A 56913-nucleotide genomic window follows, 5' to 3' on the forward strand; every position below is an offset into this window, starting at 1 on the left:
CTCTTAAGACTGATTTCTCCAGAGGAATAAACAAGTATGTCGTGCCGAGATCCAATTTAGAAAGTCTACAAAGACTGCTAAAAATGCCTTAAAAAAAATACTCCTCAAGGGGGACTTCTGAAAAACTAAGTTGTCATGTTCTTATGGCTAGAAGCTGATTATAAGAGAGGTTAAAAAGGATCCTAACAAGTATCTGATTCTTTTAATCGAGGGAGGTAATCAGCCAGTGCCACAGGGAGCCGTGCTGGCTGACACACTCTTACCTGGAAAAAAAAGGTGTGGTGTTGACATAAATAACACTTTCAGTTGTCTGTTATTCCCAGTGGCAAAGATGGGGCTGACTGAAGAGTTGGCAGAAATAACTCCACACCAAGCAACCGGGTAATAAAATAGGGAAAATAATGTTACATACACAGGAATGCATTCCTGACTGGCTATCTCCGCTCGCAAACAAGATCCTGGGGTCCTAATCGTTAATTCTCTGAAAATGTAAACTCAATGCAGTCAAAAAAAGCAAATTGTATATAAGGAATTGGTAAGAATGGAATGGAGAGCCAATAGAAATTATTACATGACTATGTAAGCCTGTGCTACGCACACACCAAGAGCTATACACACTTCTGTGGTCATTCTTCTCTACCTCTGCATCTCAAAAAGGACGTGCAGAAGAACTAGAAAAGTCAGAGAGAAGTTCAACCCTTAGGGATGATCAAAGATACAGAGCAACTTCCATAAAACAAAAAAAGGATGGAAAGCCTTTTCAATCTGGAAAAGATTTTATCAGCGAACAGACACAACGGACCTCTCTCAAAATCAGAGATGATCTGAGGAAACCAAAGAGGGAAGGGCTGCCTCTTTCACTACAGAAATAATTCAGCTTCAAACGCCAACTACAAAGTGGCGGCTCAAAATAAGCACACAGTTAAGCGGTGGAAATCTTCACCCCAGGACATCGTCTATGTCACGTGGGTTAAAAAAGCAAGCGGAAGAATTTTTGGAAGAGCGAGCCGGGAAGCACAATTCAGCGCAAAGCCAAGGCTTTCCTCTGGCTCGAGAAGCCCCTCGGCCACAAGCCACTTCTGCCGAACACGGCACTGGCTGCCAGCATCCAACATATTTGTCTTCTCCGTATGCTCTTCCCCTCTACTAAATACCGGCCACGCTCAGAAACCAGATATTAACCTAAAGAGGCCGTCAGTCTGAGCCAGGAGTTGTCCTTATGCAATGCATCTCACGTGATGGCTTTTGGAATAATCCCCTTCTTTTTGTTTATCAACGTACCTGCTCTACGGCAAAGGGCCAGGGAATGGCTTTCTCCTCAAAATACGGAAAGACTGATGCAACACCCAGGTGCAGTTACACATCAGAGCTTTACCATTAAATCCACCTCTCATTTCATCAAGAGCGGGCTGCAGCGAGTCCCAACTCAGTGGCCAGCCACAGACACTGAGGAATTCCGTCAACTTTTCACTCTTTGGCCAGTCGGGAAGTTCCAAGCTCCAGCTGTAGAGAAATTAATCCCAGGATGCAAACAGTGACCAACAAAGAGCATCTTTGATCTTTTTTAGGATTTATCTTGTCTATATGAGTGCACTGATCATGCATCTTGAACCCATATTTTAAAATTTCTGAAGTATGGAGAAAATTTGGGCTACGAAGATGATCCAAGGGCCGAAGCACCTCTGCTGTGAGGACAGGCTGAGAGAGTTGGGGGGTTCAGCCTGGAGAAGAGAAGGCTCTGGGGAGACCTTATTGTGGCCTTCCAATACCTAAAGGGGGCTCCAGGAAAGCTGGGGAGGGACTCTGGATCAGGGAGTGAAACGACAGGACAAGGGGGAAAGGTTTGACACTGAAAGAGGGGGGATGAGATCTGGGGAAGAACTTCTTTGCTGCGAGGGTGGTGAGACCCTGGCCCAGGTTGCCCAGAGAAGCTGTGACTGTCCCATCCCTGGAGGGGTTCAAGGCCAGGTTGGAGGGGGCTTGGAGCAACCTGGTCTGGTGGGAGGTGTCCCTGCCCAGGGCAGGGGGGTTGGAACTGGATGATCTTTAAGGTCTCTTCCAACCCGAACCATTCTATGATTCTATGAAATTCATTTCCATAGAAATAAGATGGACTCCGAGCACTAATTAAGTGTTCTTTACCTTCTTGTAGGTCTTAATGAAGCTCCATCACTGTAATTTAAAGGAGCTGTGCCTACATTTGCTCCTGAACACAACATCATCGCTTGGCTCTTCCTGTAACTGCGTATTATCGCAGCATTTTACGCAAGACTTCCGAGCGCAGCGCACAAACAGCTCAGCCCCAACAGGCCTGCGACACACTTGTCTTTCTGCTACGGCCTCTCTTTCCACTAATGTCATTTTCCAAACCTCTCTGCAAGATCAATCTAAAAGGCATTTAACCACACCTTTTTGTTTGTGATACAGCTACAGAATGCTTTCGGACGTCACACATGAAGGAGTAACTTAGTCGGATCCATCCTCAGTGTCATTTCTGAAAAGATTTCAAGAACTACATCTATTACGGACTAGCAATAAAGAGGCAAAACCTCCCCAAAAACAGCTCTCACACCCCACAGAAGCACGCAAATTGAAAAAAAAAAAATATATATAAATAATCAAGATAAACACTTCAGCATAACCGTGAGAGCTTTCTGTGAAGCCCACAAGGCTGGACACACACGGACGCAAACTTTTTTTTCCATTTCACGTGCCTCTTGTCTCATTCGATCTGCGGCGAAAGGCACTAACCGCGAGGAGGGCTGTCCTTCGCCTGCACCGTTCATCCTACCCCAGCTCTCACCCAGTCACAGTCAGAGACCCACAGCACCGAACAAACCTCGTTAGCGATTACAGCTCACACGGGAGAGGGAAAAAGGGACTTCGAGGGATCTAATTGACGCACCTCACTCAGAGGATGATGAGTTATGCCTAATTATTCCCCAACAGATGTTTATCCAACTTGTTCTTAAGCGTTTAGTTGGAGACTCTGCAGCCACCCCAAGCACCGTTCCCTAGTACTAAGCTTTAGATCGCTTTTTTTAACATTTTACCTGTGTCCCTCCCCGCTATTTAAACCTGTATTTTTATGCTGTTCTCAGTGGGCACGGAGAACAGGATGGTCTCAGCAGCAATTCTTGTCAGAGTAAATTCCTCGAGTCTCCCCCGACCACGCTTCCCAGACACCGACTGCTCCGCAGCCTCTCCGCTTGGTTCGTGTCGCTTTTCCAGCGTCGCACCAAAAGCAGGTCACAGGCTGTCCCAATAAAAGCTTTACCAGCACTGGGTGGAACGGAAGGATTACGTCAGAACCTGCAGTTTATGTTCTGGTTTATATATCCTAACGAAACTTTTGCCTCCCTTCCTCCTTTCCTCACAGGAGATCACTGGTCACCACTGCGGGTGAAAAGGCTCCTTGAATTCTGGATTATACCTAATCCATTATTCCAATTATTTTTGCTTGAATGTAAGATATTACCACTGTCCCTATTGACCCGTTTCCAAATTTTTAGGCAACATTTAAGTCATCAAATTAATTTATTGATTTTTAACCCTGTCAAAGAGCACATTTGCAGTCCTTCCCAGCTTCAGGTCATTTACAACTTTAATATGCATAGTCTGTTTGGACCACCCAAATCATGAATGAAAATCCAGAGCCCCCATAGAAACCCTCTCAATGGAGCCTTCTGTTTTAATGAGGTCTTCACTGGTACTCCCAGTATCTTTACTTAACCAGGTTTGTATCCATCATATATAGCAGCACCTTCTTAGGTTTTAGGGTCTTTTTTTTAAACCTTATCTACTTGAAAATCTTATCAGGACAAAAATCAAACCCTCAGTGAATGCAGGACACACAGAAGCTTTTGTTTCTGCAGCCAGAAACATCTTATCTCAGGAGGAAGGGAACTCGCTTTGGCAGGGAAGCGCCCGTGGTACCAGCACTGGCTGGTCCACGCTCCCTGTAGTCTCCGAGGTGCTTACACATCATCGGACGACTTGCTGCAGGATTTTAAGATGACTACTACTCTCCATTCGCTTCTTCCCACTCCTTCACCTACACAAACCGCTCGGCTCTTCTCTACTCCTTCCAAACACCACCTATTTTCCATTTCTCAAAAGACGCCTACTACAGCTTTTAAGGTGGTTTTTTTTTAATCCGTACTTTAAGTACACAGACAAAAATATCTCGCTCAGATGACTGCTTGCAAACCTGCTCTTTCTTTTTTTCTAGTCTCTCACCAGCATTAGTTGCTCCCCAGCTGACTTTGGACTTCAATAAGAACCAGCTACAAAAGACACCGTACACTTCAGTTTCAGTGACACTTGGCAGTAAGTTTTCCCTCTCTGTTCTTTCCTCCATCATCTTCATTCTATTAAGACACTCGCAGAATAATTTCGCTATCCCTTGATGGCCTCTGCTAGTCAGGTTTGATCTCTATCTTAATTCTTCTCATGTGGTCTTGCCACTCTTCAAATGAAAAACGGAAACACCGCTGGGTTTGAATAAGCCACATATTGCAGGAGCGATGAGAGCAATTAGTACTTTACTTGCAATTAGTACTTCAACGCAATTTCTACCCAGCTCCAGCACTGCTTTTTTGAGACAAAGTTCATGTAACTGAGAAGTACCTATTGCAGTCCTTTATGATCACAACACACCCACCGCAGAGTCATTCTATTTTCCTCAACAGTCCTGCAGCTGCAATTACTCATTTACCTCATCAAATAAGCACCTGAAACGAGCATGATTTCTTTATCTATAGCTGGGGCCCCTTTCTCTGCAAAGGATACACTTCCTGGTTCAAACCCCTCCTTCAGGACAGAAATCAGGATTAGCAGTTAATGATCTCTATTAAAAAAAAAATACTTAATTTAGGCCCACAGATTTTGACTGTGTGGTTTTCCGTTTTATTTCTCAAATAGATGGTGTTGTATCTCTGCACAGCACCTTCTACTACAACTATTTTTTAAGAGAGTATGCTCTGAGAAATGCTTAACATCCACACAAATTCAACAGGGTAGGGAAAGTTAAATCGGACAATAAAATTTTTTTAAAAGTGCCTATTACAGACAAATATACTCCTTGGAAGGAAGCGTAGCTCATTTAGCAGCCCACTACACCATCGCTTTTGTTTAGGTCGCTACTGCACTCCTGGGTGCCACAGATACAGCGGGTTTCCGAAACCCTTCCCAGGTAAACCGCATCTACGTAAACACTTCTAGCAGACTTCTGCATTTTCCATGTGCTGCTCCACTTCCCCCCTGCAAAGGTACAGCCCCCCCTGCCGCGCAGAAACCGGTTCTGGCTCGGACTTTAACAGAGGAAGAGCTTTTTTTAAAGTATCTTCCTTCTCCTGGCATTTGCATTGTCAGCAGAGAGGTTTCAAGCACCTTTTGCATCACCGTTTTCACCGCTTCTCCCACAATGCTGTGAGTTTAGTTCAGCAGCTCGTTTCTGTTGATGCAACAGCAGTAGGGCTATTTTTCTGGTTTACCAAGATCACAGCTTATATCGGGTCATTTGCATCCTAGAAGAAAATTCCCCCCCCAAAAAATACTCAGAAATAGCTTTTGAGTAAGCCACTGTCATATCGGAAACACAGAGACCAGCTATCACTGGCAGAATTTTCCTGACTAACTGTAATTAGAGTTGGATCAAACTAAGTTTACAGGTTCAGCGCTATTGTTTTCCTGAAAAATACGTTGTGGAAATACATAAAACAATAGCCTTCCCATTTCAGAAGGAGGACTCGGCTTCTGTAGTACCAGCTGGGTACCTTCTGGCAGCTATCAAGCTAAGGGTTTCTAAAACTTCTGGATTTCGCAGAAAAAAAAAAAACAGAAGTCTACCTTTGGCTTTCTGGCACACTTCCTTTTCCACACAGACCCTCTCTACAACATTAGAACTTGAGTGGTATTTTCACTCCGAACTCTTGAACGCTGGAAGTTCTGGCTGTGTCCGTCAGCTCGTCAACAGGGATCCTCTCTCGGGCAGGACGCTAACGCTGACAGAAATAAGGGAGATAACAAACACAACCAACAAACACAAGTCTGACCACTGCATCCATGAAACAGAAAGCAAAAAAATGAAGATATAATCTTCAGCATGTATTTCCCTGCACCATTCCCTCAAAAAATAAAGCCATCAAACCTCTAATCAGAACAGTTTTCATTACAAAAAAAAGATAAGTTTGCACTTTAAGATCTTTCAGGCTTGAGAAGCACCCTGAGAAGGCACGAGGGAACGCAAGCATCTGTAAGGTGACTCACTTGCATGGGATTGATTTTCAACAGGTTCTAGGTTACCAGAGTGGCATTTGGCAAGCCTGAATAATACCGGGACTCCCAACATCCGATAAGGGAGCTTTTTGTCATCTCTAGCATCACGCAGAACTAAATATTTTTCTTTCTAATAATCACCAATTAGAAACCCAGGATGGGCAAATCACTGAGCTCTTTCTTCCCAACAGCGAAACAATCCCAAAACTACTCTGTTAGACAACGAGTCTGAAAGTCTGACTCGGACATTGTCTTTTGAAAACAAACCAACTATTATTCCCCTGGCATATTTATCACAATGGTCCATACAAGATTATTTCAGTTTTTAACCAAAGAAACGCAACCCTCCTCCCTTCCTCATTCACCACCGCTCTCTCCCTGCGGCTGAAACTCCCTTTTACTGGCAGAAACCTTGGAATTTTATTTTTCTTCCCAAGGGAACACAGTTACGCAGAAATTACACCGGCCGTTCTGAAACACTGGGACTGTGTCTTCACCTGGGGACACAAATCGGAAGATTCACTTGAAGACAATCACGTTTAAGTCCCCGTTCCTCCGCCTTCTCTTTGATATTTTGGTTGTGAGAAGTAACAGCTTACAGAGGTTGAAACAGAAGGCTGCACCACCACAGAACTGCCTTGTTTTCTTTCAGACCTTCCTTTCTTGCCCTTTAAACACACCGTGTAAGTTTCAAAGGAATTATAACAGCAGATACTGCAGCTAAGGAATGCTTGTAAAGCTCAGACCACATCTACCTCCGGTCTCATTTTACACGCAAAACCAAGTTCCTGGGGCCAAGCGCCATCGGTTCCTCCTTATTCGTACAGCACCCGGCGCAGAGGAGCTACTCTTCTTCCACTCCTTTCCTACTACACTCCACTACAGTCAGGTAAAACTATCTTTGTTTGTCAAGCTGCTCCTATTCTAGTTTTCAAACTCTTTGCTCATCAGAGAGGAAAAGACAAACAAACAAACAAAAAAAACCCAACAAAAAAACCCCAAACAAACAAATATAATTCTACGCATCATTATATGAACTCTGATGAGACAGGCCTAGCAACGCTCTGAATAAAAATAACATTGAATAACTCAACAGCTGTCTTCAGAGAAAGCCTGACAAATCCATTTATCGCTCAGACTCTGACACTTAAAAAACTATTTTAATGCTCCCGAGACAGAACCTGATTCTTCTTTGCTCTTTGGCGATGTTATATTTGAGTCACGTTTGGAAAAACAAACAGCACTGCGCCGAGTTCAGCTTTGTAACTGAAAATACTGAGCAGAACCGTTTTGGTGGAGGAACTTGGGGGGTAACAGCACAGCTCTCTCCGTACAATACATCCAGTGAAAATCCCAGGGTGTTTTTTGCCTTTCTTCTGAATTCAAGTCAGCTAATCTCCTTTCTGCATTACACAACAGCTCGTGTAATCCTAAATTTATCACACTAGGACACTGTCGTAGCAGTTACAGGTTTCACAAAGAGTGAGATCATGCCTCATCTTTGCCCCTTTCACAACAGAAAACTCAATTTGTCTTTCAACAATCCTGAAAAACAAGAGGACGCTGCATTTAAGAAATTTTGGTGTTAAAGCAGCAAGTCCTTTCCTCGGGATTCTCCCAAACACAAAGCCACAACCACACCACTTCAGGATTCAAACAGTTCCTTGCTCATTATCTAGGTGGACCTGCTCTGGCAGGGGGGTTGGATGAGATGATCTCCAGAGGTGCCTTCCAACCCCATATCCTTCCGGGATTCTATGAGAAAACAATCTTAAAATGTTGGTTCAATCTCGTATGAGGACGCTGATTCCTAACTATTAACCAAACTCCAAAGACGAGGGAGATGAGCCAAAGATACCTGCAGCACCGACCGTGCCATCATCACAGAGCCAAGTCCCCACAAAAATCAAAGCAGAGAAATACTTCTGTTCCCAAAGTGATCAGCAACTACCTACCGACGCGCCAAGCAAACCCATGGAGCAGAGGAGCTTATTCCACGTTTCGGTCATGCTCTTTACGTACTCGCTCATTTTTCTTCTTTCCTATAAAGCATCTTCTCCTGATTCCGCAGCAGAGGTGATTAACTCTCTCCTTCCTCTCACCCTCTTCACTGGTTTAGTCCCATCCCACCATCCCCGACCCACCAAAACTTTCCACCCCCCTCTTTCCGACGCATTTCCTCACGCTTTCCCTCCTCTTCCTCGCTGCTCCCTGCTCTCCTCCGCCACAGCAACACCTCAGGGGGATGACTCCCGCTTTCCTAAAAGGGGTAAAAAGCTCCCCTTTTTGATCCCAATTCCTTCCGAAGGCAGAAGCGCTCGCTACGCCAGGCCCTCGGATCCTCCGCCTCACCCCACGCTTCCCACAAACACCGCCGGCTTCTTCATCCTCAAGGCGCCGAGTCCCTTCTTCCTCCCACCTCAGGCCAACACACCCCAACCTTCCTTCTCGGCAAACGAGAAATAACAACAACAACAAAAAAAACCCCAAAAAACCCCAATTTTCCCTCTTTTTGCCAACACCCCCGCTCCTCCTCGCCATCAGAAACCACCGCGTTCAAACCTAACACCGCCATTAACGCAAAACCCCACAGTTTGTTTTTTTTCCCATCACCTCCGGGAGCCGGATCCCCAAATCCCAGCGGGCAGCACCACAGGATGGGAAGGGGGACACGACACCCCCAAATCCCGTCCCCCTCCAAGATCACCCCCCCCACACACACACACAACCGTTGAGGGGCCTCCCCCTGAGGCTTCTCGCCGGGGTGAGAGGCCTGAAGGCCTCGATTCCCTCAGGAGCCGTTAAAAAAAAGCCGTTAAACGAGGTTTTTAAAGGGATTGGGGAGGGGGGGCGGGGGCGCGCGCCTTCCCCTCACACACGCGCACGCGCGCGGCCGCGCGCGTGCGCGTGTGTGAGGGGAAGGCGCGCGCCCGGGCCCGGCGGGAACCGGCGCTGAGGCCACCGGAGGGGGGGGGGGGGAAGGGGAGAACCCGGGGTAACCGATCGCGCTGTCCGGTGCCTCTCACCTCACCGACGGGGAAGCGGCTCTCCCTCCTCCCGACCTTTGACCTTTTTATTTCTTTGTTTTGTTTTGTTTTAAAAAAAAAAAAATCCTTTTTTTTTCTCGGGGTTTCGTTTTTTTTTTTAAAAAAAAAAATAAAATAAATAAACCTCCCGGTCTTTTGGGGTTTTTTTTTTGGTTTTTTTTTTGTTTTTTTTTGTTTTTTTTAGCCCCCGGGCCCGGCGTTTTCCCGACCCGGTTCACCCATCCCCTCCCGCCCTCCCCCCGTTGCCGTTGCCGCCGCCGCCGCCGAGCCCCACGCGCCCGCGCGCGCAGCGCCGCACGCCGGCCACGCCCCCCCCGCGCGCGCAGCGCCGCCGGCGTCACCACGCCCACGCCGCCCCGTAACCACGCCCACGCAAAACCGTAACCGCGCCCCTCATCGCTCTGGCCACGCCTCCCCCCTCCCCGCGTAACCACGCCCTTCGGCTGACGGCCCGCGCCTGTAACGCTTTGACCACGCCCACTCGCCCGGCAGGCCACGCCCCCCCCCCCGGGAGGGAGGGCGCGCCACTGGGCTCGGTGGTGGCGGGAACACGTGGAGCGGGGATGGAAGCGGGGGGTGGGGGGGTGTCAGATCAGGAGAGGAGGGCACGGTGGGGACAGGGACAGGGCAGGGGGATCTGGGGACAAGGAGGGGATCCGAGGAGAGGGGACGGACCTGGCACCGGCCACCCTGGGGAGAGTGGACCCGGAGGGAAGACCTTGCACCGGGAGCCCTGGGGAACAGAGACAAACCGGGTCCCCAGGGGTGGGCCAGACACCGGGAGCCCTGGGGGCAGAGGGGACGGTGGCACACAGCTAGGGAAGGAGATCGAGAGCCCTGTGGATCCGCAGGGCAAGGGGCAGGGATGTGCCCAGGGAAAGGGGCAGGTGGTACCCTGAGACCACGGGATCCCTTTTCCCACCCCCCCTGGAATGCCCTGCCTGATACCATCACATCCAACCCTCTCCCAGGGGATCTCCGCCCCTGTCCCACCGCTCCCAGCCTTGGTGGGCCTTTCCCCAGCTGCTGCCTGGCCCAGGCTCCGGGCTGCTCCCACTGAGGCCGAGGGAACGAAGACCAGAGACCTCAGGCCAAGTCCCACCTGCTTTATCAGTGGAGATGTGGTGTTGCACAAGCTCTGGCTCGCAAACAAAGCTCAGGTGGCCCCGAGCACACAGATGGTGGCTGACCCCGGGCAAGGCCACCCTGTTCTGCTATCGGTCCCATCCCTCTTAATCACCGCTTGCCGTGCTGCCTTCCCGCAGCGTCAGCTCCAGACCAAGGTCTTGGTTCGGTCATGGCCGCCCCGGGTGGCCTTGGCTCAGCAGAGCTGCCAGACTGGCCTCCAGCTTCACGTCCTGATGGCAGATGCCACCTCTGGGTAGGGATGGAGGACACGCCGGGCTTGGTCCTCGCCGTGAACCAAGAGCCACCACAGGTTTCACCTCCCTTTCTCCAGGAGGCATCTCCCAGACGTTGCCAGGCCAAGCCCTCACCGGTGCACAGCACAGGCAAAGAGCAGCTGATTCGGAACGGCCTTGGATCCTGGAGAAACATTGGGGGACACGGGGACACCAGGGGTCAGGGTGCTGCTCCCCACATGGTGCCCACACACTGAGCCTGGGGCAGCCTCTGGTTTCTGGCTTGGATGCAGGCATCAGTCCGGGCAAAAAAAAAGCCACCAGCTCTGCCGCTTCCACGGCTGGCAGCTGGAAAAGGGGCTTCTACCCCAGCAAGGCACAAGAGGCACCAGCTTTGTGTGACAGGGGAGGAGACAGAGCCACCAGGAACCTTCCCAAGGAGCCCCGACAATCGGGACCCCAAGCCATGGCAGTGTCCCCAGCTATGCCTCCACGTGGGGGTTTGGGCACAGCAAGATCCGGACCCGGCTGCTTCCAAGCTGGTTGGACTGGGCACCTCAAGCCCCAGGATTTGGCAGGGCCCCCCCAGATTCAAGCCAAAGGGGACCATTCCCACCCCTGCAGCAGGACGGGTGATTGGGCCGTGCAGCGTTTCTGCATGGAAGAAGCAGAAACACATCCCACGGAGTTGTCACCCCATCTCCGGAGCCGCAAAGGACCTGGCAGGTCGCTGTTGTCTCTCAAGAGGGATGTTATTTATCTCCAGCATCTACCAGGAGACCTCCAGGTCAGCTCCCGGGACTGTCCTCGCATCCATGAGGACAGAGGGACCCAAAGCCACCTCCTCACCCAGGCTCGGGAGATGCTCGTTCCTCTCCCCCATCAAGGAGCCTGTGGGGAGCGGTTTCCATACAGAGATCCATCGTTACCTAATCACTGCACTCTTATCTAATTAAAATTAGTGATTAGCCCCCAGTAGTGCTTCATACAGGCAGGTGACAGAACCGCTAGCGATGATCTGAGATGGGGAAGCAGTGGCTGAGGCTCCTGCACCAGCATCCCTCCGTAGCCCAAAGCCAAGGACGAGCTTGGGAAGCCACAGGCTAAAGAGACGGGCACAGGCACGGTGGTTTCACGTGGAAAGAGGGGAAAGTAACAAAAAAAAAAAACAAACCCAAAAACCCAAAGGATAAACCAAACAAAGCAGCCTTTGGGTTTTACAGCAGCACGGTGAGGGGCTATACGTGGAGCTATAGATTTTAATTTTTTTTTTTTTTAATTCTCTGGAAGTTGGGAGTTGAGCAAATCCCTTCTGTGCCAGAGCTGGCAGAAAGGTAAGAATTGCGACACGTTCCCAGACCATCCCTGCCTCCACCCGCTCTGTGTCATCTCCTTAAAGGGTGGGGTGAGCCTTCCACCAAGCAGCAGCAGCAGCAGCAGCGCCTGGCACTGCCATGCCACAACACAGGAGAAGGTGAGGCGCACCCAGCCCGCAGGGCACCTCCCCCCTGCTTGTATTTACACGTTTTTAAGGGCCATTCTCGCAAGTTTCTGCTCTTCCTCTTGGCCTGCCTACGTTGGGAACAGGGGTGGGAGGACAAAGGGACGGAGCAAGCTGTGGGATGGCTAATCCCCTCCTTGGCATGCAGTTCACCACACGTTTAAGCTCCCCTCCTGGGTCAGTTGGCTGCAGCAGCGCTCCTGGAAGGTGCTGGTGACACAGCCAGGATGGTTTGGTGGCACGTCCAGACTAGAGGTACCGGCCTCGGCGTTGCTCTCAGGGCTGTGCAGTGTCACAGGACTGCAGCCGACAGCCCTCTAGCAAAAAAGGTGACGTTCTTGTCCTGGATCTTATACTGGTAGATCTGGACGTGATCCTGCTCCCCCGTCAGCTCCAAGGACACTCTCTTAATTATTTTGATCTGCAAAGGGAAAGGAAGAGGAATATCAACCCTTTGGCTGCCCCAGTCACAGCGCCCTCACCCCCCCACACCTCTTGCTGGCCTGCGGGGAAAGGGGGTCACTGATAAAAAAGGCATCAGACGGTGGCCTGTAACCAGTCCCTTTGGTGGCAGCCCCTGATGACAGACCAGGCAGTGACCCAACCGCCCTCCCAGCCCAGAGGAGATGACGACAATCCAGGCCGGGATCCACCAACAGGACAGTTTGGGGCAGCTTCCCAGGAACTCGTAGCGATAGGAGGAGGGGGAAGGGTTTGACACTGAAAGAGGGGAGATTGAGCTGAGATCTGGGGAAGAAGTTCTTTGCTGTGAGGGTGGTGAGAGCCTGGCCCAGGTTGCCCAGAGAAGCTGTGGCTGCCCCATCCCTGGAGGGGTTCAAGGCCAGGTTGGAGGGGGCTTGGAGCAACCTGGTCTGGTGGCAGGTGTCCCTGCCCAGGGCAGGGGGTGGCACTGGGTGGTCTTTAATGTTCCTTCCAACCCAAACCATTCTATGATTCTAACTAGATATCCCTCTGCCCTCACCCTGGGCCAGGAGTCAGCCTGCACTGCAGCTGCTGTACAAACCCCTTCCAGCTTCCAGGGGTCAGGGAGTCCCCAGGTGGCAGGATGTCCCTGACCATCCCCGCAGTCACAGCCAGGTGCTCCAGGAGATCCTGGTGACCACAGCAATGCTACTTGTTAGCCCTTAGCCATGCTGCAGACCGGGCTGGTCCTGGGCCAGCTCCCGCGGGGCAGATGCCACGTGTCTTGCCTACCCTTGGGCCCACAGACGGTGTTGTATGTGACATTAACGTGTGTCACCTCTTCGTGCTCTCACCTCCCCGTGAACGTCCTTGCAGAAGCCGGTCGCCAGCCCCTCTACCCACAGGATCAGGTCACTGTGATGACACAGGGAGTTGACAACCAGTTCGTTTTCCTCATCTTCTGAATCCTCGTTGCTGTGAACCAGCACCACAATGTTCCCCTGGAAGGAGAGCACCAGGGAGCGGTGAACCCCTGGCTCCTTCCTAATCCGCTCAGGGTAAGGAAAGGGAGATACCAACGGGAGCTTCCACAAATGCTAAGACATCCCCTGCCACGGCAACTGGTTCTGAGCTAAAGTCCACCGGGAAAATAAACAGCAGATACAAATAGAAAACCCTGAAACACACAAATGGCAACTCTCTGAATTCAGAACAGCTAAATAAAGACGTGGCCAAACGGCCACAGCCGGAGCTGCGATGCTCAAACCTTCACAGCTCTCGCAAGGAGCAAAGAACTCCCCCAAAGCAACACCAGCTCTTATTAAAAATACATCCTGAGAGTCTCTGCCTCAGCCCGTGCAGGTCACCAAGGACTTAAAACAACATGAAATTCCCAATGAATTAAAATGTACTTTTAAAGCTTCAGAACATCCTTTACAGAAATAGAAATGTGTTAGCACGATTTATCGGTTTTTTTTTTTTTTTTTTTTTTAGCTGCTTTGGAGGTAAATATTCTCAGCAAGCAGAACGGCCCCTGCCAGCATTTGCAGCGCAAACACCCTGGCCCCACATGAAGTGCAGGGTAACAAAACCCGACAGCGTCTACTTGTATTTCTCACTCAAGCAGCGAGAGAAGCGGCCGGGGTGGGGGGGGGACGCTGCGACGTAAATAGCAAAGGATGGAGGTGACTGTAACGATTTTTGGCTTCGACGCTCGCAGGAGTTAGCGCATCCCCGGGGAGATCTTTGTGGAAGGGCTGCGTTATCACACGCCCTTAGAAGTCAGCCGGCGCAAGGCAGAGCAACGCTGAAAACTGGTGGGAGCAGAGACTCTCGTCCCCTCCAAGTGGACCTTCATCTCTGTCCCCTGCGAGACTCATCAGCCCTTCGCCACCTTCCTAATGCGTTTCCTTCCCTGCCCTCCCACACACACACCAACACAGGTGTGAATAGAGATCTCTGAAGAGCCAAGAGCTCCGAGAAACAATATTTTACACTTCAGAGCTCTGCTCACACATCGGGGACAGAAAGAGCCCTTCTCGTGGAAAACCAGTTGCAAATGACCCTACACAGCTTCTCCAGGGACTAACGCAACTCCCAAGAGTGGCCCTAGAGCAATGATTTGAATTTCTTGGACAGCCAAAACTTTCCAGAACCTCATCGCAGAACAAGAAAAGAAAGGCAGGCTTTGTTCCAGAGGTTCTCTTGACCAGGAGGCTGCGTGTGGAGGCAGCAGTACCTTCAGCTGGGAGCACACGGTGACTCTGCAGTAGTGGATGAAGTCCAGCACGGCCACCGGCGTGGCACCCAGGCTGAGCAGGACGCTGAGGTCGTCCACCAGCAGCACAGGGCCCTTCCAGGAGCCGCTGTCACTGGGACTCAGGGAGGTCCGGACGAAGTCAAACAAGGCTTTGAGGTTGGAAGCGCTCTCACTGGAAGAGAAGAAGGAGGTCTCAAGGGGCTTGGCCCACACACACGTTGCGTGTCCCCCTCCTCACCCACTGACCATCCCTACTGTCCCCATGGCAGCGACAGTCACCTGGACCTGGACTTCCCTACAGTCACTGCTCCTTTACTCACCTGTGTGGGGTGAAACCCTCCTGCCCTGCCCTGGCTGTTTGGGTGGGAACAGACCTTTAAAGGTCATTTAGTCTAAGCCCTTGCAATAAGCAGGGACATCTTCAACCAGGTCAGGTTGCTCAGAGGCCCGTCCAACCTGGCCTTGAACCCCTCCAGAGATGGGGCATCTCCCACCTCTCTGGGCAACCTGGGCCAGTGTCTCACCACCCTCAGTGTAAAAAAGGGACGTGGAGAAAGTGAAGCGGGAATAAAAACGAAAGCCAGCACTGTTCTCTTGGATAAGATAATAAAAAGGAACAAAATTTCTCAGATGGAGTTTTTTTCAGCACAAACACTCTGAGTGCTGAAATAAATTTTCTCTAGACCTGTAACGTGCTCGGCAACGAGGACTGGAGCGGAAATTGCCCCAAAATGGTGGAGAAGGGGGACTGAATGTGAGCAGCAAGGAGGGAGAGGGCATGACAAGCACAGCAACGTGCACGGCGCTGGCATTTCCCTTCACTTAGTGTCCAGCCAGCAAGTCCTTGGGCTCCAGAGGGAAGCCCAACAGGAGCCAGGTCTCAGCCGTGGATCTCGCTGCTGCTCTCGGTGTTGGCTGCAGCGACAGGGGACACAACTGGGGAAACACTCTGTGCCGGAGACCCTGCTGAGCCCCAGCAGAACCACCAACTGCTCAGGTTTACCTTATAAACTGGAGAGGACTGGGCTGTCCTGACTTCTCCTCCTCCTCTCCAAACAAGAGGTCAAGGCAGGACTTGAGGCCTTCCAAGAAGACAAGCTGTCCCCGCTCTCTGGCAGCCGTCAGACTGACTCCCTGAAGAAAGGAAAAAGTGATGTTGCAGAGCAAACAGTGTTGGAGGAAGGGTGCAAACAGAACCAAGCAGATCGACAGCCAATTTTTAACAGGTTTCATCTGAATGCGCTAAAAAAGTCAGTGCTTCAGTGACTCCTGCGGAGGGGATGGAAGAGGCGGTTCTGTTACACACGCTGGTGGACACATTTGCTTCCCAGTATTTTGCCAGGAGGGAAAAAAAAAAAAAAAAAAAAAAAATCACTGATATGGGGGGGCTCAAACAGCCTGGAATTGATTTTGGGAAGACAACAGCATCGTTGCACAGAAGAAAAACAGCTTTTTATGCAGAGGAAGGGAGAGGATGGGCACAGACTTCCCCACGCTGCCCCAACGACCCTGCAGTGAGCAATTTCTTCACCCTCCCTTCTTAGGTGGTAAAAGCCTCTTTTGTTTTCACTATCTCCAAATCATCGCTGTGGCAATGATTCCCCGGCACAACCCACGCACCTGAGCGAGGCACGGCACCCCGACGCTTGCACAACGCCTGGGAAAGAGCAGCTTGGCCAGGGCTCCCACGGGAAGCAGCCTCAGCCCTGACTCCCCTTCAGAGAAGGAAGAGAGATCCCAACTCCCCTTTGGAGGAAGAGGAAGGATCATGACAAACTGCCTGGGGCCATGACTCAAATTTAATCAGAGATTTCCTGCTCTCAGCCCTGCTCCCCGTGGCTCTTCCGTGACCAAGAGCCGTGTGCTGGGCACATCCAGCCCCAACAGAGAAAGCCCTGGAAGAATTCCGGCAGACATGCAGAAAACTCCAACTGGAGGTCTAGTTCCCCAGCTCCCTTCTCATCCTTCTTTCTCCTTCCATCAGCAAGGGCTCCTTTCTCCAACCTTTCTATAGCTCCTCAGCTTACTGGTAACTGCATCAGTCTACCTTTCAGGAGAAAATTTAGTACCTGTTACTGCCGTGATCATACAAAGGTATCTCACTACCTTCAAAATTTGGCCAAACCGTGCATTTTTCTGGCAGGAAGAAGCACAAATTTGCTCGGCTTTCCAGTGGGGGTTGCTTCCCACATTTCCCAACGGGCCTGCCGTTTCTTCGAATGGAACCAGGGAGCATTAACGCCAAGATCCGCAGCATCTCGGCAGCCTGGAAATAGGGCTGTTGTGCAACGCAGCGGGTAGGTGGAGAAGATGGCGAGATAGATGGTTTACAAAGAGTTCAGGAAGGTTTAGCTCAATGCAGTATTGCTTTGACAGGCCAGAAACATGGCCAGGAACCAGAAACGAGGATCCTGAGAAAGCAATTCCCATATCCCCCGAGGGAAGACATCCCTTCGGGATGCTCTGAGATTTTAAACCCTCTGAAGAGGGTGGCTCACCATGACTGGTCAAAAACAGAGGCAAGTCCTAGAACAGGAGCAGGAACCCTTACTTCAAGCCAGGACTAGCTTCTGCCTGAACGCTGGAAGAGGCCCACACCAGCAGCGCCGCTGCTTTTGACCAGGAAGGTTTTAAGCATCGCAGAAAATACAGATTTTTGCTTATTTCCTAAGCAATCGTGCTGGGAGCTGCAGGACGCTCGAGCACAGAGTCTGTTTGAGCTGCCCAGCAAGGGGAAGGCTCGTAGCGGCTCTTCCCCCAGGACCTCGAGCACTGTGCCTGGCACCGTCCCAACACCGACTTTTGAAAAGACCTTGGAGGTTTTCCAAGCGTTTCCCAGTCCTCACGACACCCCGAGAGCCACCGCGCTCTCTTTGCTCACACGCGAGAGGGAGATGCGGCAAAGCGATGCCTCCACTTCTGCCTCCTGCTTTCTACCCTTTCCTTTCACCTGCTCAACCTTCCTGTTATTCTGACATGGAAATATAAGCGCCAACATATTTAAACCCCTTTTTTTAATTAAAAAAAAAATATTGTAAAGCCACATTTTAAGCATCTGATCAATGAGACGATCCCTACAAGGGGCTGAGCCCAGCTGCTTTGTGGCATTTCCACCCGAGGACCTCCAGAGAGAAGGTCTGGGTAGATAAGGAAGAGTTCCTTTCCAGGAAGATTAACCCTGAGCTCCTGCAAGGCTTATCGGTTGCCACACGATCGGTGCTAATGAGAGGAAAGACAGATTTCCACTGCTTTCCCTCCCAGCTGAAACGCGAGGGGGAGAGATCCATTCATCAAGGCTGCTGCCAGAAAACGCCGTCCATGGCAATTAGAAAACAACGGATCAGAGGCAACGTCTTCCATCACGGCCAGGGGATACTCCAAGACAAAGGCTGTCTGACATGTCCCCACCTCAGATCCAGCTTTTACATCAGCCCTGAGCCTGACTTTCTTTTTCCTGGTCTCTCGCACATGCTTTGGGAGGAAATTAGTCCCACCTGCAACAAAAACTCTGCAAACTCTGGGCAAAGCACCAACCGGCACTTCTAGACATATCCCTTTTGTTTCCAAACACCTTCTCAATGAACAGCATTAACCACCAAGTGTTGCAGCACATCTCATCTAATCCGCATTGTCTCCTCTTTTTTCCCCTTCTCCCAGGCACGCCAGGGGTGCCAATTCCCATGAATGAGACTCTTGCAGAGCACGGGGCCCTTCTCTCTCCCTGCCATGCCTCCTGCCCAGCAGAGATGGAGGGATTTGGCTTTTCCAGGTGATATTTACTCCCTAAAACCATGCCCAGAAAGCAGGAACAGAGAGCTGAGGGAAGCCTCTTGGGCAATTGCAAGCACACACCATGGAAAAATTTGTAGCCAAGGACAGAAGAACCTTTATGTGGCAAGCCAGGAACGGGGAACGGTCGGTAAATACCTGACGTGCCATAAAGCAGGGCTGGGCTGCACGGCCATCTCACAACCCTCATCCTCTCCTGAATTTTTGGAGCCCACAGGACTCGGCACTTGCTGAAATGCTTTGCTACAGCAGCAGCTAAATTCACTATTAACGTCAATAATTCAGAAACTGATTTTAACTGTGCTTCAGGAAAAGCATCCCCTCTTTAAAATACCCAGAAGCTTCACGCTGTGACAGCGGGGCCTGCCTGGATGACAGAGAGAAGGGCCACAGCATGAGGGGAAGGCAGCCAGGGGCAGTGTGCTCGTGGAATTCAATCCCTTCCATGCCGTGACGTTCCTGGGTGGACCCAGCAAGTTCAGTCTCATTTTACAACTGGGGAACCAGGTCCCAGAGAGACGGCATTGGATGAAGACCTGGACTCACCCCACTGCAGTCATTTGCCACAGCAAACCTCCGCTTGGCTCCCAGCTAGCGGCATGTCTGATACAACCTCTGGAAGAAGCACAGGAAGCATCAGGGCAGCTCAGAAATGGTGGCAAAAGCACTCAAAATGGCCCAGGGCATCTGCCTGACTGCCACAGACACCACACAGGTCCCTGCTGCAGAGACACAGCGCTGCAGAGCACCCAAACAGCACGCATTCCCAGCCCTGAAAGCTTTCATTATCTCGCAGCACCACGCTCCATTATCGCCAGGAGCGCACAAACATCATCTCTGGCAATCTGTCATCTATCGATCAAGCCCAGAAATGCTCCTGAAACAGCAGCTCCGGGGGGTGACTGGGAGCTGGGAGCTCCGCAACGGAGCACGATTGTTCTCATCCGTCCGGGGTGCTGCCAGCCCAGCATCCTGCCAGCGGTGACGTTCCTTCAAACCAGAACCACCGCTGGCCACTTCAGAAGGGAAAACAAAATATTTGTGGTAGAGAATTAGGAATGGAGCACGCGAGGCAGCAGTCAGCAGCTCAAACAGCAAATCCAGCCACGGTACAAAGTGCGACGATCTGTCACCAGGCCAAGGTCTCTCCTCTAGTACAACTACCTGCGGGAGAAAGCAGAGGTGACCAGGAGATGTCCTCTGCTCCGTGATCGCAGCGCCGTGGCAGAGGAGCAGGCAAAAGGGAGACCAAACGGGGACAAAAATGTTTTTCCTTTAAAAGAAAACAAACACTGTACAAATGAGGCTGGAAACACCAACCTGGCAAGCTGCCCTGGTGCCATTACTCTTGCTACAGCCCAGCATGTTCTCTCCAAGGTCATGACAAATAACATTAACCATCCCTTAAAATTATGTGCAGATCCTCGTGAAAAGAGCGGGATTTGCAGAAAAGTGTGAAGCCAGTATTGCAGAGCCAGCACAGGCACAAAAAAATCCAAGGAAGCTTTTTCCTGCGAGTAAAAATGTATCACTGCATTTAGTTAACACATAAGGAACTGATTCTGGACGGGTGAGACCTGACAACACTGTGGGGAAGCAGCATGTAAGGTATTACTTCAAATATGTATAAATATTCAGTATATCACCAAACATCAGGTGCTACAAGGACCAGATCCACAAAACATTGCTGTAAATATCTAATACCACCCTGGCTCCAGGCCGTGGAAACACCCAAAGCCAAGACAAGATCTTACAGAAACTCAGACAGATATAAATAACTGAATGTTACGACCTCCAGCTCCTCAGAGCTCAGGAGGAATTCACAGCAACCGACCACACCAGCACCTGTGAAGTTCTAATGTAAGAGTGACTCAGACTTGAAACCAACAGGGACAGGGACAGCTCATCGCTGCGGGCGAATGGAATGGCGGGGCAAACGCTATTGTTCTTCTTATCACCTCCCTTCATGTCAGTAACCCTTTTTGTTGAAGCATCAGACAGCAGATCATTTGGATTTGCATTGCACGCGTGCTCCGGCTAATCCTCACCTTCTCTCCCTTCTCAGGCTCTCTCCCACGAGGGAGATGACAACAGCACCTATTAAAAGCACACGCACCAGGAAATCTCACCACATTAGGAAACACACCAACAAACACGATTCTGCTTTTAGAGCCAGCGAGGATCCCGTATTTAACAGCTGAATCTCTTACCCATACCGGTTGCTACACCCCGTTTCCTGTCCCACTTAGCAAGTTCCCCCCAAGATTTCCTCCTCACTGCAACACCAAGGGCAGAACTGCTCAGAACTATTCCCTGCTCAGCAGGGAATATCACACGTTGAATATCTGCCTGTGAGTTAAAGCTCCACGTGGGAATGCTTCGTCTGCTCAGTCCATTTTATTTAACTTAGGTCTGAGCTCTCAGACCATCAATCTCCTTTTAAAAGGTGAAAACTGAGTAGTAAATAAAACGCAGTTGGTTTAGCAAGCACCGAAACTCAACCCGCATTTACAGCAGGGAATACACCGGTAATGCAACACCTGGTTCTTCAACACCTGAAAGTCCTTAGAAGCAGCAGCAGCACCGCTGGGATTTCCAACGGAACCAGAGGAGGGAGGATCAGTGCAAGCCCTCACCCCTTCGGCCCTGGAAGGTCACCTGGAATTCCCAACCGGAGCATTTCACATCTGAGCATTGTACAAAAAACCCGAGAGATGCAGCTTAAAGCCAGAGCTTTGCTGATTTGCTGACACTGGGAATGACCAAGCCTACTTTGCTTCTCCGTTTCCTCATTTCAGGGGACACATAATCCTTTCCTGACTCACCACAGGAAGGGAATCCCAAAGAATGTACTTGGTGGTTCCTCAGATGGATCAAACCCATGGCTTGGCCCAGAAGACACAAGAGGCATAAAGGTGTCCTTCCGAATCTACAGGTGATTCAGCTGCTTCATCACAACGTAACCACGGGACAGAGGAGAAAGTCACCTCAGGACCTCCTGTGGCATCCTGCAGGCGTAGAGAGGCTCTAGGGACACAGGCACCACGGCATTTTTCTCCCCGGAGCACTAATGAGACTACATCTACCAATCTGGGCCTCTTTGGGGAATGCTGATCTCCAGAAAACATTTCTAAGCACAAGAAAAGCAAGCAGCCATTCAGCTCTCTGCCCTCTCTGGGACAGAGCCCGGTGGGGCCTTTGCAGTGAGCCTCATAGCCAGGATTTTGCCTGATATCACATCCCTTCGCCAGCAAGAATCACAGAGAGGTTTGGGTGGGAAGGGACGTTAAAGCGCCCCCAGTGCCACCCCCTGCCCTGGGCAGGGACACCTCCCACCAGACCAGGTTGCTCCAAGCCCCCTCCAACCTGGCCTTGAACCCCTCCAGGGATGGGGCAGCCACAGCTTCTCTGGGCAACCTGGGCCAGGCTCTCACCACCCTCACAGCAAAGAAGTTCTGCCCCACATCTCATCTCAATCTCCCCTCTTTCAGTGTCAAACCCTTCCCCCTCCTCCTATGGCTCCCCTCCCTGATCCAGAGTCCCTCCCCAGCTTTCCTGGAGCCCCTTGAGGGACTGGAAGGGGCTCCAAGGTCTCCCCGGAGCCTTCTCTTCTCCAGGCTGAACCCCCCAACTCTCTCAGCCTGTCCTCACAGCAGAGGGGCTCCAGCCCTCCCAGCATCTCTGTGGTCTCCTCTGGCCCCACTCCAACAAGTGCTCCCCATCCCCTGCTCCAGGAGCACTAATCCTGACTGTCCCCATCGAGATCTCGAAACATTTGCTCACGTGCGATTCCCGTTCCCCATTTCCATTCCTTTCCACCCAACAGGAACTACCCCGACCTGTAATTATTAACCTCCACCAAGAGACTTACCAGCTTCTGCGCTACGATGTTATAGTGACTGAAGGACTGGAGCAGGGCCACGAAGCAAACCTTACAGCCAGCTGGGTGAGAAGACAAAAAGACACGTTACCATTTCAGTTTTGCAAGCTGCCATTATCAAAGCACATAAATCACAGCAGCCAGGCTACAAATCTGCCTGGGAAGACCTTGAAGCGAGACAGGTCTGGGCAGCCCCTCGCTTGCTCGTGGCTGGGCGTTCAATTTTCAGCTCTCTATAGGATTTCCACATTAGGGAAAAGGTTAGTTTAAAAAGAAAGGGAAAAAACAAAAAAAAAAAAGATGACATAAAAAAAGCAGAAGGCCCCTTTTTTGTCTCATACCACCCTGCCCTGGGATCGCCTGGCACCGTTTGCTGGTATTACTGTAAGGAGGCCAACGGCCGACCGTGACACGAACTACTGAAACCACCACCGTGCCAAAAATCCCCCTTTTGACTCTCGAAGGGCAAGCGACCTTGACTGAAAAAAACACACAGAACAAGCAATTTTGACAAAGCCACCTCGCTGAAATGTGATTTTGGAAAACCCAGCACGTGACACCCTGGCCTCATGGTTTGGATATGAGGAAAGGCTTTGTTTCTCCCTGCCAGGACATGGATTTCAGGTGGAACAAGTCCGTGGCCCCAGTTGAGCCTTCACTGACCCCTCGGGAGCTCCCAAAAGTTTTGAGCTCAAGCCAAGGGTCCTACAGGCAGAGACTAAGTGGCACCCAGGTCCTGGGGTGGCAATGAAAGGGTGACTGGCCAAGGACTTCTCCCACTAGACCAGACTGAGGACAGGCTGAGAGAGTTGGGGGGTTCAGCCTGGAGAAGACAAGGCTCCAGGAAGACCTTAGAGCGCCTTCCAGTCCCTCAAGGGGCTCCAGGAAAGCTGGGGAGGGACTCTGGATCAGGGAGGGGAGCCAGAGGAGGAGGGGGAAGGGTTTGACACTGAAAGAGGGGAGATTGAGCTGAGATGTGGGGAAGAACTTCTTTGCTGTGAGGGTGGTGAGAGCCTGGCCCAGGTTGCCCAGAGAAGCTGTGGCTGCCCCATCCCTGGAGGGGTTCAAGGCCAGGTTGGAGGGGGCTTGGAGCAACGTGGTCTGGTGGGAGGTGTCCCTGCCCAGGGCAGGGGGTGGCACTGGATGATCTTTAAGGTCCCTTCCCACCCAAACCATTCTATGATTCTCTGACACGGGCAGACCCTGAAGCTGTTAATAACCTGCTCTCCATGGGCTTTCCTGCAGTTTCACTCTGTTCCATGAAGTAAAACAATTCTTTCTAAATGGGGTAAAGCCCTAGTGAGGAAGTGGCAGATACGGGGAGCAGGATGCACTCAGCTCCACCACCTGCACAGATCTCTTAGTTCCAAATCTGATAGGTCCCAGATTTCCCGGGCTGGCTGCTTTGCCAGCAGAAAGCCGGCGAAGTTCATGAATCCAGCATCCGTCCGCTCTGCAGGGGCTGGCAGGCTACTCACGGGTGAAACTGTTCACAGAAACGCAATTAGGCAACTTGCCAGGCTCTTTGTTTGTTTCTTTACTCGCTTACTAGCTTATCTGATATTTTTAATTACATTATAAACTACCTAGTTAGTGAAGGGACTACAGTCAACACCTTGCTGTCAGCTGCCCATTCGATTTACAACGTTCACGGCAGTAATGACGAAACAAAGTGCACAGACACTACGGGATGCACCCAAGGACACAGAGCAAGTCCCAAGAACAAGTCAGGACTGGGATCCATAAACGCTGACCCCAAAGCTTTGTGCTAATCCAAGGGTGTCTCACGATCTGCAAAACCAGCCTCTGCTCACACAGAAACACTTCAGGCTGAAGCAACCTCCCAGGAGCAGGCAAAGGCAAAGCCTGGCCTTGGAGAATCCTGTTGCTGACACACCTCTGAGGTAGAAGGAGAGGAAATGGTGCACCAGGAAGCTGCCATCTGTTCTGGTGTCTCGCAGCAACGTGAATTTACCCTGAAAAAAGAAGGAAAAATCATTAAAGAGAGGAAGATGAGGGCACAGACTGCTCCCGGTTCCATCTTGGTAGATGAGATGTATGGCTCAGGCTAGGGCAAACTCTGCAGGTCACCATCGTCATGGGTGGCTGGGAGCAATTTCCACCTCCTCTCCCCCAGTTCACAGCCATCTTCTGTCTGCTCCGAGTGGCACAGACAGCAGAGGGACAACAGCCACCCACTCTGCTCCCAAGTCCATTCTCCCACTGCCACGGCCACCCTTGCCTGGGCACTCAAAATGCCAATCCCTGCTTCTCCTGTCCCCAAACGGCCCTCCCTGTCCCCTGTTCCTCAAACAGAGCAGAAAACCTTATCATCTAAATTTGTTTACTGGAGCAGAGCTTTCTGCACAAAGTATATTCCTTGTTTTGATCACGCAGGAAATTAATTCCATTCATCAGCGCAGGCTTGTTATCAGTACCAGTCTCATCAAGGCATTTGTTTCCATTAAAACCTCAGTCAAGATGTTTCTTTAATCAATACAAATCATAGAAAGGCTGCTTTTAATCACAAAGAACTTATCAATGGTTGCTTTTTTTTTTTTTCCCCCAATCTATTAGAAGAAAAGAAAAAGCCTTTTGCAGCAACACGCGACCTACCCATAGGCAATTCACACGCCATCTATCAGAGTTAAACTCCCCAGTGCCTAAAACGTGGTATAAAGCGGTGTTAATGGAACGGCAAATATTGAACACGTCTGCAGGGAATGCAAAGCAGAACTCAGGGTGGAGAAGTGCTGCTCTGCCTCAGCCAGAGAGAGAGCAAGCTCTTTCCCACCCCAAAAAATAAAGGTTTATGCCTCTGTGGCCATTACAATAACAGGAGGCACCACCTCGGTGAGGGCCTCACCGAGATGTATCCTCCTGGAGGAGTCTCTGGGTTCAAACAGCACAAGCTCAAACGTTCAATGGTGTAGATGCTGCACGACTCCATCCCCTTCAGCCCCCCTCTTTTCCCCGCAACGGTCCCTTGCCACAGCAGGCCAAATGCCACCCCACGTCCCCTCCCTCGCCTGCCAGCTCTCGAAAGGCTCTCTCTTCTGCTCCCACACAAAACTCGGCAGGATCTTATCGCTCGGAGCATACATTATTTAGCTTCTCCAAACCTTCCAGTTATTCAGTCCTTTAAATCCTGCCAAGCCTCACTTGGCTGTCAGGCTTCGCAAGCAGCTGCTCAAAACTTTAATTTCTTCTTCAAAGACAGCACTCAAAACTCTTCATTTCTGGTGCTCAGATGTCAAGCCTAGCCAGGGGTGGAAATGTCCAAACTGTGCAGCTCCAAAGCACAGCTGGTGGAAGAAAGAGAAGGAAGGAAGGAAGGTAACAGCTCCGGGAAACTCCAGCTTCCTGCTTGTGGCCACAGAACTGCCCTAAAGCCTTTACCAGCTCCAGAACACCGGACAAAAATACAGGAATCGGGGCTCTACCACTCGTGTCGAGCCAAGGAGAAAGGCATGGAAAGCCAGCAGGAATCTGCGAGACTTTCCAAGGTCTGCAAACTCCTGCAGTCATGCTTTTCAGGCAGGTCCTCTTGCACCCATCCCCACAGACTACGTTTAGCAATTTTTTTGGCAGCTGGCTGGAAGCAATCAGGTTCTTGGGGGTCCTGAGGGCCAGGGGCTTCTCCTCGCTGCCAGGCAAGAGGAATTCTCCTGCTGAGGAGAGGGTAGATTCCAGCCCCACCACCAGGACTTTCTTTGCTGGTGTGTGGACACCCTGCAGCCCCCAAGCCACCACCACGGATGCACAGTCCGATTCTCTCCCCCCTTCTGCGCATCCTTCTCAAGCCCAGAAAGATGCTGCTGGGCATGAAGCACTTCCAAAGGCAAGGCCTTCTTGGAGCACTTTCTCCATCCTCCTGCCCCATCCCGTTCCCTGCTTTCACGCTCTTTCCACCTGCGGGCTACGAGGCAGAAGCTGCAGCTACTTGTTAGGAACTGCCAAAATGCCTTGGCAGGGCAGCAGCAGGTGTCACAAGCGCTCAGCGGTGACATGTCAGATACACCCACACAGGCAGCAGCTCCATCCACCCACCAGCCCTGCAGTGAAGGCATTTGTCAGCACTTTGAAAACGGCACAAGCCAACCACGGAGACGCAGAAATGGGGATGGCAGAGACGGGAAGGAGAGATTTGCAAAGAGCTGATGCTTTTTAAGAACAGCAGGATGCCAATTTCCAGCCAGACTTGGCCAAGTATCTCAGCACACCCCGTGTGGTGGCAGCTCCAAGTCCCTGGGTGATGGGAAAGGAAGAGCCAACTCAAATCCGAGGCAATTCCTCACAGAGGAGTCTCTGGTTCAGCTCCTCTGGCAGGTCCTGCCTGGGCTGCCAAGGCAAAACCCAGGATCTCGAGGCCAAATCTCCTGCAGAATTCCCTATTTGCATCGAAGTGAGACCCCTCGTCCCCAAAACCAGTCTTGTGGATGGCAGCATCCCTGCTTATCCCACAGCACCACCATCAAACCCGCCTCAGAGCACAGGTTCCACTCTGCCAACGCTGGATCTCCACCAGAGACTCCAAGGTCTCCTCGCTTAGCATTTCACGTGCGTTAAAAACCCAACCATCAACCCACAGGAACCACAGGGACTTGGGAATTTACACAGCCTCAGCTTATCATAGAATCATGGAATGGTTTAGGTTGGAAGGGACCTTAAAGATCATCCAGTGCCACCCCCTGCCCTGGCCAGGGACACCTCCCACCAGACCAGGTTGCTCAAAGCCCCCTCCAACCTGGCCTTGAAGCCCTCCAGGGATGGGGCAGCCACAGCTTCTCTGGGCAACCTGGGCCAGGCTCTCACCACCCTCACAGCAAAGAAGTTCTTCCCCACATCTCAGCTCAATCTCCCCTCTTTCATCAGTTTAAAACAGTTCCCCCTCCTCCTCTGGCTCCCCTCCCTCATCAAGAGTCCCTCCCCAGCTTTCCTGGAGCCCCTTGAGGGACTGGAAGGGGCTCCAAGGTCTCCCCGGAGCCTTCTCTTCTCCAGGCTGAACCCCCCCCAACTCTCTCAGCCTGTCCTCCCAGCAGAGGGGCTCCAGCCCTCCCAGCATCTCCGTGGCCTCCTCTGGCTCTGCTCCAACAGCGCCATGTCCTTCTGATGTTGGTGGCCCCAGAGCTGGAGGCAGCACTGGGGGAAGGGGGGGGTCTCCCCAGAGCAGAGCAGAGGGGCAGAATCCCCCTCCCCTTGCCCTGCTGGCCACGCTGCTGGGGATCCAGCCCCGGGTGCAGGGGGTTTTCTGGGCTGCCAGCACACGTTGCCGGCTCACAGCATCAGTCTATCCCTTACAGAGCGTGACACCGTTACCACCCAGCCTCAGCCAACAACCCCTACCGGGTTTGCTCCGAGCCTCATAAGCTTTACAAGGGCAGAAGGGGGGAAACTCAGACTTATAAAATAAATTACCACCCCAAATACGCTTTTTTTTTTTTTAATCTAAGATAGCATCTATCAGGAAAAACATTGAGTAATATGTAACACACATATTTCATTACATTTTCACCTGGAGCGCTGCACGGCTCTTATAGAGGATGAGGGTGTTTAGTTACACCCTGATTTTATTAGCACAAAAACCTCATGGATTAACTGAATCAATTTAGTCGCCTAAAGGAAGGGAAACCTCTTGAATAACACCACAGGACGCAGAAGAGCGCTGAGGAGCGGGTTTCACTCCCACTTTTGCCGTTATTCCCGACCCGGCAGCAACCCCGCACAGTCACACCGGGGTCCAGGGACTACGGGGACAGGTCCGGGCCCCTCCTTAGCGCTGGGTAGCCCGGGCCGGGTAAGGGGAACGGCCAACAGGCCGTTAACCCACCGGGAAGAGGCCTGCAGGCCGCCACCATTCCGCGCTCCCGCCGCCGCCTCGGGAGACCCCGCCCCTCCCATCATGCACCGCGGCCGCCGCCCGAACTACAGCTCCCAGCAGGCCCCGCGGCCCCCACTATCACCACCGCCGCCATGACGGCCCCGCTCCCTCCCTGCGCCCTCCCTCTCACCGTCTCCGGTCGCTGCGGGGATGCGCCCAGCAGCTCGTTCAGCTCGGCGAACATGGCGAGCGGGCGACCGCCGCGGACGGACCGACGGATGGGGGGAAGCGGGGCACTTCCGGGGGGGAAGGGCCGCGCATGCGCGGGGCGCGATCGGAGAGCGCCCCCTTCCGGGGAGCTGAGGAGCCGTCCCCCCCCCCGCCATTTCCTTAGGCCGCGGTCCCCCTCAGAGGCATGGAGGGGCTTCAGGGCCGACCGGGTTCGGCCTGCCCCACCCGGTGATCCCCAGACATCTCCGGGAACGTCTTCACCGCCGCTCCGGGCAGCCCGGGCCGCTGCGGCAGGGCCCAGCGCCGCACCAACCGCACTCCCCCCGCAGGCAGCCTGGGGGAGGGTGAGCAGAGTCACCGGTCGCCTTCACCCTGGTGCCCCACCAGGCCCTTCTCTGCTCGGGGGGGTTCAGCTGGGCAGCCCCCAGCCCTTCCCGGTGTTTTGGGTGCTGCAAGGCTTGGCCTCTCCCACGGTGGAGCTCCATGAGGATCCTGTCAGCCCATCTCACCAGCTCACCCCCCAGCCTCCTCAGCACCAGCACTGCCCTCCATCCCCATCGTTAATGAAGGTGTTAATGGGGCTGAATCCCAGTACCGACCACCGGCTGGACCTCGTGGTGCTGGTCACTGATCCCTGGCCCAGAGGTGCCCCCTTTTGCCATCTGCAGGCCCCTGGCTTCATATCACAGAATCATGGAATGGTTTGGGTGAGAAGGGATCTTGAAGACCATCTCATCCCACCCCCTGCCCTGGGCAGGGACACCTCCCACCAAACCAGGTTGCTCAAAGCTCCCTCCAACCTTGAACCCCTCCAGGGATGGGGCAGCCACAGCTTCTCTGGGCGACCTGGGCCAGAGTCTCACCACCCTCACAGCAAAGAAGTTCTTCCCCAGATCTCAGCTCAATCTCCCCTCTTTCAGTGTCAAACCCTTCCCCCTCATTCTATGGCTCCCCTCCCTGATCATGAGTCCCTCCCCGGCTTTCCTGGAGCCCCTTGAGGGACTGGAAAGGCCTCAAAGGTCTCCTCGGAGCCTTCTCTTCTCCAGAATGCACCTTCATTTGGCAGATACAGTATGCCACGGGACAGTGGGATATTCAGGAGGGGTCCATTATTCCCTTAATAGTTCCTATTACGTTATTACCACATTTGATTGCTGCTGAGCATTAATTTGGCGCTCTCAAAGGACAAGCCACAGTAGTTCCCAGCTTGCAGCTGAGCAGCAACAGCAAATTTACAGCCTGTAACCATGAACATCCACATTATTTAGTGTTATTTTTTGCCCACGTGCCTGAATTTGCTTTTTTTTTTTTTTTTTTGGGGGGGGGGGGGGGATGGGAGAGGGGGCACTGAATTCACCTTTCCATTTCATAAGCTTTGATAACCTTTGATTTTTCATAACGCAGATGAGGATTGCCCAGACTGAGGGGAGACGTGCCGGAGCCCTGGATGTGCCGAGGAGCCTGGAGAGAAGATGCACCAGCCTCGCCTTTTCTCATCTGCTGTGAGCATTAGGGGGCATCAAACGATGCTAATAAGTGGGAAGCACCGAGGAAAAGAGAGGAGACGCCTGCGTGGGGGCTCTTCAGAACCACAAATTGTCACTGCTGAAGCTTCAGGAGGTTGAATCAATGGGAGAAGGGGACAAATCTGGGGAAGAGAGGTCTCCATCGTCTGGGGAAGTCCCTGAGCTGGGAATTACTGGGGTGTGGGAGAAGAGCTGTGGGAACACATGAGGTGCTTGTCTTGGCCTCGGTTTTCCCTCACCTTCTGGCTGGAACAACTGTTGTAGAAAAGACAGTGGGCTGTATGGATGTTCGGTTGAGCCATCGAAGCTGTTCTTCTCTCTTTATTTCCTATGTTCCTATGTGTATTATCTGTAAAATTTATCATGCCGTTCTCCATCCCTTCTTAGGAAAATGCTGGATAAACCAGGCCTCAGCCCAGACCCCGAGATATCCCGTCCATAATCTCTCTTCGCAGCAAAAACCGATCATTTATGTCAGCCCTTTGCTTCCTGTCTTTTAACCAGTTGTTTAGCTGTGAAAAGACTTCCTCTCTTCCCCTTTGATGGCTTCATTTCTGAAAAAGCTCTAGCTGAAAGCTTCTTTAAAAGTCCAAATCGCTTTGCTTTTGTTTTCCTACCCTTTCACAGAGCTGGGAACCTGGGTCTGGTCTCAGGGAGCCCAGTAACCGGCTCAGTCCCTGCTCTGTGTTGGTGCAGCCAGAGCCTTAATTCCTTCGCCGCCCTTTGAAATAGTCTGGCTCCTGGCCTCCTTCTTCACAGGGTTTGTCTGCAGAGCCCCATTCTGCGGCGCAGACGGCAGCAAAGGGAGTTCACAGACAGAGAGGAACCTGGAGACGTTTCTACCTGGGAGCTCTCTTTAGGGCTGCATTTGTATTCTAGCGAATATGCCATTTTCAGACCACCTTTTGTCTGCGCTGTCGCGTTTCTCTCTCTGTAGCACTTTCCTTCCAGCTCCTTCAGGAGCCGCAGAGCCCTACGCGCCTTGTAAATGAAATGTAAAATCCTCTCTTCTTCTCTTCGCAGCAGGAAAGGGACCAAAACTGCATGCAAAGTACAGCTGCATCTCTCAAAACACCTCTTGTCCTTCTTAATATATTCCTCCTCACATTCCATGACTTGTTACCGTGCGAAGGCAGTGAGAATTTTGCTGTTAAAAACTGTTGCCCCTTCCCTCCCATCTGCTTCATGCTTATTTGCGGTATTTACAATGCAGCAAACCTTGTCAGTGTTGCATAGTGGAGCCATATGGCATCCATAGGTAACAATGCTGCTTACAATGAAGCTCCTCTGCTATGTCAGAGCAGTGGGCAAAAAGTAATTCATGACCAAGAGTAAAAAAAAAAAAAAACCACAACCGAACAAAGCGAAACAATTAATCTTGTGGTGTTTGAGGTAATTCCCAAGAGCCTGGCAGGGAGGGTTAACTAAAAGCACCGGACTTCTTGATGGGAGTGCGTGGAAAATGATTTTTAGGGAGAAGGCACTTGGATTTACCTCCTTTGATTATCCGTTTCTGGCAGCAGAGATGCTGGCGTTGCTTATTGCTGAGCTCCCCAGGATAGTCCCATCCCTTCGGGTTTTAATGCACAAATCGAATTACAGCCCAGCAAAAAGAGCGTACCAAAGCGGGAGGGTTTTCTTGTCTTCACATAACTCCACCGTTGCTGATATAATGCTAAAAGCTTTAGTAATGCTTTGAGTCATAAAAGATTGTTGGTGCTTTGAGGCCAAGGAAGGTTAATAAGAGAGCAGATGTTGGGCTGAGTCAATGGCCAGCGAAGAAAAGGAATGGGCAAGTTGTCCCTTTAACTCAGCTTGTGTTCGGGGGATAAATTCAGCCCGCTCAATGCCCGGGCCTTGACATGGCAAAAAGCAGCTGGAGGGAATAATGGATGAGCTGAACCAGGTGCCGAATTTCTCTGAAGAAATGCAAGAGCCAGACTTTGAAAAGAATTTCTAAGCCAGCGGGTCCCTCCCTGTGACAGCCCGTGGCAAGAGGGAGCGTGGAGCCCGGCGCGAGAGGCTGGGCTCTTCTCTGGGGGCGGCTGCTGCCATTGTCACTGTTACTCAGTCATGTCACCCTGCCGTAACCTCCATCCTCACCCCTCTGCCGTTAGCAGCTCTTTTCTATAGGAAAATTAGGGGAAAACTCATTTCTTTTTATCACATTAGTAATACAGACATCTGACTTGTTTTTTTTTTTTTTTCCAGCTTGTCTATGCTTTGAAAACAGCAGCAAACACCAGAGCTGGCTATGTACAACTCCTGATATCAAACATCGCTGCCTGCCGTTGTGTTTGGACCCACTCTTCCCGCTTTTGGCAAGCTCAGAGATCTCCCTCATGCCCGGCACAGGACCTCGCCATCTTCCTCAGGGACTGGCTCAGAAACACAGAGGATAAAATGACCAAGTAGCACCCGTGGAGCAGAGCGAGGAGCGTTGGCTTCCATGTTCCCGACTCCTTTAGCTTGGCCACAGTTGGGAAAAATCACTGCTAGGAAACCTGCAGGTATTTACAAAGCCTCTAGTCTGTGATTCCCCGAGGCCACTGAGCACAGAATCATGGAACAGTTTGGGTTGGGCTGCCGGGACAAAGCACCCAGGGAGGAGATGGGGAAAATAAATATGAATTTAGATGCCTGAGGATGCGGTAAAACAGCCAGGACACCTGAGCTGCCTTTATATCTACAAAAGAAAAAGACAGAACAGCACCAGTGCGTACGTCTCCCTGTTTTACCTTCTCCTTACGCTGGTGGTATGAAGCCAGGAAACCAGTTACACCCTTCAGGGTGGGTTAGTCTCACGTCTGGGTATTCGTTGTCCTGGCAGATTTTGGAGGGGTTACAAAGATGATACGACTGGGACAGAGGAAATACAAGGTGAATAGAGAAAACAGAGAGGAACGGCAATGATTTGTGTTCTTTCCCTTTTCAGATCTTACTTTTTGCCTATTTGTATACACATACATATCCCCCTGTGTATGTAGCAACTATTCAAAATGCAGGAGAAAATGATTGAGAATCGCCATTCTGTCAGCCCCCAGTGAAGACGAAGCTCATGAACCTGTTTTGCAGAGACAATGACTGCGGCGGAGGGATGGAAGAGCGGGCCTGACATTTCTGATGAGAGAAAAAAAAAAACAAAAAAACCAAGCCCAGCAGAAGCATCGCAGGATCACTGAGCATGAGACCACAGGGACCCGGAGAGGTCGTGTAGATAGAGCAACACCTGCCGCCGGGCAAAATCAGCTCAACTTAAACCTTTCCTGACAGATGTTTGTCCAACCTGTTCTTAGAAAAAACCTTCAGCGACGCTGGCTCTACACCCTCTCTCTCAGCATTTCTTTCCCGGCGCCTCATTATCCCCACTTTATCCACTTGCTGCTTATGTCGAGCCTAAATATCCTTTGCTACATTTAACGACGGTTTGTTTGCTGATTGCCCGGTGGCTGTGAAGAATCATTTACTGCATTCATAAAGCAAGGAGGGGAAAAAAAAAAAGAAAAAGAGTTTTGATTCAATTTTCAGGTCACCTTTAAAATTCACTTTACCATTTCGAAGCAAAATGCCTGCTGGCTCTCCGTGAGGGGTCTCCAGGCCTTTTCCAGCAGAGACTGAAAAAAGTCCCCGGGAAACGTGCTGAAACCAGTGGGGATCCGGCAGCAAAGTCGTCTCGGCGGGGAACCGCTGAGATCCTGAGGATGGCTGTGAGCAAAATGGGATCAAAGCGGGCAGAGAAGACGCCGTCCTTCTCCTCTCCCAGATGCAGGTGTTCGGGCTCTCTGAAGACACCGCTCTCTGCCAGATTCTCTGCCCTTCCCATCCGCCGGCATCCCCTCATCCTTCACACTCCTGATCCTCTTCTGATTCCTCCTTGTTTTGTCCCATCCTGCTTTTCTTCTTGCCTCTCTGATCACTCCTGCAGCACCCCCTTCTTGTCCTCCCAACACGGAGTTCTCCCACAGCTCCTTTTTTCCTGCCCTCTCCTTTTTCTGCCCATCTCACAACAAACTCTTAGCAGCCTGAGGACAATACAGACAACTTCAGAGCTCCCCTTCTCCCCTCCATGTCTGTATCCCTGGCCTCGATCACCACCCAGAAGCTATAGAAGAATCTCCCCATCTCCCAAGTCCTTCCCGAAATCTCCTCTTTCCCAAAGTCAGCGCAAAACCTCAGCAAGTTTGGCTCGTCTTGTGCTAAACCCCGCTGTCTGCCATGCCAGCCAGTATTGTCTCACTGCTTCTTTGTACTCTTCCACCCAACAGATTGTCTCCATCTGCTGTCTCTTGCCTCGCAGTTAAATTGGGAGCTCTCAGAAGCTGGAACCATATTTTCAGGCTGCGTTTTTGTAGCACCTGGCAAAAGGAGACCTTCATTCAAGACTGAGGCTCGTAGGGGCTTCTGCAGAATGACTGCTAATTCATTTAATACATGCAAATTGTGTACATAGATCTGAGCGATATTGCTGAATCGAGAAATACTGGGGAGTGAAAGAAGCAAAAAGTTGGGTGTACTGTCCAGACCAGCTTACGCTTCAGCCACACCTCTGTCTGTGCGAAGAAGTGGTAGAAAAAAACACAGAATCATAGAAAATGAAGCCGAGTGGGACCCAGGGGACCGGCAATGTCACAGCCTGGCCATATGGGAGAGTCAGCAATTCTGGTCACACAGAGACGCATCCAACCTACTCTGGATGACCTCTACGAGGAGAGCTGCCCGCCCTCCCCGGGCAGCCTGTCCTTGTGGTGCTTTCTCCTTCCAGTTGGGAAATGTCCTAATGTCGCTCTGAACTGTCTCTTCTGGCAGCTGAAGCTCATCATCACGTGAAGTTCACCTTTTTTTGGGGGGGGTTCTTCTGACATGCCACCACAGACCCCACTTATTCCCAGCCTTTTTGAAGAAGCCCTTTACACCCTTGGAGACTGTTCTCATGTCTCCCTTGGTGGTCAGTTCTCCCACCCTACAGAGCCTGTCTTTTCTGGATCTCTCATCTCTCTTCTTGCTTCCCCTGAACCTTCTCCCGTGGGCCGCATCTTTCCTGATTTGGCCTCAAACCGGACCCGGTCTTGTAAAACTGTATGCTACCTAATAGGTCAGAGGTGGCTTTAACTGGTTTTCTACCACAGGATGAAGTTCAGAAAATACCTAACCAATCTGTGTACGCTATTTAGTATTCTCATTTCTTGCAGTCAACACTCTCTCGGTGGAGGGCACAAGATCTTATTTATTGTGGTAGGCATCTGCTTGCAGTTGGCATTTTTTAAGACTGGTTTTAAGAAAAAAAACCAGCAGTGAAACCCTTGAATTCTCAGCCTCCTTTGTCAGTTGCCTTCCTTCTTCACGGGGCCCAGACCAACGCTCCCTTGCTCCTTCTCCTCCTGCTGATGCAGTCTTTTCTTCTTCTTAATGATGCTTGCTATTTCCATCTCAATTTGTGCTTTGGCCCTTCTGATGTTTCCCCACATGCTTATGCTACTCTTATAACTGTCCTTAGCAATTTGACCTAGTTCCCACTTTCTGTAAACTTTTTTTCTTGAGCCTGAGGTCAGCGAGGACCTTGGCGATGCAGCCAAGCTGGTCCCTCTTACTTTTCCTCTTGGGATGGCTTGTATGTGTGGTGTTTGCATCGTTTCTTTGAAGAACTGCCAGTTTCCTTAACTCCTTTCACCTTTCGACGTGCCTCCCATGAGATCTCACTCACCAGTTCTCCCACCGTCGCGGGGTCCCCTTGTCTTTTATTTCCCGTTTCTTCCACATCCCTTCACCAGGGTTCTGAGCTCGGTCGCTCCACGTTTAGTCTTGGCCAAGTTGCCTCCTGGCTTTACGTTTCAAATCAGTCTGTGGTGGCCATCGATGCCTGCAAGCGTTTTGGGCACCCTGCTCTCTCCCTTTCCCAGCAGAACCAGTTCACCCAGTTCTCGAACCAGTTCACCCAGCCCTCCTGCTGGCCAGCATGGGACAAAGCAGTGACAAACGAGGGGCTGCCGTGGTTACAGCCGTCCCCAGCCCTTCGCTCACGCTGGCGACTGCACGCCCAGCTGCTCTTGCCCACACCGAGCATTTTACAGTTTATGCAGCTAAGAGGATTTTGCTTTTCTCCTCGCTCTAAATCCAACACGGAGTCAGTTTAATGCTGGATTCGCTCCCTCTTACAGCGAGACCGAGAATAATGGAGTAATTGGTATTTCCCATCGCTAACTACTGAGATCCCGATGCTTTCTGGCTACACACATACCAGGTGAGGGCTCCTAACGAGCCAGGAGGCAGCCTGGTGGTGGCAGGAAGACCTGGATGTTGGCAAAGATGCTCCCACAAGCTCCCCACAGTGACCTGGAGGACACATCTCCCAAACATACCTCACCACCCATGCTTGGGTCACTGGGCAGCATCCCTGTGCTGGGAATTACAGAATTTGGGTTGGAAGGGACCTTTAAAGACCATCTAGTTCCACCCCCTGCCCTGGGCAGGGACACCTCCCACCAGACCAGGTTGCTCCAAGCCCCCTCCAACCTGGCCTTGAACCCCTCCAGGGATGGGGCAGCCACAGCTTCTCTGGGCAACCTGGGCCAGGCTCTCACCACCCTCAGCATAAAACATTTCTTCCTTCTATCTAGTGTAAATCTCCCCTTTTTTAGTTTAAAACCATTATCTCTTGTCCTATCACAACAGGCCCTGCTAAAAAAAAAAATATCTGTCCCCATGGTTCTTTTAAGCCCCCTTGAAATTGGGTTGGCAGAGGAGCTCCCAGGGAAGTTCCAGAGGGGTTTGGGAATGGTGCCTCGAGGCTTACCCTCCTCTCCCTGGTCCTGGGAGGCTGGGGGTGGGACAGCAAGGGTGGGATTCAGCCCACCACATGTAGACGTGTACGACCAGAAGACGTCTGGACAGCAGCTACAGTCAAAGGGAGCCAGTGGAGGAGGACGTGGATGAGTGACCAAGGAGAAAGGAGGCGGCCAACCTCACCTTCCAAACATTCCTGAAAGGCCAAGGATGTTGGGCACAGCTGGGGTGCTCACAACCTGCTGAGGACCATGGAGCCGCTGCTCCGAGCTCTTCTCCCATCCTTGGCCAGGGCTTGGGTGGTGAATCGAGACTCCGGCGGTTTTGTTTCGGGCAGCCGGAGCTCGTCAGAAGGAAGAAAAGGCTCCTTGTCTCGGGGTCGCGGCTCTAATCCTGTTATGTGTCTGCGAGAGAAAAGGGGACGACGGAGCGAGGAGGACAGACCCGGTGCCGATGCCAATTCCCTTCCCTCCGCACCCCGCATCCCGGTGCCAGCCTTCGCCCGGCCACAAAAGGCCGTCTCACAGAATCACAGAATCACAGAATCACAGAATCTTAGTGGTTGGAAGGGACCTTTGAGATCATCGAGTCCAACCACATTAAAAAAAAAAAAAAAACAAAAAAACAAAAAAAAAAAAACAAAACACAAAAACACACAAACAAACAAAAAAACACAACACAAAACCAACAAACAACAACACCCCCCAAAAAAAAAAAAAAAAAAAAAAAAAAAAAAAGCAAGCAGCATCCATCAACTAAACCCCACACACAACACCCCACCACAAACCAACAATCCCGGGCACTAGAGCATGCCCTGAAGAGCCACGTCTACACGTTTCTTAAATACCTCCAGGGATGGTGACTCCACCACCTCCCTGGGCAGGCTGTTCCAGTGCTTGACCACTCTCTCAGTAAAGTAATTCTTCCTAATATCTAATCTAAACCTCCCCTGCCGCAACTTCAGACCATTTCCTCTGGTCCTGTCGTTATTCCCTTGGGAGAAGAGGCCAACCCCCGCCTCTCTACAGTTTCCTTTCAGGTAGTTGTAGAGGGCAATGAGGTCTCCCCTCAGCCTCCTCTTCTCCAAGCTAAACATGCCCAGTTCCTTCAGCCTCTCCTCATAGGACTTGTTCTCCAGACCCCTCACCAGCTTGGTGGCTCTCCTCTGGACACGCTCCAGCACTTCAATGTCTTTCCTGTAGTGAGGGGCCCAAAACTGAACACAGTACTCGAGGTGAGGCCTCACCAGTGCCGAGTACAGAGGCACGATGACTTCCCTGCTCCTGCTGGCCACGCTATTCCTGATACAGGCCAGGATGCCGTTGGCCTTCTTGGCTGCCTGGGCACACTGCTGGCTCATGTTAAGCCGGCTGTCCACTAACACTCCCAGGTCCTTTTCTGCCAGGCAGCTTTCCAGCCACTCTTCCCCAAGCCTGTAGCATTGCCTGGGGTTGTTGTGGCCGAAATGCAGAACCCGGCACTTGGCCTTATTAAACCTCATCCCATTGGCCTTGGCCCATTGGTCCAACCTGTCCAGGTCCCTCTGTAGAGCCTGCCGACCCTCAAGCAGATCAACACTCCCACCTAGTTTGGTGTCATCCGCAAACTTACTGAGGGTGCACTCAATCCCCTTATCTAGATCATCAATGAAGATATTGAACAAGACTGGCCCCAAAACTGAGCCCTGAGGGACACCACTGGTGACCGGCCGCCAACCAGATTTTGCTCCATTAATCACAACTCGCTGAGCACGGCCATCCAGCCAGTTTTTTATCCAGCGGAGGGTACACTTGTCTATGCCATGATTCTCCAGTTTCTCCAGGAGAATGCCGTGAGGGACGGTGTCAAAGGCCTTACCAAAGTCCAGGTAGACAACGTCCACAGCCTTCCCCTCATCGAGAAAGCGGGTCACATGGTCATAGAAAGAGATCAAGTTGGTCAGGCAGGACCTCCCTCTCATAAACCCATGCTGGCTGGCCCTGATCCCTTGGCTGCCCTGCACATGCCTTGAGAGCTCACTCAGGATGATCCTCTCCATGATCTTTCCCGGTACCGAGGTCAGGCTGACAGGCCTGTAGTTTCCAGGATCCTCCTTCCGGCCCTTCTTGTAGATGGGCGTCACATTGGCCACCCTCCAGTCATCTGGCACCTCTCCTGTTGACCAGGATTGTTGATAAATAATGGAGAGAGGCTTGGTAAGCTCTCTTGCCAGCTCCCTGAGAACCTTTGGGTGAATGCCATCCGGCCCCATAGACTTATGCGTGTCCAGGTGCATAAGCAAATCATTAACTACTTCCTCTTGGATTACAGGGGAGTTGTTCTGTTCTCCATTCTTATCTTCCAGCCCAAGAAGCTGAACTCCCTGGGGGTAGTTGGTCTGACTATTAAAGACAGAGGTAAAGAAGGCATTAAGTATCTCAGCCTTCTCCTCATCCTTGGTTGCAAGGTTTCCCCCCGCATCCAGTAAGGGATGGACATTCTCTGTCACTCTCTTTTTGTTGATGTATTTATAGAAACTTTTTTTGTTGTCCCTTATATTAATGGCCAGGTTGAGTTCTAGCTGGGCTTTTGCCTTCCTGATTTTTTCTCTGTATGACCTAACACAATCTCTGTACTCCTCCCGAGTTGCCTGTCCCCTCTTCCAAAGGTGGTAAACCTTCCTTTTTTCCTTAAGTCCCATCAAGAGCTCTTTGTTCATCCAGGCCGGCCATTTTCCCCGCCCTTTAATTTTGCGCTTCATGGGGACAGCCTGCTCCTGGGCCTTTAGGATTTCCCTCTTGAAGAGCGTCCAGCCTTCCTGGGCTCCTTTGTCTCTCAGGACTACCTCCCACGGGACTCTCCCAACCAGGGTTCTGAACAGGTTAAAGTCTGCCCACCGGAAGTCCAAGATGGAGGTTTTGTTAATCCCCTTCCTTACCTCACTATGAATGGAAAACTTAACCATTTCATGATCACTAAGCCCAAGACTGTCTCCGACCTCCACGTCCCCAACTAGCCCTTCTTTATTTGTGAACAGTAGGTCTAGCAAGGCACCTCCCCTGGTAGGCTTACCTACCATTTGTGTCAGGAAGTTATCCTCCATACACTCGAGGAACCTCCTAGCCTGCCTGCTCTCTGCTGTGTTATATTTCCAGCAGATGTCTGGTAAGTTGAAGTCCCCAACTAGAACAAGGGCTGGCGTTTGCGAGACTGCAGCCAGCCGCTTATAGAATACCTCATCAGCCTGCTCATCCTGGTTGGGTGGTCTATAGCAGACTCCCAGCACAAAATCACCTTTGTTAGCCTTCCCTTTCACCCTTACCCATAAACACTCCACTTCTTCATCACTGGAGTCTATCTCTATAGAGTCAAACAACTCCCTAATGTACAGAGCCACACCCCCCCCCCTCCTTCCTTGCCTATTCCTTCTGAAGAGCTTATAGCCACTTATTGCAGCATTCCAGTCATGACCATCGTCCCACCACGTTTCCGTGATGGCAACTATGTCATAGTTGTCCTGCCGCACCATGGCTTCCAGCTCATCCTGTTTGTTGCCCATGCTACGTGCATTAGCGTAGATGCACTTGACCTGGGCAAACTAACCAAGCATTTAAATTTAATAGCTGGCCGTAACCTCGCCGTTTCAAAGCGATGAGGCGTTTGATTAAAGCCCATGTGTTGTTTTCCTCCGCAGGGCCCAAGGAATCAGCTCTGGTGACTGGCACAGCACACGGTGGATGCTCTTCGAGGCGCTGACGGGGAGCCCGGCTGCCCCCCTTCCATCCCGATGGTGCACCCACACGTGCAAAACCGTGCTCCTCCTCCCTCTTTCTGCACTCCGGCAAAGCCAGAGCAGGAGGAGAGCCCACGGGCTGGGGACATGCTGTCGCCCACGGGGGGAAACTGAGGCACGGCGAGGGACGCTGACCCCGGAGCGAGATGGGGCTCCAGGGCTCGTGTCCGGCTGGAATGAGATGGGGAACGGAGGTTGTTTCTTCATGCGGGAAATGGGAGTACGCCGGGTAGGTGAGTAGGTTCCGAAGCAGCGGGCACAGTGAGGAGGGGGATTATGGGGGGTCAGACCCAGATCCCGGAGTCCTCCCGCCACTCTCCAACGTGTTTCATGAACAGGAGCATCTTTAGACCTGCTTAAATCCTTGTGACCCAATTTTGCCCTGAATCCCGATAAGTCCCTGCAGCCCGTGTGGGGGAGCAGCTGTAGCTGAGAGCCGGGCCAAGGATGTCACCCGTCCCCCCGACTCCTCCTCATGTCCTCCCCTCACTGCTCTTAAACGAGGGGGTAACACCGAGGAGTTACCAGCCCGGCTTTTGGAGGGGCTGGTCCCCCGCTGCCCACCTCGGCCACGCACTGAGCTCCTCTGACAGGGCAAAAAATGGGTGGAGAAGGATGAGCAACACCAGTTGCTACCTTGTCCACCTGGGAGGTTCCCAAGATGGGCAACTCCGTGTCAAGCCAGGGTAGATGTGGGATGGAGGGGCTGTGCTGGGATGGAAAGGTTGTGCCATGTCACCTTCAATTCCAAGGTGGCCACTGTCCATGATGTTTGGGCTGTGCTGTGCCACCCTCACCTCCAAGGTGGCCACCATCCGTGATGGAGGAGTTGTGCCACACCAGCCTCACCTCCAAGATGGGACCATCCATGATGGAGGGGCTGTGACATTCCAGCCTCACCTCCAAGGTGGCCATCATCCCTGATGGAGGGGCTGTGCTGTGCCACCCTCACCTTCAAGGTGGCCACCATCCGTGATGGAGGGGTTGTGCTGTGCCACCCTCACCTCCAAGGTGGGACCATCCATGATGGAGGGGCTGTGCCGTGCCCAGCAAAACTGGGATGGAGTTTCTCTGTCTGGTCAAGAGACCAGCACTACACTGGCTGCTTCTTCCCTGCAAAGGAGATTTTCTTCTCTCCCCAGGCAGTGTCCAGCTGGACCCGCAGGCACCGTTGGGAAGGATCCCAGCAAGGAGAGTTTCCATGCAGCTGCACGTTCATTGGTTGGACTCGCTCATCCGCCCCATCCCACCCCGCATCTCCCTGAATCCTTCCCTGCTGGCTCCCTCCAAGGGCAGCTGGAGATGTGGGGTGGCTTCCCCCATCCCCTTGGAGCCCTTTCCCTCCTCTTCCTCACAGCCCCACAGGCTTTTCTCACCCACAAACCCATGTCATTCCCCATCTCCTCCAACATCCCCTTCCTTACACATGCCCTTCTTCTCTTCCTCCTCTTCCACAAGCACAGGTCCTCTCCCTCCCACCATAGGGATGCTCATCCCTCTCCAGCTCCCTTTCCCTCCCGCCCAATCCCATGGGAAGATCACACCCAGCATCTGTCCGTGCCGATTATCCATGATTTTACCTGTCGTACAGCTCTGTGCTGGAATGGGATCAGCAACAACCGAAGCCACGACGGTGCCGTCCAGCTGCTTGCTCCGCTTCGTGTCACCCCCCCGGGATCGTCTGCCGGCTCCCACCGCCCCCTCCTCATATTTTAATCTCCCCGAGTGAGTTGAGAATTAATTATTTAGCAGCTCGTGGAAGGCATCGGCGACGTCTAAAACACGCTGCACTGCGGCTTTAGCTCCTACCTGCCCTGGGCAGAGCACCGGCCGCATCCCCAGTGCGTGTTCACGCTTAATATTGGGTGTTGATTAATTGCTTCGTTTCCTCTCTCCCGAGGAGCCACGAGTTTTGGCTCGTGGGTGAATCCGTCTCCGGAAGAAACCAGCTCCTGCGGGAAGCAAGAGGGAGCCGCGGCCGGAGGGGAGGGCGAGTGGGAGCGTTGGGGTTCCCCAGGGAGAGACCCCCACACACCTTGGTACCAGGGCGATGGCAATCGGGGAGGGGGGGGCTGCTTCCAGCACCCCAGAAGCTGCCAGGGGTTTTGCCGGATGGAAAGGAGGAGCTGGGAGGTGACAACCCCGTGGCGTTTTGGCCCCAAATCCCCCTGAAAGGAGGCCTTTTGGGCAGGAGGTGGCTGGGAACACGCTGCTGGTGACAACTACATCCCCAAGGCGGGGTGACCTTGGTGGGGGGACAGGGACGGAGCCCAAGCACCTCCACCAAATATCCCGGGCTGTCCCATCTGCATCCGAGCATCCCTGGGATGGCAGAGTCCCCGCTCCGGTGGGACGCGTTGTACCCCTGACCCGGCAGAGACAAGGAGGGCAAGGGGGGGGACCAGGCAGCCACCACCCCCCCGGGGTGATGCTCAGATGGGACCCCGGGGCAGCAGTGACCAAGGAGCTGCTGTGTCTGTGGCGGGAGATCGCAGGCACTGGCAAGAGGCTTAACTTTTAAAAAAAAGGAAAAAAAAAAAAAAAAGTTTTATTTCAAGATCTTCCTTTTTTTTTTTTTTTTTGTTGTTGTTGTTTTCACTCGTATTTCAAAAAAAGTGGGGTAAAAGTACAAAAAAAGTCAGTTGCGGAACAGCAAAGGTTTAGAAATCACAGCGCTGAACTAACCCAAGCGATAGACACGGAGCACAAACCAAACACCCCCACGACACGACGCGGCCGAAGGCCATTTACGGCCTTTGGCTTTGTATTATTATTATTATTATTATTAATTATTATTAATTAATTGGTTTTTGTTTTTGTTTTTGTTTTTTTTTTTCCTCTGTACAAAACACACCAAAGCATGCCACGGAGCGGGGAAAAAAAAAATAAAAATAAAAATAAAGAGATACCGGGCACGGGGAAGGAGCCGGGAGATTTGTACAGCGGGGGGGGGGGACAGGAGGGCTGGCTCCCGCTCTCGCCTCCTCTTCTTCCTCCTCCTCTTCCTCCCCTTGCTCACGTCAGGTTGTTCTGCAGGCAGTTGAGGTCGCCCCCGTCCTGCTCCCCTTTGCCGCCGCCGTCGTGCTTGGGCGACGTGGAGTTGTGGATGTTAAAGGGCTCCTCGTCCTTCAGGCAGGATTTCAGGGAGTCCTGCAGCTTGTGGGGGGCGCTGGGGTCGTCCTGCCGGGAGAGATGATGATGGGGGTGGGGGGGTCAGGAGAGGACTGTGCCATGGAGGGAGGGGGGACACACACCTGCATTGGGGACCGGGTGAAGGCGTCAGTGTCCCCAGTGGCAACCCAACATCTCGACCTTGCAGGCAGGGATGCCCAAAGGTGAATGCAAATGCGCCCCCCCCCCCCCCAATTCAGCACATATTTTGGCACGGGGGGGGGGGGGGGTGTGTGACGACAGGGTCCGACCCGCCTGCGGTGACTCGTTGCCATTCCCTGCCACGGGTCCCCCACCTCGGGGGTGCCTCCGGCCACCCAAAGCCACTCGCCAGCAGCACCCAAGAGCCACGTTGGCCACGGGAGCCGTCCCACCCGCCCCCCCACTGTCCCCCTACCCCCCCATTTCTCGTCTCATCCTCCCCACGCCAATTAGCAACTCCCCGAGCGAGCGGCGCTTGGCAGGAGGCCCGAGGGGTTGGATTTATTGCGGTTTGGTAGCGTACAGCCGGCCCCCGCCGGTGGCAAAGCCGGGGATGCCTCTTCCCCGTGTCCCCCCACGGCTGCCGGGAGCATCTTCTGCCCCCCACCAGGGGCTGGGCTGCACCCCGAATTTGTCCCGCATCCATGGGGAGAGCGGCTCCGCCGGCACCGGGGCTGAGCTCCGGCTGCGTTGGGTAACGTCTGTGCCCGGACGGTCCCGGTGGCGCCGTTGGGGCAGGATGAGCCCTGGGTGGGCCGTGGCGACGAGGCACCCGCCGGCATCGTAGCGGCGGGTGGATGGGGACACCCGAGGACCAGCTCATACGGGGACGGGAAACCTCCATCTTCTGGGCAATGATCCCATGGGTGATCCCCAGCTGGTCCGGGGTGATGCTCCACGGCAAACCCCACGGGATGAGAACTGAGCTCCTCGCCCGGCGCAGGGGCTGCTCCACGTGTCCCCAAAAACCCCTTTCCCAGGAGTTTCACATCCTTGTTTCGCTGCGTCCCGGGCATCCAGGTCCAGGTCCCATCCCAGGACCGAGCCCTTCGCATCCCAAAGGGGATCCCAGCGAGACGCCAGGGAGCGGCACCCAATTCATCCCAAGGTTCATCCTCTCGGCAGCGGGGAGCGAGCCGGCTCCGGGAGCCTCCTGCCAGGGTGGCCGGGGCCGAGCGGCGGCGGCGGCGGACGCTACGGCTGCTAAAGGCGGTCGAAAGACGGGGAGGGGGGGGGAACCCGGCGGTGGGCTACGGCAAAGGCTAGAGGGACCTACGCTCCTCCTCCGGCTCGCGCTCGGCAAAGCCCTTCGCTTCTCTCTGTTCCGATTCGAAAGAGAGGAGGTTGGAAGGGCAGCCCTTGGACGGGGAGTGCTGGGGGGGGGACGGGACGCATCCCGGAGTGTTTCACCCTCCGGCATCACCCGCCGCAGCCGGAGAGCATCGTCTGCCGGAGCCACGCGGCGCCGGCTGTCCCCAACGCATCCCTGTCACCCGTGCACGGAGCCAAAGCCACCGGGCAACTCTGGATGGTGGCTCCCCGGGGTGCCACATGGGCAAGGAGGGGACGGGGCAGGGGGACAGCGGGGTGACACCGACCCCCCCCCTGCCTGGTCTGGGTCCAGTTTGGGTCACCGGGGCGGGTGCCGACAGCAAGGGGACGGTGGCCATGGTGGGATGGGGGGACAGGAACGGGTGGAGGGACTTGGTGGTGACACCGTCACCCAGGCAGGGATGGGATCGTCAGGGGGGATGGGCAGACAGAGGGACAAGGGTAGGATGGCAAGCTTGGGGTGGGGGGGACAGTGCCACGAAGCCTCCTTACGTTTGGGTGGGAGCCCTCGGCGATGGTGGAGAGGGAGAAGTTGTCGTTGTGCAGCTCGGATGGGGTGCGGTATCTGCCGGGGGGAGAGGAAAGCGCGGCGGTGAGACCGGGGACGCCACCGAGCACCCCCCCCGTGCCCCCGGCCACGTTTTGGGGTGAACCCGGTGTTGGGGGGGGGGGTAAACGTCCCCAGTGCTGGAGGTCTGGGGGCTAAATGCCCCCAGATCTGGGGGTTTGGGGGCTAAATACCCCCTGGTCTGAGGGTCTGGGGGCTAAATGCTCCCAGATATGGGAGGGGGGGGGGTACGGCTAAATGCCCCCAGCTATGGGGATTTGGGGACTAAATGTCCCCAGGGATGGAGATACGGGGACTAAATGTCCCCACACCTGGGGATTTAGGGGCTAAATACCCCCAGCTGTGGGGGTTTGGGGCTACGTACCCCAAGCTCTAAGGATTTGGGGGGGGCTAAATGTCTCCAGATCTGGAGTTTTGGGGGTAAATTCCTCCAGCTCTAGGGGTTTGGGAGCCAAATGCCACCAGCTCCCAGGTTTGGGAGCTAAATGTCACCAGGGATGGAGGTTTGGCCCTAAATTCCCCAGATTTGGGGACTTGGGGAGGGGCTAAATGCCCCCCAGATCAAGAGTTTGGGGGCTAAATGTCCCCAGTTCTGGGAATTTGGGACAAAATGCTCTGAGATCAGGGAGTTTGGAGGTAAATACCCCCAGCTGTGGGGGTTTGGGGCTAAATATCTCCAGCGATGGAGGTTTGGGGCTAAATGCCTCAGATCTGGGGGCTTGGAGGGGGCTAAATGCCCCCAGATCAGGGGGTTTGGGGTGGGCAGGGGAGCGGTGAGGGCAGCCCAGGGCAGGGCTGGAGAGGGAGACCCACGGGCTGGCACGGAGCTTCACTGCTAATTACACTTGGCATTTCCAAAAACTAATTAACAGCTCATTAGGGACCCTGGCCGGGAGGGCTCTCTCCTCCCCGGCTGCGGGGAGGTGGGCAGCAATCGCTGGGGTTGGGGGGGGACGAGCCCAACCTTCCCCTGCCCTCTCCCCGGGGACGGAGTGGGGACCATCTCCGGTGGCCCCTGGGCGGCTTGGTGAGCCCAGCTGGTGGCCCCCAGCTCCCAGTGCAGCAGATTAACTGGTGCCAGTCAGGAGCAGCTTTAAGGGATTAACGGTGGAGCAGGAACCACAAGCCACGTCCCCCCGCAGGGCACCCGCCTCCGGGAGCTTTCCCACCCACCGTCACCTTGTCCCCACGGGCGATGACACCACACGGGGACGGGGAACTGCATCCAGCCCCGGTGCCACCGCCGGGAGCTGAGACCACCCAAACCTCTGCGGCTACCGGGGTGCCACCCCGGAGGGGTTGGGGACAGTTTTAGGGGTGCCAGCCCTGTCGTGTGACCCCCGCCCCCACTCACTTGGTCTTGCGCAGTTTGCTGTTCTCCGTCTTGAGCAGGTAGAGCTTCTTGGCGAAGAAGACGGTGAGCATGAAGAGCAGCAGCACCACCAGGGCGGCCGAGCCCACGGCCACGCACATCACCTGGAAGTCGGTGACGATGGCCTCGCAGCGCGTGCCCTTGTGCCACGTGTAGTCCTGCGTGTTGCACCTGCGAGGGGACGCCGTTAGGGATCCCCCACCCCACAAACGTGTCCCGTCCCATCCCCCCCCACACACCCCACGAACGCGTCCCCCTCACCCTACAAACGCGTCCCCTCACCCCACAGAGCATCCTCAGGGGACACCGGCATCTGCGATCGGGGAGAGATCACGGGTGTCTGATGGGGGGGGGTGAGGTTAACGGGTCCCCAGGGGGCGTGACACCCCCCTCCCACCCCCCAACACTGGGGCCAGGTGAGATGGGTGACGGTGGGGGACACCGGGGTGATGCTTGTGTGTGTCCCCCCCCCTCCTGTGCAGCCGGGCTCAGTGCCAGCCCCACGGCGTGTGCCGAGCCGTACGGCACAGCCGGCATCGGCTCTCCCCGGGCGCAATCTGCCGGGGCCGATTAGCGCGGCGGCCCCGGAGCTCCGGCTGCGTGGCCCTGACCTAATTCCTTGGCCAGCCGCCGCTCGGGGGGCAGGGAAAGCCCCTACGTGTCCCGGTGGGAGGGGGCTGAGGGGGCAAAGAGACCCTGATGGGGTGCGGGGGGGTGGAGAGCCTGGGAATGGGGTGTGCGGGGGATGGAGTGACCGGGGATGGGGTGTACAGGGGATGGACAGACGAAGGATGGGATTGGAGAGCCTGGAGATGGGATGCATGGGGATGGAAAGCCCAGAAATAGGGTGCCCAGGGATGGAGAGACAAGGGATAGGGATGGAGAAACCAGGGATGGAGTGCAGGGAATGAAGAGCCTGGGAATGGGGTGCAGGTGGATGGAGAGCCCAGGGATAGGGTGCAGGTGATGGAGAACCTAGAGATGGGGATGGAGAGACCAGGCATGGGGTGCAGGGGGATGAAGAGCCTGGGGATGGGATGGATGGACGGAGAGCCCAGGAATGGGGTGCACACGGATGGAGAGCCCAGAGATGAGGATGGAGTGACCAGGGATGGGGCGCACAGGGGATGGAGAGCCTGGGAATGGGGTGCAGGGAGATGGACAGCCCGGAGATGGGGTGCTTGGAGATGGAGATCCCGGGAATGGAGTGCAGGGGGATGGAGAGCCCAGGGATGGGGTGCACAAGAATGGAGAGAGAGCACCCCACATGCACACCCCCCCCCCCATTCCCTTACCGGCAGAAGGCCCCGTGGCTCTCCACCAGGTAGCACTGGCCGCCGTTGTGGCAGTAGCTGGGGACGAGGTCGCAGACGGAGCGGCAGGAGCTGTTGTGCCGCACGTACCCGCTCCGGCACTCGGTGCCGTTCTCCGGCTGGCCCCGCTCCCCCGGCCGTGGCCGCGCCGTGGGGCTGCCCCCCGCCACGCCGGAGGGCTGCGGCGGGGCCACGTCACGGCGGCCGGTGGGTCGGGGGTCCCGCGGTGCCGGCTGGACACCGGGCACGGCCGAGGCGGGCGGCCGGTAGCCATTCTCGTCCTCCAGCCCCCCATTTTCCTCCTCCTCCTCTTCCTCCTCATCCTCCTCCAGCTCGTCCTCCTCGTCCCCGTCGGCATAGAAGGAGGTGGTGGGGTAGAAATCGGCGTCGTCGAAGGGCGTGAAGTCGTCGTAGAGCTCGTGGAGGGCCCACGGCGTGGCCGCCCCCTCTGGCTCCCGCTGCCGAGCCGAGCCGGCCGCCCCCCGGCTGCCCCCGGGGAAGCCCCCCATCCCCTCGCCCCCCTCAAACAGGTCGTAGTAGTCGACGTCGATGATCTCCGAGGCCGTCCGGTCGGCCGGCGGCTCGGCCGGGCCCGTGGCGGCGGTGATGGGCTCCTCCAGCCAGGTCAGATCCGTCCGGCCGCGAGCCCCCTGCGCCGGGGCCGGGCTGGATGTGGCCATCCAGAGCCCCGAGTCCTCCAAGGCCCCCGGCACAAGGCTGGGATCACCCGGCACGGGGGTCCGCGGCACGGCCGAGCCCCCGGCCACCAGCAGCAGGTCGGATTCGGCCGAGTCGGTGGCGAGCTGTGGGCCGGGGGGGCTCGGCGGGGCGGCTGTGAGCTCCCCAAAGCCCCCCGGGCCGGGCAAGGAGGCTCGCGTGGGCCGCTCGCCGCTCCCCGGCTCCTCGGGGCTGCCGAGGGCCACTGCCACCGTCCCCCCGTCACCGGGCCAGGTCACTGCCGCGTGGCCGTCGTCCGCCGAGCCGGCTTTGGGGGGCAGAGCGCTGGCGTCCCCCTCCCCGGCGCACCCCGCGCACCCCTCCAGCATCGCCGCCGGGTCCGTGGTGGCAGCTGTGTCCCCCCCAGGGGGCTCTAGCTGGGGTCCCGCCAGGGGCTCGCCACCTGCTGTGGCCCCCCCAGGGCCGGTGCCATTGCTGGGCCCCCCCGGGGGGTCTCTGCTCGCCGGGTCCCACCGCAGGGAGCTGCTCTCCAGAGAGCCCTCCCAGTCTCTCCCCTCGGCCTCGCTGGCGTTTTGGGGGGGCCACTCGGATGCTGGAGGGGGGAGAAGGAGAGAAAAGACGTGTCAGAGGTGCCCCTCGCACCCTGGGGAGGCCACAGCGGCCGGGGGGGGTGTCCTGGTGGGTCCCCCTCCTGGTGGGTCCCCACCAGCTCAACCTCACACCCACCAGCATCACGACAAGCCATTTTGGGGGTGGCGGTGGGGGGGCTGCACCGCAAGTCTTTTACAGCCTCTCATAGGGACTGAAGGGGGGAACACCCCTCTGTGGGTCCCCCCCACACCCGCCACAGCTCCAGTCATCACCCCCCAACTCTGTCACCCCCCCCAGCAAGACACAGCACCCCCCCCCTCAAGCTAAGCTACCTCTGGCCCAGCCCCCCCAGTGAGGGGAACCGGCTTCTCCCAACCCTGCAAGGGGATCCAGCCCCCCACCGGGGGGAATCCATATAACAGGATCCAGCCCCCCCCCCAAAATGAGACCCAGCCCCATGTAACAGAATCCTGCCCCCCCAATGACGGGATCCAGCCCTCCTCTGGATCCCATAAGTGCACCCCCACACACACACAAGGGGATCCAGCTCCCTGCAAGGGGACACCCCCCCCCAAATAGATCCGGCCCCCTCTGCGAGGGGATCCAGCCCTTCCTCTGGTTCCTGCATGTGCACCCACTACACACAATGGGATCCAGCCCCCCCCCGCCAACCGGATCCAGCCCCTCCGAGGGGATCCAGCTCCGTGCAACAGGATCCAGCGCCCTCTGCAATGGAATCCAGCCCCCCCTGCGAGGGGATCCAGCCCCCTTTCCCCCCCCACCCCCCGGCAATGGATTCCAACCCCCTTACGAGGGGATCCAGCCCTCCCGGGTTCCTGCAAGTGCACCCCGTAATCACAAGAGGATCCAGCCCCCTGCAACGGGATCCAGTCCCTCCTCCAAGGGGATCCAGCCCTCCTCTGGCTCCTGCAAATGCACCCCGTCCATAAGGGGGATCCAGCCCACTGCAACAGGATCAAGCTTCCCCCGGCAAAGGGATCCAGCCCCCCCAAAGGGGATCCAGCCCCCCCGGAAAGGATCCAGCCCCCGGCGAGGGGACACAGCCCACCCTGCAAGAGGATGCAGCTCCCTGCGACGGGATCCAGCCCCTTAAAAGGGGGTTCAGCACCCCCCCCCCCCCAAAAAGGGATCCAGCCCCCGGGAAGGGGATCCAGCCCCCCCGGAAAGGATCCAGCCCCCGGCGAGGGGACCCAGCCCGCCCTGCAAGAGGATGCAGCTCCCTGCAATGGGATCCAGCCCCTGGGAAGGGGATCCAGCCCCATCAAAAGCGGATCCAGCCCCTGGCAAAGGGATCCAGCCCCCCCCCCCCAAAGGGAACCAGCCCCCCGCCCCAAAGGGATCCACTCCCCTCCCAAGCGGATCCAGCCCCGGCAAGGGGATCCCCCCCCGGGGTGCCTGCAGAGGAATGCAGCCCCTGCCCCCCCATCTCCGCTGCCCACCCGGGGACCCGCCCCCCCCCCCGGTGCAGGATCCGTGTCGTCCGTCCCCCCCCCCCCCATCCCCGGTACGTACCGAGGGCACCGAGCAGCAGGGCCAGGGCGAGTGCGGCGCGGGGCCGGGCAGCCGCGGGGGCCATGGCGGCATGGAGGGACCCGGGGCTCCGCCAGCGGGGCCGGCACCGGCAGCGGCTCCGCCCGCGCCCCCCGCGCCTCCCGCCGCCGCCGCCGCTCCGCTCCGGGGATGGGGGGGGGAGTTGGGGGGGGGAGTTGGTGGGGGGGGGGGGGCCGGGCCGGGCGGGGGGCGGGCGGCGGACACCGGCTCCGCCCGCGGGACTGGGGAGGCCGCCGGGAGCCGCGGTCGGGGCTCCGGGAGACGGGAATGGGACCTCCCCCCCCCCCCCCTCCCCGGCTGGGCATCCCCCGGGGACCCCCCCCCAACAGATAGCACCGGGGGACACCCTCCCGAGATAGAACCGGGGGGCACAGCCTGGCACCGCCCCCCCGCAAATCTTCCCCTGCATCGGAGGGAGCATCCCTGCACCGGGACCCCCCCCCCCTGCATCCCCACAGCACCGGCATCCCCCCCCCCCCCCAAACCTGCTGCTGCATGGGGGGGAGCATCCATCCCTGCACCGGGACCCCCCCCCCATCCCACCAACACCGGTATCCCCCCCCCCCCAGACCTGCTGCTGCATGGGGGGGGAGCATCCCTGCACCGGGACCCCCAAGCAACCCCCCAGCACTAGGATTCTGCCCCCTCAACCCGCTCCTGCATGGAGGGGGGGGGGAGGGGGGGGGGGAGTCATTCCTGCACCGGAACAACCCTGCATCTCCCCAGCACTGGAATTCTCCCCCCCAAACCTGCTCCTGCATGGGGGGGGGAAATTCCTGCCCAGCAGGGACCCCCACCCCACCCCAGTTTCCCTCCCAAGCACTAGGATTCCTCATTGCCTCCCCCCCCCCCCCCCCCAAAAAAAACCTGCTCACCCCCGAGCACCAGGGTCCCTCGCTGACACACACCCCCCCCCCCCAAACTGCTCCTGCATGGGGGGGGACATCCTTGCACCGGGATCCCCCCCACCAGCATCCCCCCCAGCACTGGGATTCCTCAAAGACCCCCCCCCCAAAAAAACTGCTCCTCCTCCAGCACCGGGATCCCTCGCTGACATCAACCCCCCCCAACTGCTCCTGTACGGGAGGGGTATCCCTGCACCAGCACCAGGAGGCCCCCCCAGCATCCTCAACGGGTGTGGGGGTACCCCCCCCCTGCACCCCTGGGCCCCCCCCTCATGCCCAGCTGGGGAGGGGGGGGGGGGGGCTGGGAGCTCCCCCGGCAGCAGCGAGGTGAGGGCAGAGCCCCCAAAACCTCACCCTGGGGTCCCCGTGGGCACGAGGGGCTGCAGCCACTTCGACACCCCCCCCCTCCCCAGGGAAAGGCCCCCCCTGTCGGGTCACACCCTCCTCGTCCCCCGAGTGGGGACCCCACGGCCGCAGCGCCGCTTCCAGTGCCAAACTGGTCCAGATGCCACCGGGTGCCACCACGGCCTCCATCACCCATGGCCCATCCTCACGGGTGCCACCAACCGGGCTCCCTCCGACGTCTGGGGGTGCGCACAGGCACGGAGGGACCCCCGAGACCCCCAGGGACCCCCCCCCAGGCTGCCTGAAGCCACACAGGGAGGGGGGGGACACAGAGTTGGGGCAGCGCCTAAACCCTACGGGTGCCACCAGCCCATGGCCACCCTGAACCCCACCTCTGCAGGGGGACACGTGGCTGCGTTGGGGACAACCACGTATGTGGGGACACCCCGAGCTGCACCCGGGGGGGGCTCAGCCTGCTGTCACCGCTTGCCCCGTGGCCACCTCGTCCTCCCGGGGCCGGCGTGAGTCCCCAGCTGGCTGAGCCTTTCCAAGGTCATTGCCACGGGACGCGCCGGCCATGGCTGCTCCCGCATCCCGCGCCGGGGGAGGATGCTCGGGACAGGGCCGGGGGTCCCGGGGAGCAGCGGGAGCTCCCGGGGCCCCCCCACATCAGCTCAGCCACGAACCCCCCCGGATACACCGTGCGCCCCACACTGCCCCATCCCATGCAGAGAGGGGGGCGTGTGGGGGGGGGCTGCAGGACGGGGGGGGGGCTGCAGGACGGGGGGGGGGCTGCAGGACGGTGGGGGGGCCAGGGGTCCCCTCTCCCCACCCCCCCAGCAGCCCCCACGCCTGGCCGGGCTCCCCGCGCCGGGAACAAGCCCCACTCTGTCCCCGCTCAAAGGGGGATTGAAGGGGCTGCAGCTGCTTAATATTCCCCACGCTTCCGCCCCTGGATGCGTTTCCAAGGGGACCGGCCGAGGGGCCGCCGGGATGGACGGGGAGGGGGGGACACGGCTGTGACAGATGGGGAAAAGGGTCGGGAAGAGGCATCGGGGTCCCACGTGCTGCCTGGGGGGTGGGGGTCCCTCCGCTGGGGTCACAGCAAGAGGCTCGGGTGGGATCCAGGGGACGGGGACGGTGCTGGGGATGCCACGGGGGGGTGGGCGATGGAGCCCGGGGGGGGTCACGGCACCCATCCTGCACGCTCAGCCCTTCCCCAGCTCCGGGCAGGGGGGTGGTACGTACCAGCCATGGCTCAAGGTGCTCCTGCTCAAGAGGTTGGCGCTGGTTAAGCCCACGCAGTAAATCCTGGGTGCAGGAAGCTCCTGGGACCGGCAGGGACCCCTGGAGACCCCTTAGAGACCACCTGGGCCAAGCCCTGGGTCTCCTGGAGCAGGTTGCCCAAGTCCGCATCTGGTTGGGTCTTGGAGATCTTCATGGATGGAGATTCCGCCAGCCCTTGGGACAGCTCACGCTGGTGTCCTGGAGCACCAGCTCCTCCTCTCTGGTGGGGTTGGGTGGCTCTGGCCTGTGTCACCTCGCCCAGGAGCATCCCCCCCCCCTCTCCTGGCCCTGCCACCAAGGGGACACCCTCCTCCCACGCCTGGGCCACTGGCCACGGCCAACCAGCCACTTCCCGGCTCCCGACCCTCACGTCCATGGGATCCTCCCCATTATCTGATCTGGGGGGACCCATGTCCTCCCTGTGCTCCTGTGATGATGTCCCCAGGGACCAGGACCCACCCCAGGTTGCATCCAGACCCTCGGGATAACCGTGGGGGGCAGGAGGGGCTGGGGCCAGCACTTCTCCACCAGCTTTTCTCTCTCTCGTTTGGCTCCAGGATTCGGGGTGGCAGAGGCAGAGCCGGGCTCAGGGAGGAGGCAGAGCCCGTTGTCCCCCGGCTCTGCTGGAGGGGAGAGCCCCCGGGTCCGGCTCGCCCTAAAGTGGCCATTCTTGGGCCACGCTCCTCTGCAGCTGCAGAGGGAAAAGGTGGGAGAGGTTTAACCCTCACACGCTGCAGGTCAGAGCTGCAAAGACCAGGAAAAAGCCTGAGTAAAACAGGAGGAGCTTTGGGGAGAAGAACCGGTGGAGAGATGTGTCCTGAGGACCGAGCATCGCATCCTGATGACCGAGCATCCAGGATTGAGGACAAAGCATCACGTCCCAAAGACCGAACATTGCATCCCAAAGACTGAGCATCCAGGATTGAGCATCACGTCCCGAGCACCAAGCATCGCATCCCAAAGACTGAACGTCGCATCCCAAGGATCGAGCATCCAGGATTGAGGACCGAGCATCCAGGATTGAGGACCGAGCATCGCGTCCCGAGCACCGAGCATCGTGTCCCAAAGACTGAACGTCGCATCCCAAGGATCAAGCATCCAGGATTGAGGACCGAGCATCCAGGATTGAGGACCAAACATCGCGTCTCAAAGACCAAGCATCATGTCCCAAAGACTGAACGTCGCATCCCGAGGACCAAGCATCCAGGATTGAGGACCAAGCATCGCGTGCCAAAGACTGAACATCCCATCCCAAGGACCGAGCATCCAGAACCGAGCATCCAGCACCCACCAGTTGTGTTCAGACACCTTCAGTGTTGGCCAACGTTCACAGAACCCGCAAAGAGAGACAAATAAAACCGTCAGGGCCTGGGGTGGCAACAGCACCTCCTTCCCCACCTCCCCTTCCCAGCTTAACCCCGTTTAATACTCGGGATTTCGCAAAGAGGGCAGTAAAGGCGCTTCAGAAACGCTTTTGATCTTCAAAGGTTTTGCTTTTCGTTACTGCTGGAAACCAGGAGGAATCAAAGCAGCTGTTTCACAGTTAAGGACGAGGAGCGAAGACACCACTTCACCCACCGGAAAGTGAAGAACAAAACGCTGGGGAGGGCAGAAGAGCTGAGCCGCGGCGGTGCACGGGGTGGTGAACACACACCTTACCCCTCTCACCACGGGTCACGGGTGTTTAGTGACCTCCAGGACTTGGTTTCATCTGGAAGAGGGAAGCCAAAAATTATAGCTGAGAGAACTCTGTACCGAGGGCAGAGCCTGTCTCTGTCTCAATGGGTCTTCTACAGCGTCCCGGTCCCCAGCACTGGGAGAGGACGAAGGGTTTCCATGGAATGGATCCTGCAGGGAGCTGGTGGCTCTTCCAACAGCACATTGACAAGAGCTTGGCGAGATGTCCCTCAAGGTCCTCAGCCAGGAATGGCCTGAACCTGCGTTGTGGAAGGGGCTGGTCCATGCCACAGAATGGTTTGGGTTGGGAGGGACGTTAAAGACCATCCAGTGCCACCCCCTGCCCTGGGCAGGGACACCTCCCACCAGACCAGGTTGCTCCAAGCCCCCTCCAACCTGGCCTTGAACCCCTCCAGGGATGGGGCAGCCACAGCTTCTCTGGGCAGAGAGAGGTCCTTGTCCCCCAGGTCACCACGGGGTGGCTGGGTGTTGGAGCACCCACGGTTCCGCAACACGGACCCAGGTGGACGATCTCCATGGGCGCTGACCCATGGTGACCACCAGCATCACCAAACATTCCAGCGCTAAAACCCTGCTGGTTTTGCCGGACACCAGGTAGTTTTCATCACACGTCAACTTGGGAAAGAAAATGAGGGGTTTTGGGGAAAAAACCCCAAAACCTTCTCAATCATCACCTCCAGGTTTCCCGTTGCAGTTTCCAGGGCTGCTGAAAAGGGTCCCTGCACGGTGACCCCCGGCAGCGGCAGGAGGTGACAGTGAAAGGGGACATTCCCATGCCGGTGGCCGGCGCAGACAAAGAGGGACACTGTTCCTCGAGAGCTGGGCAAGGGACCGGGCTCCGGTGCAGCCCAGGGCTCCTCCTTGGCAGGTCACCCAGATCCACCCCTTCTCTGGGACACAGCCTTTCCCACCGGGATTTGGTGGCGGGGGGGGGGGGATTATTCCCAGGAATGGGTGCTGGGCTCTGGGGTTATTCCCAGCTGCATTGAATCCGGGTGCAGAGCCTGAAAAGGAGCTCCCAGGATCCTGCCAGACCCTTCCTCGTACAGTTTCTCGTGAGAAAAAGCACAAGAATTGATGGAACTTTGTCAGAGGACGAGGCGCTCTCGCACATTTAGGGCCCCCCCCTCGCCCCCCCCCCCCCCCAAAAACCTCTTGAGGTGTCCCGATGTGTGTATTTTTGGCGTGAAGTCAGCCAGAAAACCCACAACAACAACAACAACAACAACAGAACTAAAGCAGCAGCAGCTTTTCAGGAACCACACGGTGGAGCTGGTATCGCCAGACAGGACGCAGCCGCCACCGGGAGTTTTGGGATATTATTAGGAAAACCCAGACAGAGCGCAGGCTGGGGGGGGGGACGACAGGGACGGGGAAGGGGGTGCGTGTGTGTGTGAACATCGGCTCCTGCCCCAACACCTCCTCCTGC

The 56913-nt window shown here is 55.2% G+C and overlaps 2 protein-coding genes across 2 annotated transcripts; both read right to left on the reverse strand.

Annotated features, from left to right (window-relative positions):
* Positions 1-11969: 11969 nt before the first annotated feature.
* On the reverse strand, positions 11970-28605 carry ELP6 (elongator acetyltransferase complex subunit 6). The gene is made up of 7 exons (XM_074156883.1): positions 28552-28605; positions 24438-24516; positions 22532-22602; positions 15875-16005; positions 14851-15043; positions 13466-13612; positions 11970-12609 (listed from the first exon to the last, which is right to left on the reverse strand). Exons 1-7 carry the CDS (start codon positions 28603-28605, stop codon positions 12481-12483), a joined length of 804 nt encoding a protein of 267 aa, XP_074012984.1. The 3' UTR covers positions 11970-12480.
* A 15080-nt stretch (positions 28606-43685) lies between these two features.
* On the reverse strand, positions 43686-51274 carry CSPG5 (chondroitin sulfate proteoglycan 5). The gene is made up of 5 exons (XM_074156882.1): positions 51211-51274; positions 48391-49678; positions 47078-47266; positions 45648-45720; positions 43686-43850 (listed from the first exon to the last, which is right to left on the reverse strand). Exons 1-5 carry the CDS (start codon positions 51272-51274, stop codon positions 43686-43688), a joined length of 1779 nt encoding a protein of 592 aa, XP_074012983.1.
* Positions 51275-56913: the final 5639 nt, after the last annotated feature.

This window comes from Numenius arquata, chromosome 12 (genome assembly GCF_964106895.1).
Source record: "Numenius arquata chromosome 12, bNumArq3.hap1.1, whole genome shotgun sequence".
NCBI classification, from domain to species: domain Eukaryota; kingdom Metazoa; phylum Chordata; class Aves; order Charadriiformes; family Scolopacidae; genus Numenius; species Numenius arquata.

Excerpts from the sequence above, each read along its gene's own strand:
- ELP6 (XM_074156883.1), bottom strand. The coding sequence starts at position 28,605 with ATGTTCGCCGAGCTGAACGAGCTGCTGGGCGCATCCCCGCAGCGACCG. Across the intron at positions 15,044-15,874 it reads AGTCCTCTCCAGTTTATAAG|TGAGAGCGCTTCCAACCTCA; the intron begins GTAAACCTGAGC and ends CTTCTCTTCCAG. Across the intron at positions 12,610-13,465 it reads GCAAGGACGTTCACGGGGAG|ATCAAAATAATTAAGAGAGT; the intron begins GTGAGAGCACGA and ends TTCCCTTTGCAG.
- CSPG5 (XM_074156882.1), bottom strand. The coding sequence starts at position 51,274 with ATGGCCCCCGCGGCTGCCCGGCCCCGCGCCGCACTCGCCCTGGCCCTG. Across the intron at positions 49,679-51,210 it reads CCTGCTGCTCGGTGCCCTCG|CATCCGAGTGGCCCCCCCAA; the intron begins GTACGTACCGGG and ends TCCCCCCTCCAG. Across the intron at positions 47,267-48,390 it reads AGCCACGGGGCCTTCTGCCG|GTGCAACACGCAGGACTACA; the intron begins GTAAGGGAATGG and ends GTCCCCTCGCAG.